This window comes from Rutidosis leptorrhynchoides, chromosome 5 (genome assembly GCF_046630445.1).
Source record: "Rutidosis leptorrhynchoides isolate AG116_Rl617_1_P2 chromosome 5, CSIRO_AGI_Rlap_v1, whole genome shotgun sequence".
NCBI classification, from domain to species: Eukaryota; Viridiplantae; Streptophyta; class Magnoliopsida; order Asterales; family Asteraceae; genus Rutidosis; species Rutidosis leptorrhynchoides.
Window position 1 is genome coordinate 106,799,957 of NC_092337.1, and position 72,089 is coordinate 106,872,045.

The window sequence follows — 72,089 nt, forward strand, 5'->3', positions numbered from 1 at the left end:
CCACATTATTTGACAAAAATATACTCCTTATCAACAATACTGACAAAACTAAGTGGATATTAGGCAAAATGTGAAGGCAACACTACAAAAAAATTGGGTAGCTTAAAATTCTTCCATTCGTACACATCTAAATAATCACAATCTCATATATCAAAATAAATTTTAACTTGAGTCTGCACCAGTCTTTTAATTAATGCATAACGTTGCAGACTGGCTTGGAATTTACAACAATCTCGGCATGAAATGCAATAAAACAGATTAGACTTTATTTTGTATAAAGCTTTTTTAGTGCATCTGTTAATCTTTAAAACAAAAGTTAACTTTCTATACAAAAGTTAAATAGAAAACTCTCAATTTGGACTACAAATTTAAAATTAACTTTTTTTAAAAAAAAAAACACAAAAAAAAAATTAAAAAAAAAAACTTACAGTAAGGTTATAGAATAGTGAAAGTGATAGTCTTTGTGCTCTAATTGCATCACCTGTAAGGATATTAGGACCCAAAATAACGCAAGTAATTCAACAAGATCACTCACCGATAGTAATTCTACAAGATTACTAACCCATTTAATGAACGAAAGATTATAAATGCAAGAAATGTAAATCGACACAAGAGATAATGTGGTTATATGCAATCGTTGTGATTTCTTTAGTCCACGGACCAACTAGAGAATGTATTTACTGAATATTTGTGATGTGTTTACAATGAGTTACAAGAGGGTCTATTTATAGAATGGTTTAAGGAGTAAGCTAAAAACAATTCCTTGAAGCTTCATGTAAGTTTCCTGACAGCTTCATGGAGGCTACATGTGAGTTTCCTGACAGCTTCGTGGAAGCTACATGTGAATTTCCTCACAACTTCGTGAAAACTACATGTGAGTTTCCTAACAACTTCGTGAAAGATACATGTGAGTTTTCTAACAACTTCGTGGAAGCTTCGGGTGAGTTTCCTGGAATCTTCCATCTAATTGTTTAAAGTTCTCCATATCTCCAACAATCTCCCACTTGGAGACTTTGAACAAACCCAACCTTCGTCAACCCAAAATATCAACGATCTAAGAAAGAATTTTAAACTACCGTTATACCACCAAACTCCATTTGGGACACGCACACTCAACACATACTTCGGATGAACAGACTTTCGATACAAGGTCTTCAACACTACTTGTTAGAATTGAAACATTAACTCTCTAATTCTCTACTTGGGGTCTTCTCTCATCAATTCATTAGAAGACCAATTGAGGTAATGCAAAACCTCAATTTCTCTATCGTAACAACCTTAGTAAACATATCAGCAGGATTCTTCGTACCAAGGATTTTCTCCAATAATAAAGTACCATCATTTATATGTTGTCGAATAAATGATACCTTATCTTGATGTGTTTCGTACGACTATGAAACACCGGATTCTTCGCAAGATGAACCGCACTTTGATTATCACAATTCAAGACGCAATAGTCTTGTCTTTTACCCAACTCACCTAAGAAGTTTTTCAGCTAAACAAGCTCTTTAGAAGCTTCTGCAATAGCCATATATTTGGCTTCGGTGGTTGATAAAGCAACACTCTTTTGTAGTCGAGACATCCAACTAACCGTTGTCTTCCCTATTGTGAAAACATAACCCGTAGTGCTTTTCCTCGAATCATCACATCCACCCAAATCAGCATCCGCATAACCCCTAAGTATGAGATTGTTTTTGGAGAAACACAATCCCATATTAGAAGTACCTTTCAAATAACGAAGCAACCATTTGACAGCTTCCCAATGCTCTTTCCCTGGATTAGACATATAACGACTTACAACTCCCACTGCTTGAGCAATATCAGGTCTTGTACAAACCATGGCATACATAATACTACCCATGGCTGATGCATATGGAACCTTTTCCATATCCGTTTTGTCTTTTACCATTTTTGGTGATTGACTTTTCGATAACTTAATCGTGCTACCCAAAGGCATAGAACGAGCCTTTAAATTCTCCATATTAAACCTCTCTACTACTTTCTCAATATATTTGGATTGAGACAAGTATAGAGTACCTTTCACATGATCACGCACAATACTCATGCCAAGTATTTGCCTAGCACCACCAAGATCTTTCATCTCGAATTCACGGGAAAGTAATCCCTTCAACTTGTTAATTTCGGACATGTTGGAAACTGCAAGTAACATGTCATCAACATACAACAATAAGATTATATAAGAAGACTTGAGTTTCTTCAAGTAGCAACAGTGATCCGCTTCACATCTTAAGAAACCAATCTTCTTCATAAAATCATCAAACTTCAAGTACCATTGCCGAGGTGCTTGCTTCAATCCATACAAACCTTTCTTTAGCTTACAAACCCACTTCTCTTTACCCTTTACCTTAAAGCCCTCGGATTGCCTCATGTAGATCTCTTCAACAAGATCACCATGTAAGAATGCGGTCTTCACATCTAGTTGCTCTAGATGTAAGTCTTCGGATGCAATCATAGAAAGTACCAAACGGATATTAGTCATTTTAACTACTGGTGAAAATATATCTTTGTAGTCAACCCCTTCCTTTTGTTGAAAGCCTTTGACTACCAAACGAGCCTTGTACCTTTTCTTGCCATCCAACTTATTCTTGATTCGATACACCCATTTACTTTACAACGCCCTTTTATCATGAGGTAACTTCAATAGTGACCAAGTTTTATTCTTCTCAAGTGACCCCATCTCTTCTTTCATGGCAAGCTCCCATTGTATGGATTCTTTTGTCTTTCTTGCCTCAAAGTAACTTTTGGGTTCACCATTCTCGGTATAGAGCAAGTAGTTTGCTGATGGAGAATACCTAGGATTAGGTTTGGGCACTCTAGTCGAGCATCTTAGTGTAGGAGCAACCGAATGGTTGGACCGGTTTCATTTGTGTCCTCCTCATCACTAGAACTCGCACTATATTCGGAATCATGACTTCTTTCCGAACCATCCCCATCATTAACATTTTTCGATGCCTCACCATCATTCGGAAATTCATTATTTCCCAAACTTCCACTAGAACCTGCAAGATCATCAATAGAAACATCGTCAAAAGTAACTTGACTCGGTTTAGGACTCCCCGTTTTCGGTTTGCCATAGACCGAATCTTCATCAAAAGTAACATCATGAGAACGAATTAATTTTCTAGCCTCGTTATCCCAACAACGATAATCCATTTCATCCGACCCGTAGCCAATGAAAGTACATTTTTTCGACTTACCCTCAAGCTTGTCTCTATCCGCATCTTTGGTCTTCACATACGCATTACACCTAAAGACCTTTAGGTGACCATAACTCACCTTCTTACCTTGCCATTCTTCCTCCGGGATTCGGAAACCCAACGATGTTGAGGGTCCCCTATTTATCAAATAAGCCGTCGTGTTAACCGCATCCGCCTAAAACATTTTTGGCAAACCGGTATGTAGTCTCATACTCTTTGCCCTTTCATTTAACGTACGATTTATACGTTCGGCGACCCCATTGTGTTGCGGTGTCTCCGGTACCGTTTTTAATATTCTAATACCGAGCTTTGCACAATGGTCTTTAAACTCAAGACTACCATATTCCCCTCCATTATTCGACTTCAAGCACTTGACCTTCAAGTTAGTCTCATTTTCTACCATAACTTTCCACTTCACAAATGTATTAAATACATCAGATTTAGCTTTAAGAAAATAAACTCATACCTTTCGAGTGGAGTCGTCAATGAAGGTGAAATAATAGCGAGAACCTCCAGGTGATTCTACATTCGTTGGACCAAATACATCCGTATGAACAAGCTCCAATTTCTCTAACTTAGGAGCATTCCCCGATTTTCCAAAAGTCACCTTCTTTTGCTTCTCATATACACATGGTTCGCAAAACTCAAGTTCTACCTTTTTCAAATCCGGAATTCTCCCACTCGAAACAAGCATCTTCATACCCTTCTCACTCATATGCCCGAGTCTTCGGTGCCATAGAGTTGATTCAGACTCAACATTAACCGTAGCAACCACCATGTCTTCATCAAAAACTTCAACCATATAAAGAGTTCCCCTTTTATATCCACGAGCCACGACACAACTACCCTTAACCACCTTCCATTGGCGGTTTTCAAAAGTAACCGCGTTACCTTCATCATCTAATTGACCAACGAAAATAAGTTTCCTTTTTAATTTAGGAATGTACCTTACGTTTTTCAAGGTCCAATTAGAGCCAAGAGTAGTCTTCAATACAACATCTCCAATGCCCTCTATATTGAGTTGTTTGTCATCCGCCAATCTCACCTTGCCTTGATATGAATGAAAATTCTTCATTATGCTTTTGACATGAGTAGCATGAAACGAATCCAAAATCCAAGACTCCATAGAATTTTCAACACTACATAAAAGTGCATCATCACTTTCTTCCTCGGTCAAGTTCACACCTTTCGCCGGACCATTTTTACAATTCCTTTGAAAGTGCCCTTTTTGATTGCAACCCCAACAAACAGCTTCACTTCTATCTTTCGATGGATACCTCTTCTTAGACTTCTTTTTACCCTTCTTCTCACCGCGATCAAATTTCCTACCACGGTTGTCGGTACTTAACAAGGAACCGGATGTCGATTCCCTCAAGTTTCTCCTACGAGTATCTTCACCAAGAATCAAATCCCTTATTCCTTCAAACACTAGCTTAGTAGTTCCCGTAGAGCTACTAACTGCGGTAACCGTACCCGACCAACTTTGCGGTAATGATGAAAGCAAGATTAGTGCCTTTAGTTCATCATCTAACTTAATCTCTACCGATTCAAGCCTTGAAACGATATTATTAAATTCATTGATATGATCTGCTGCACTCGTAGCTTCCTTCATCTTTGTATTGAACAATTGACGCATGAGAAATACCTTATTAGAAGCGGTAGGTTTCTCATACATGTTAGAGTGTGCTTTCAAGCAAGCAAACGTCGTCTTCTCATTCACAACGTTGTATGCAACATTCTTAGCAAGTGAAAGACGAATAGCGCCCAAAGCTTGACGATCCAAAAGCGTCTAATCGGCATCGTTCATGCTTTCAAGCTTGGTCTCTAACAAGGGTTGGTGTAGCTTCTTTTGATACAAGTAATCTTCAATTTGCATCTTCCAAAAGCCAAAGTCTCTCCCATCGAATCGGTCGATTCTAAATTTCCCATCGTCCGCCATCGTTCCCTTAATGAAACCTTGTGCTCTGATACCAGGTGTAAGGATATTAGGACCCAAAACAATGCAAGTGATTCAACAAGATCACTCATCGATAGTAATTCTACAAGATTACTAACCCACTTAATGAACGAAAGATTATAAATGCAAGAAATGTAAATCGACACAAGAGATAACGTGATTATATGCAATCGTTGTGATTGCTTTAGTCCACAGACCAACTAGAGAATGTATTTACTGAACATTTGTGGTGTGTTTACAAAGAGTTACAAGAGGGTCTATTTATAGAATGGATTAAGGAGTAAGCTAAAAACAATTCCTTGAAGCTTCATATGAGTTTCCTGACAGCTTCATGGAGGCTACATGTGAGTTTCTGACAGCTTCGTGGAAGCTACATGTGAATTTTCTCACAACTTCGTGGAAGCTACATGTGAGTTTCCTAACAACTTCGTGAAAGATACATGTGAGTTTCCTAACAACTTCGTGGAAGCTTCGTGTGAGTTTCCTAGAATCTTCCCTCTAATTGTTTAAAGTTCTCCATATCTCCAACATCACCCTGACCACTCAACCTTAGATGTCCTTGACCATAAACAGCCAAATTTGTATTTGAGTTTATACTTGAGTTTTCCTGCCACATCAGATTCAAAAAATTATACTCTTGAAAACTTCTTTTTATGTTGTAAAAATAGTGTCAAGATACTGATTGACGAACCCACGAGACAATTAGGATACGAACTTCAAGAACGAAAATAGTGTAAAGTGAGCTGCCACCACCATCAACTATGATTTGGGCATTCTACATCAGCACCATTTTAAAAGTAGTTCTAAGTGCCACCACCATCAACTATGACAACTTTTAAATACGATACTGTTTTGTAATCAACGGTTTAGTAAACAACACCAGTACCAACTTAATTCACAAACTGAATGAGATAAAAAGTATAGATTTTTATCAAACTATCATCTTAAAAGTTTTATTTTTTATCAACAATGATTACCCCTGATCTCTACCATCCACACATATAGCAACTCTCAGTATGGTGCATACTGAAATGTCCCGTTCTTATTGATTAAAAACGTTCCATATTAATTGATTTCGTTGCGAGGTTTTGACCTCTATATGAGACGTTTTTCAAAGACTGCATTCATTTTTAAAACAAACCATAACCTTTATTTCATAAATAAAGGTTTAAAAAGCTTTACGTAGATTATCAAATAATGATAATCTAAAATATCCTGTTTACACACGACCATTACATAATGGTTTACAATACAAATATGTTACATCGAAATCAGTTTCTTGAATGCAGTTTTTACACAATATCATACAAACATGGACTCTAAATCTTGTCCTTATTTTAGTATGCAACAGCGGAAGCTCTTCGTATTCACCTGAGAATAAACATGCTTTAAACGTCAACAAAAATGTTGGTGAGTTATAGGTTTAACCTATATATATCAAATCGTAACAATAGACCACAAGATTTCATATTTCAATACACATCCCATACATAGAGATAAAAATTCATTCATATGGTGAACACCTGGTAACCGACATTAACAAGATGCATATATAAGAATATCCCCATCATTCCGGGACACCCTTCGGATATGATATAAATTTCGAAGTACTAAAGCATCCGGTACTTTGGATGGGGTTTGTTAGGCCCAATAGATCTATCTTTAGGATTCGCATCAATTAGGGTGTCTGTTCCCTAATTCTTAGATTACCAGACTTAATAAAAAGGGGCATATTCGATTTCGATAATTCAACCATAGAATGTAGTTTCACGTACTTGTGTCTATTTTGTAAATCATTTATAAAACCTGCATGTATTCTCATCCCAAAAATATTAGATTTTAAAAGTGGGACTATAACTCACTTTCACAGATTTTTACTTCGTCGGGAAGTAAGACTTGGCCACTGGTTGATTCACGAACCTATAACAATATATACATGTATATCAAAGTATGTTCAAAATATATTTACAACACTTTTAATATATTTTGATGTTTTAAGTTTATTAAGTCAGCTGTCCTCGTTAGTAACCTACAACTAGTTGTCCACAGTTAGATGTACAGAAATAAATCGATAAATATTATCTTGAATCAATCCACGACCCAGTGTATACGTATCTCAGTATTGATCACAACTCAAACTATATATATTTTGGAATCAACCTCAACCCGGTATAGCTAACTCCAACATTCACATATAGAGTGTCTATGGTTGTTCCGAAATATATATAGATGTGTCAACATGATAGGTCGAAACATTGTATACGTATCTATGGTATCTCAATATTACATAATATACAATACAAGTTGATTAAGTTATGGTTGGAATAGATTTGTTATCAATTTTCACGTAGCTAAAATGAGAAAAATTATCAAATCTTGTTTTACCCATAACTTCTTCATTTTAAATCCGTTTTGAGTGAATAAAATTGCTATGGTTTCATATTGAACTCTATTTTATGAATATAAACATAAAAAGTAAAGGTTTATAGTTGGAAAAATAAGTTACAAGTCATTTTTGTAAAGGTAGTCATTTCAGTCGAAAGAACGACGTCTAGATGACCATTTTAGAAAACATACTTCCACTTTGAGTTTAACCATAATTTTTGGATATAGTTTCATGTTCATAATAAAAATCATTTTCCCATAATAACAACCTTTAAATCAAAGTTTATCATAGTTTTTAATTAACTAAACCAAAACAGCCCGCGGTGTTACTACGACGGCGTAAATCCGATTTTACGGTGTTTTTCGTGTTTCCAGGTTTTAAATCATTAAGTTAGCATATAATATAGATATAGAACATGTGTTTAGTTGATTTTAAAAGTCAAGTTATAAGGATTAACTTTTATTTGCGAACAAGTTTAGAATTAACTAAACTATGTTCTAGTGATTACAAGTTTAAACCTTCGAATAAGATAACTTTATATGTATGAATCGAATGATGTAATGAACATCATTACTACCTAAATTTCCTTGGATAAACCTACTGGAAATGAGAAAAATAAACCTAGCTTCAAAGGATCCTTGGATGGCTTGAAAGTTCTTGAAGCAGAATCATGACACGAAAACAATTTCAAGTAAGATTTCCACTCGAAATAAGATTGTTATAGTTATAGAAATTGAATTAAATTTTGAATATGATTATTACCTTGTATTAGAAAGATAACCTACTGTAAGTAACAAAGGTTTCTTGATCTTGGATGATTACTTGGAATGGATTTAGAAAACTTGGAAGTAAACTTGCAATCTTGGAAGTATTCTTGATTTTATGAAACTAGAACTTTTGGAATTTATGAAGAACACTTAGAACTTGAAGATAGAACTTGAGAGAGATCAATTAGATGAATAAAATTGAAGAATGAAAGTGTTTGTAGGTGTTTTTGGTCGTTGGTGTATGGATTAGATATAAAGGATATGTAATTTTGTTTTCATGTAAATAAGTCATGAATGATTACTCATATTTTTGTAATTTTATAAGATATTTCATGCTAGTTGCCAAATTATGGTTCCCACATGTGTTAGGTAACTCACATGGGCTGCTAATAGCTGATCATTGGAGTGTATATACCAATAGTACATACATCTAAAAGCTGTGTATTGTACGAGTACGAATACGGGTGCATACGAGTAGAATTGTTGATGAAACTGAACGAGGATGTAATTGTAAGCATTTTTGTTAAGTAGAAGTATTTTGATAAGTGTCTTGAAGTCTTTCAAAAGTGTATGAATACATATTAAAATACTACATGTATATACATTTTAACTGAGTCGTTAAGTCATCGTTAGTCGTTACATGTAAATGTTGTTTTGAAACCTTTAGGTTAACGATCTTGTTGAATGTTGTTAACCCATTGTTTATTATAACAAATGAGATGTTAAATTGTTATATTATCATGATATTATGATATATAATATATCTTAGTATGATATATATACAATTAAATGTCGTTACAACGATAATCGTTACATATATGTCTCGTTTCGAAATCATTAAGTTAGTAGTCTTATTTTTACATATGTATTTCATTGTTAATACACTTAATAATATATTTACTTATCATTTAACATAATTAACCAAGTGTATCAATATCTTAATATGATTCATATGTACCTAGTAAGACGTTGTTATAACGATAATTGTTATATATATCGTTTTCGAGTTTCTTAAATTAATAGTCTCATTTTTATGTATATAACTCATTGTTAAAATACCTAATGAGATACATACTTATAATAAAATCATGTTAACTATATATATAACCATATATATGTCATCATATAGTTTTTACATGTTTTAACGTTCGTGAATCACCGGTCAACTTGGGTGGTTAATTGTCTATATGAAACCTATTTCAATTAATCAAGTCTTAACAAGTTTGATTGCTTAACATGTTGGAAATACTTAATCATGTAAATAACAATTTCATTTAATATATATATAAACATGGAAAAGTTCGGGTCACTACAGTACCTACCCGTTAAATAAATTTCGTCCCGAAATTTTAAGCAGTTGGAGGTGTTGACGTATCTTCTGAAATTAATGTGGGTAATTATTCTTCATCTGATCTTCTCATTCCCAGGTGAACTCGGGTCCTCTACGAGCATTCCATCGAACCTTAACAATTGGTATCTTGTTTTGCTTAAGTCTTTTAACCTCACGATCCATTATTTCGACGGGTTCTTCGATGAATTGAAGTTTTTCGTTGATTTGGATTTCATCTAACGGAATAGTGAGATCTTCTTTAGCAAAACATTTCTTCAAATTCGAGACGTGGAAAGTGTTATGTACAGTCGCGAGTTGTTGAGGTAACTCAAGTCGGTAAGCTACTGGTCCGACACGATCAATAATCTTGAATGGTCCAATATACCTTGGATTTAATTTCCATCGTTTACCAAATCGAACAACACCTTTCCAAGGTGCAACCTTAAGCATGACCATCTCTCCAATTTCAAATTCTATATCTTTTCTTTTAATGTCGGCGTAGCTCTTTTGTCGACTTTGGGCGGTTTTCAACCGTTGTTGAATTTGGATGATCTTCTCAGTAGTTTCTTGTATTATCTCCAGACTCGTAATCTGTCAATCCCCCACTTCACTCCAACAAATTGGAGACCTGCACTTTCTACCATTAAGTTCTTCAAATGGCGCCATCTCAATGCTTGAATGGTAGCTGTTGTTGTAGGAAAATTCTGCTAACGGTAGATGTAGATCCCAACTGTTTCCGAAATCAATAACACATGCTCGTAGCATGTCTTCAAGCGTTTGTATCGTCCTTTCGCTCTGCCCATCAGTTTGTGGATGATAGGCAGTACTCATGTCTAGACGAGTTCCTAATGCTTGCTGTAATGTCTGCCAGAATCTTGAAATAAATCTGCCATCCCTATCAGAGATAATAGAGATTGGTATTCCATGTCTGGAGACGACTTCCTTCAAATACAGTCGTGCTAACTTCTCCATCTTGTCATCTTCTCTTATTGGCAGGAAATGTGCTGATTTGGTGAGACGATCAACTATTACCCAAATAGTATCAAAACCACTTGCAGTCCTTGGAAATTTAGTGATGAAATCCATGGTAATGTTTTCCCATTTCCATTCCGGGATTTTGGGTTGTTGAAGTAGACCTGATGGTTTCTGATGCTCAGCTTTGACCTTAGAACACGTCAAACATTCTCCTACGTATTCAGCAACATCGGCTTTCATACCCGGCCACCAAAAATGTTTCTTGAGATCCTTGTACATCTTCCCCGTTCCAGGATGTATTGAGTATCTGGTTTTATGAGCTTCTCTAAGTACCATTTCTCTCATATTTCCAAATTTTGGTACCCAAATACTTTCAGCCCTATACCGGGTTCCATTTTCCCGAATATTAAGATGCTTCTCCGATCCTTTGGGTATTTCATCCTTTAAATTTCCCTCTTTTAAAACTCCTTGTTGTGCCTCCTTTATTTGAGTAGTAAGGTTATTGTGAATCATAATATTCATAGATTTTACTCGAATGGGTTCTCTGTCCTTCCTGCTCAAGGCGTCGGCTACCACATTTGCCTTCCCCGGGTGGTAACGAATCTCAAAGTCGTACTCATTCAACAATTCAATCCACCTACGCTGCCTCATATTCAGTTGTTTCTGATTAAATATGTGTTGAAGACTTTTGTGGTCGGTATATATAATACTTTTGACCCCATATAAGTAGTGCCTCCAAGTCTTTAATGCAAAAACAACCGCGCCTAATTCCAAATCATGCGTCGTATAATTCTGTTCGTGAATCTTCAATTGTCTAGACGCATAAGCAATTACTTTCATTCGTTGCATTAATACACAACCGAGACCTTGCTTTGAGGCGTCACAATATATCACAAAATCATCATTCCCTTCAGGTAATGACAATATAGGTGCCGTAGTTAACTTTTTCTTTAACAATTGAAACGCTTTCTCTTGTTCATCTTTCCATTCAAATTTCTTCTCTTTATGCGTTAATGCAGTCAAGGGTTTTGCTATTCTGGAAAAGTCTTGGATGAACCTTCTGTAGTAACCCGCTAGTCCTAAAAACTGGCGTATGTGTTTCGGAGTTTTCGGGGTTTCCCACTTTTCAACGATTTCGATCTTTGCTGGATCCACCTGAATACCTTCTTTGTTCACTATGTGACCTAGGAATTGAACTTCTTCCAACCAAAATGCACACTTTGAAAACTTAGCATACAGTTTTTCTTTTCTCAGCAACTCTAACACTTTTCTAAAATGTTCTTCGTGCTCTTGATCATTCTTCGAGTAAATAAGTATGTCATCGACGAAAACAATGACAAACTTGTCAAGATATGGCCCACACACTCGGTTCATGAGGTCCATGAACACAGCTGGTGCGTTAGTCAATCCAAACGGTATAACCATAAACTCGTAATGACCGTAACGTGTCCTAAAAGCAGTCTTTGGAATATCATCCTCCTTCACCCGCATTTGATGATATCCAGAACGTAAATCGATCTTCGAATAAACAGACGAGCCTTGTAGTTGATCAAATAAGTCGTCGATTCTCGGTAGTGGGTAGCGGTTCTTGATGGTAAATTTGTTCAACTCTCTGTAGTTGATACACAACCTGAATGTACCATCTTTCTTCTTGACAAACAAAACAGGAGCTCCCCACGGTGATGTGCTTGGTCGAATGAAACCACGCTCTAAAAGTTCTTGTAATTGGCTCTGAAGTTCCTTCATTTCTCTAGGTGCGAGTCTGTATGGAGCACGAGCTATTGGTGCAGCTCCCGGTACAAGATCTATTTGAAATTCAACAGATCGATGTAGAGGTAGTCCCGATAATTCTTTCGAAAATACATCGGGAAATTCTTTTGCGACGGGAACATCATTGATGCTCTTTTCTTCAGTTTGTACTTTCTCGACGTGTGCTAGAACAGCATAGCAACCTTTTCTTATTAGTTTTTGTGCCTTCAAATTACTAATAAGATGTAGCTTCATGTTGCCCTTTTCTCCGTACACCATTAAGGGTTCTCCTTCTTCTCGTACAATGCGAATTGCATTTTTATAACATACGATCTCTGCTTTCACCTCTCTCAACTAGTCCATACCGATTATCACATCAAAACTCCCTAACTCTACTGGTATCAAGTCAATCTTAAATGTTTCGCTAACCAGTTTAATTTCTCGATTCCGACATATATTATCTGCTGAAATTAATTTACCGTTTGCTAATTCGAGTACAAATTTACTATCCAATGGCGTCAATGGACAACTTAATTTAGCACAAAAATCTCTACTCATATAGCTTCTATCCGCACCCGAATCAAATAAAATGTAAGCAGATTTATTATCAATAAGAAACGTACCCGTAACAAGCTTCGGGTCTTCCTGTGCCTCTGCCGCATTAATATTGAAAACTCTTCCGTGGCCTTGTCCATTCGTGTTCTCCTGGTTCGGGCAATTTCTAATAATGTGGCCCGGTTTTCCACATTTATAACAAACTACATTGGCATAACTTGCTCCGACACTACTTGCTCCGCCATTACTCGTTCCGACACCATTTGTTCCTTTTGTTCTGTTAACCCCTGGTCTGTAGACCTCACACTTCGCCGTGCTATGACCATTTCTTTTACACTTGTTGCAAAATTTGGTGCAGAACCCCGAGTGATACTTTTCACACCTTTGGCATAGCTGCTTCTGATTGTTGTTGTTGTTGCGGTTGTTATTGTTGTTGGGATGATTGTTGTAGTTGCTGTTGTTGTTGTTGTTGTTGTTGTTGTTGGGTCGTTTGTTGTAGTTGCGATTGATGTTGCGATTGTTGGGATAATTGTTGCGATTATTATTGTAATTGCTGTTGTTGTTGTATTGGTGATTCTTATCACCGTTTTCCTCCCACTTTCTTTTGACTTGCTTCACATTGGCCTCTTCAGCCATCTGTTCTTTAATTCTTTCCTCAATCTGGTTCACTAGTTTGTGAGCCATTCTACATGCCTGTTGTATAGAGGCGGGCTCGTGTGAACTTATATCTTCTTGGATTCTTTCTGGTAATCCTTTCACAAACGCGTCGATCTTCTCTTCCTCATCTTCGAACGCTCCCGGACACAATAGGCACAATTCTGTGAATCGTCTTTCGTACGTGGTAATATCAAATCCTTGGGTTCGTAACCCTCTAAGTTCTGTCTTGAGCTTATTGACCTCAGTTCTGGGACGGTACTTCTAGTTCATCAAGTGCTTGAATGCTGACCACGGTAGTGCGTACGCATCATCTTGTCCCACTTGCTCTAGATAGGTATTCCACCATGTTAACGCAGAACCTGTGAAGGTATGCGTAGCGTACTTCGCTTTGTCCTCTTCAGTACACTTACTTATGGCAAACACCGATTCGACCTTCTCGGTCCACCGTTTCAATCCGATCGGTCCTTCGGTTCCATCAAATTCCAACGGTTTGCAGGCAGTGAATTCTTTGTCGGTGCATCCTACACGATTTCCTGTACTGCTAGATCCAAGGTTATTGTTGGTATGTAGCGCAGCCTGTACTGCGGCTATGTTTGAAGCTAGAAAAGTACGGAATTCCTCTTCATTCATATTCACGGTGTGTCGAGTAGTCGGTGCCATTTCCTTCAAAATAGTCAAATGGAACAAGTTAATCAAACAGAATATTAAGAGTAGTTAATAGTATTTCGTAGCATAATATGAACTCATTTATAAAAGCTTTTTCTTCATATTAGCGTTTTATAAGTTTAAATTCGGGTAGTACCTACCCGTTAAGTTCATACTTAGTAGCTAATATACAATTCAACTACTACAATTCTATATGAAAAACTGATTATAATAATATTTCGCGTTCAAACTTTTATACAATATTTTACAAACTTACAATACCGCTTATTTTACATAAAGCATGAAATATAGCACACAATAACTTTGATACAAGATAGTTGTGAAGATAATTCTAGCTAGTACACAAGTCGTTCAGCAAAGGCAATAAAGACACGTAATTCATACGTCCAGAAACAAGTCATGCATTCTGGTTTTACTTGGACCACTTCCCATCCTTGGTCTTGTGGAACATAACCGTTATGGCCGTTGATAAGACAGCGTGTTGTAACGTCGTCAAAGGGACGAGGGTTACGTAATGACCAACAGTCTCGTAATAACCTAAAAACCTCATTTCTTACCCCAATTACCGACTCCGTCACTTGTGGGAACGTTTTGTGTCACACCTCCCAAAATGGACCAGGGGTAATTGTGACTAATCATATCATAACACAGTTGTATAAACGAGAACGACTCTATATGAGACTTTTTAAATAAAACCTTTGTTAATAAAACAGCGGAAGCAGTAATACATGTTTACATTATTATTAAAACGTAAAATAAATGTTTATGAACTAAAATATAATATGCGATGTGGTCTCTATAAAAGCATCAAATCTATCATCACAAAGTTGCAAACAGCTAGCTCAACCATCACCTGAGATAAAACATGCTTAAAGTGTCAACCAAAAATGTTGAGTGAAATTCACAGGTTTATAAATAATATCCAAAGTTTTAGACCACAAGATTTAGTTTAAAGTTGATTGATATAGAAATATCAATCTAAAAGTGTTGCTGCATTTTGTAATATCGCTACTAAACAAGTTTACCCTATGACACCTTGTACTGTCAGTGTCGTGGAATCATTATTATGTAACCAAAGACCAACGGTCGAATGGTTAGAGACGTTACTCTCAATAGGCCTACTCACAATAATTAAGTTTGTATTTAAACGTAGCAATTGATGATATTACGGTAGGAATTTAGCATGAATCAAAGCATGACAGCATAGTTAACAATTTAGTACTTGTGTCTAAGTGTAAAATATTTATAAAGCAAGCATGTGTCTCACCCCAAAAGTTGTAAAACAGTTATGAAACAGTAAAAAGTGGGGCTATGAAGTTCACCTTAGTAGCACACGAAAGAATTGAACGGAAGGACGTGACCGAGATCTCAACCTAGAGATAGAACGTATGATCAGACATTGCCTAACAGACAATAGTATATACTACTATATTGATAGTAATGGTTCACTAAAGAATTTCTATCTTCGGAAGGTTACTATTTATGGAAAGTTTCCACTTATAGTAATTTTTCAATTTTAGAAAGTTCGGGTTAATCTTTAGCAAGATGTTGTACAACTCTACTCAAACTTCGTTGCTATCAAATAAGTCAGGAATGACCAGATGTAACCGGGAGCCCAGGATTCTTGACCAGAATCTAAGTCATGGCATTCGAGATCCACAAGCTTACCCATAAATGGCAACCTAGACATCATTCACTTACGACCGTGAGTAGCGATGAAGTTCACATGAATTATACATTATCTTTGATTAACCTTCACTTTAGGTGTATACACACAACGAATTATTAATGTACTTAATAATTATATATGTGATAATATAACCTAAGTTTTATTTAATATTTAGTTATTATACCTTAGTATGTCTTATATATATTAAATATAATTACCTTTAAATAAATACCTAAATTACTTCAAAAATAATAGTGTTTTATTAATCGAACATTATTCAAAAATGTCTAAATAATAAATTAAATATCTAAAAATTACATACATAATTTTTATAGTCTTAGTTAATCATATAGTTTAGTAGAAAAATTTAAGAAAACGTTTTTATTATATTTTTATATTTATTTTTGTTTTTACCCTTAATGTATTCACAAAACAATTTTAATTCTACGTAATTACTAAATAAACTCAAATAATTATTTTTATAATTTTTATAAGTTTCTATCAATCTAATAAGCTGTAGAAAAATATTTAAAAAAATATTTTTTATTATTTTATATTTATTCTTAATTTACCTTCAAATTACATAATAATAGAGTTTAATTATATAATAAATACCAATTCGACCCAAGTAATTATTTTTATAATTTTTTCAGATCTATATAAGTTTTAAAAACTCAGAAAAAAATTATATATATTTTATTTTTGTTTACAAGTATTTATTACGAATTTTACATTGTTTTTACGTTTAAACACTACATAATTCGTATTTAATTATAAATAATATTCCATAAATTATCAAAATTATTTTTATGCATCATAACACTTATAATACTAATTATAACATATAAACATAATTAATTTCGAATTTTACAAAGAATATACAATAAATATAAATATAAATGACAATATTGAAAAAAATTAATAAAAATAGAAAGTACCTCAAATTTTCTTCAAGGTTTTGAGGAGCCATGTATTTATAGGTAAAAAATAGTTGGTGAAAAGAAAAAAAAAAATAATAAAATAAAGGTGCCAATTTTGACAAAATAATAAAAACATGTTAAAAATGTTTTTAATAAGTTTTTGTTTTTGAAAATATTTAGTCAAAATTCATAGGCTCATTATTTAATTTATAAAAAAAATCTTATTTCTTTTTATTTTTATTTTTTTATAAGCTAAAAATATATATAATGATTAAAATAACTTATCATTTAATTAATAATTATGTTACATATAGTTTTAAATATAATACGCATTAATATTAACTAAAGTTATTTTATATAATTAGTGTAAACTTTAGTTAATAGAACGTGTCGACTAAAAATAAATATTTGATCAACGTCGAATTTAATTATATATTACGTATGAATAACAACCCTATAGTCAAATTAGTCAATTCAGGCATGGAAATATGAGGGTTGTTATATTTTGTTTAATAGTTGTAGCCCGATGTTCTTTTTCTCACTTTGGTGAGAAGCGAACATTACTAACCCGTAAGCATAGCATGCTTCTTTATGTTGCCTGTTAGCCGCTTTTTCTAAATCATGAAGTCCTATATTCGGATACATTGAGTCAAAATAATTTCTTAACCCGTTGCGTAAAATAGCATTTGGGTTCCCCGCAATATATGCGTCAAAGTAAACACATCGTAACTTATGGGTTTCCCAATGTGATATCCCCCATCTTTCAAACGAAAGTCTCTTATAAACCAAGACATTCTTGGAACGTTCTTCGAATGTCTTACAAACTGATTTCGCCGTAAATAGTTGTGCCGAAGAATTCTGACCGACTGTAGACAAGATTTCATCAATCATGTCTCCGGGTAGGTCTCTTAAAATATTGGGTTGTCTATCCATTTTGTGTTTTTATACTGTAAAATAGACAAGAGTTAGATTCATAAAAAAAAATACTTATTAATACAAGCAATTTTTACATATATCATAAAGCATAAGCACACTATATTACATATATTATACCACACGAATACAACTATCTTATTCCGAATCGCTCGTTTCTTCTTCTTCGGTTTTGGTTCGTTTTGCCAAGTTTCTAGGGATATATGATGTTCCCCTAATACGAGCTGTCGTTTTCCACAACGGTTTAGAAAAACCTGGTGGTTTAGAGGTTCCCGGGTCATTGTTACAACTTAAGGGCTTCGGGGGTTGACGATACATATAAAGTTCATCGGGGTTGGAATTAGATTTCTCTATTTTTATGCCCTTTCCCTTATTATTTTCTTTTGCCTTTTTAAATTCAGTTGGGGTAATTTCTATAACATCATCGGAATTCTCGTCGGAATCCGATTCATCGGAGAATTGGTAATCCTCCCAATATTTTGCTTCCTTGGCAGAAACACCATTGACCATAATTAACCTTGGTCGGTTGGTTGAGGATTTTCTTTTACTTAATCGTTTTATTATTTTCCCCCACCGGTTCTATTTCCTCCTCCGGTTCCTCCTCTTCCGGTTCTGATTCTTCTTCCGGTTCTGATTCTTCTTCCGGTTCTTCTTCGGGAACTTGTGAATCAGTCCAATATTTATTCGACTCTTCGTTATTATTAGGTGAGTCAATGGGATTTGTGCTAGAGGTAGACATCTATCACACAATATCAAACATGTTAAGAGATTAATATATCACATAATATATACATGTTAATAATATATAGTTTCCAACAAAAATGTTAAGCAATCATTTTTAAAGAAAACACGGTCGAAGTCCAGACTTACTAATGCATCCTAACAAACTCGATAAGTCACACTAATGCAAATTTTCTGGTTCTCTAAGACCAACGCTCGGATACCAACTGAAATGTCCCGTTCTTATTGATTAAAAACGTTCCATATTAATTGATTTCGTTGCAAGGTTTTGACCTCTATATGAGACATTTTTCAAAGACTGCATTCATTTTTAAAACAAACCATAACCTTTATTTCATAAATAAAGGTTTAAAAAGCTTTACGTAGATTATCAAATAATGATAATCTAAAATATCCTGTTTACACATGACCATTACATAATGGTTTACAATACAAATATGTTACATCGAAATCAGTTTCTTGAATGCAGTTTTTACACAATATCATACAAACATGGACTCCAAATCTTGTCCTTATTTTAGTATGCAACAGCGGAATCTCTTAGTATTCACCTGAGAATAAACATGCTTTAAACGTCAACAAAAATGTTGGTGAGTTATAGGTTTAACCTATATATATCAAATCGCAACAATAGACCACAAGATTTCATATTTAAATACACATCCCATACATAGAGATAAAAATTCATTCATATGGTGAACACCTGGTAACCGACATTAACAAGATGCATATATAAGAATATCCCCATCATTCCAGGACACCCTTCGGATATGATATAAATTTCGAAGTACTAAAGCATCCGGTACTTTGGATGGGGTTTGTTAGGCCCAATAGATCTATCTTTAGGATTCGCGTCAATTAGGGTGTCTGTTCCCTAATTCTTAGATTACCAGACTTAATAAAAAGGGGCATATTCGATTTCGATAATTCAACCATAGAATGTAGTTTCACGTACTTGTGTCTATTTTGTAAATCATTTATAAAACCTGCATGTATTCTCATCCCAAAAATATTAGATTTTAAAAGTGGGACTATAACTCACTTTCACAGATTTTTACTTCGTCGGGAAGTAAGACTTGGCCACTGGTTGATTCACGAACCTATAACAATATATACATATATATCAAAGTATGTTCAAAATATATTTACAACACTTTTAATATATTTTGATGTTTTAAGTTTATTAAGTCAGCTGTCCTCGTTAGTAACCTACAACTAGTTGTTCACAGTTAGATGTACAGAAATAAATCGATAAATATTATCTTAAATCAATCCACGACACAGTGTATACGTATCTCAGTATTGATCACAACTCAAACTATATATATTTTGGAATCAACCTCAACCCTGTATAGCTAACTCCAACATTCACATATAGAGTGTCTATGGTTGTTCCGAAATATATATAGATGTGTCGATATGATAGGTCGAAACATTTTATACGTGTCTATGGTATCTCAAGATTACATAATATACAATACAAGTTGATTAAGTTATGGTTGGAATAGATTTGTTACCAATTTTCACGTAGCTAAAATGAGAAAAATTATCCAATTTTGTTTTACCCATAACTTCTTCATTTTAAATCCGTTTTGAGTGAATCAAATTGCTATGGTTTTATATTGAACTCTATTTTATGAATCTAAACAGAAAAATATAGGTTTATAGTCGGAAAAATAAGTTACAAGTCATTTTTGTAAAGGTAGTCATTTCAGTCGAAAGAACGACGTCTAGATGACCATTTTAGAAAACATACTTCCACTTTGAGTTTAACCATAATTTTTGGATATAGTTTCATGTTAATAATAAAAATCATTTTCCCAGAATAACAACTTTTAAATCAAAGTTTATCATAGTTTTTAATTAACTAACCCAAAACAGCCCGCGGTGTTACTACGACGGCGTAAATCTGATTTTACGGTGTTTTTCGTGTTTTCAGGTTTTAAATCATTAAGTTAGCATATCATATAGATATAGAACATGTGTTTAGTTGATTTTAAAAGTCAAGTTAGAAGGATTAACTTTTATTTGCGAACAAGTTTAGAATTAACTAAACTATGTTCTAGTGATTACAAGTTTAAACCTTCGAATAAGATAGCTTTATATGTATGAATCGAATGATGTTATGAACATCATTACTACCTCAAGTTCCTTGGATAAACCTACTGGAAATGAGAAAAATAGACCTAGCTTCAAAGGATCCTTGGATGGCTTGAAAGTTCTTGAAGCAGAATCATGACACGAAAACAATTTCAAGTAAGATTTCCACTCGAAATAAGATTGTTATAGTTATAGAAATTGAATTAAAGTTTGAATATGATTATTACCTTGTATTAGAAAGATAACCTACTGTAAGTAACAAAGGTTTCTTGATCTTGGATGATTACTTGGAATGGATTTAGAAAACTTGGAAGTAAACTTGCAATCTTGGAAGTATTCTTGATTTTATGAAACTAGAACTTTTGGAATTTATGAAGAACACTTAGAACTTGAAGATAGAACTTGAGAGAGATCAATTAGATGAAGAAAATTGAAGAATGAAAGTGTTTGTAGGTGTTTTTGGTCGTTGGTGTATGGATTAGATATAAAGGATATGTAATTTTGTTTTCATGTAAATAAGTCATGAATGATTACTCATATTTTTGTAATTTTATGAGATATTTCATGCTAGTTGCCAAATTATGGTTCCCACATGTGTTAGGTGAATCACATGGGCTGCTAAGAGCTGATCATTGGAGTGTATATACCAATAGTACATACATCTAAAAGCTGTGTATTGTACGAGTACGAATACGGGTGCATACGAGTAGAAATGTTGATGAAACTGAACGAGGATGTAATTGTAAGCATTTTTGTTAAGTAGAAGTATTTTGATAAGTGTCTTGAAGTCTTTCAAAAGTGTATGAATACATATTAAAATACTACATGTATATACATTTTAACTGAGTCGTTAAGTCATCGTTAGTCGTTACATGTAAATGTTGTTTTGAAACCTTTAGGTTAACGATCTTGTTGAATGTTGTTAACCCATTGTTTATTATAACAAATGAGATGTTAAATTGTTATATTATCATGATATTATGATATATAATATATCTTAGTATGATATATATACAGTTAAATGTCGTTACAACGATAATCGTTACATATATGTCTCGTTTCGAAATCATTAAGTTAGTAGTCTTATTTTTACATATGTATTTCATTGTTAATACACTTAATAATATATTTACTTATCATTTAACATATTTAACCAAGTGTATCAATATCTTAATATGATTCATATGTACCTAGTAAGACGTTGTTATAACGATAATCGTTATATATATCGTTTTCGAGTTTCTTAAATTAATAGTCTCATTTTTATGTATATAACTCATTGTTAAAATACCTAATGAGATACATACTTATAATAAAATCATGTTAACTATATATATAACCATATATATGTCATCGTATAGTTTTTACAAGTTTTAACGTTCGTGAATCACCGGTCAACTTGGGTGGTCAATTGTCTATATGAAACCTATTTCAATTAATCAAGTCTTAACAAGTTTGATTGCTTAACATGTTGAAAACACTTAATCATGTAAATAACAATTTCATTTAATATATATATAAACATGAAAAAGTTCGGGTCACTACAAATACTCATGTATTAAACAATGGGTTTTGCTTCATTAGCTATTCAGCTCAATCACCATAATGTTTCATGCTGATTTAATTTCCCTATACTTTAAAAGTTGCTCATGCTGGATGAAGACATATCAAGAAAGCATTATCATGAACACACTAAGTACCATCAGGACCTATAATGCTTGAAAAGAGTCGAAGGTATTTGAAGATACTACAATAGGGTACCTTAAGATAGTAGTTGGTCATGGGTTATATCCTTGAAAAGCTCTTCATTAAAGGTCCAAAATCTCAAAAATCTGGAAAATCAAAATAAGAAATATAAAAGCTGGAACAGCACCACCAACCGCTATACTAATAAACTTCATAGTCAGTACCTCCGGGAGCCATAATCAAACCATAAGTTTATAATTTTGAAGAATCATCAACGTCATCAGTCGGATACAGGAGAGATCAGACCGCCCAAAATAGAGCTCTAAAATACATGTCCATCAATTCTGCAACAAAGAAAATAGCGAAAAACAGTACTCCGTAAATATTAACAATATGATTAATTAACAATCTGATTAACAATAGAAAGTGATTTAATCAACACTGATAAAAGATAGATTAAAAAATTACATAGCACTTCTAAACTAAAAATCCATCGTTGTTAGGATATGATAAACCCTAAACAAAATAAAAACCATCTGAATGGATTATGGCAGTGCTAAATCAAGAGTGATTTAAAAACCTTAGAGTTTTACATCAACACAAACACCAGAATACCCAAACCCAAATCGGATTAAATTACAAAATGAACCAAAATTACCAAGTTTAAATAGATTTTTATCATGTACAATTTTAACGAAGTGAAACTCTACATCCACAGTTTATGAACTTTTAGATAAATTAGTTAGAAGATTCAACTTTTAAGATCATCATGTGCATCAAACCCAATCTCTTATTTTAAAGTAATTGTATTTAATAAAGAAACCAATAATAATTGGGTGAAACAATCAATTAGCTTTATGGAAAGCTTTTGAGTAAAACTTTTTATATAGCTTTATGAAACTGAATGAAAATATAAAACAAAGGTCACCGTAAATCGAAAATGACAATGAGGATATCCAATCTGCGCTATCCAAATTTGTATGAAAGTTGTAACCATGGCCTGCAATCTTTCACAGATGAATACATTAAATTAATTCATACCATACCATGTACAACACCCAGAAATTAACAACAAAAGATAAAGATAAACATATAGAAAATCATGAATATAACGAAGGCCTATTCAAACTAAATACATATAGTTTTAGGTAATTGATAGAATACCTGGTGGGCAGAATCATGAGAAGATGAAGAGCACAATACCTTGAATCTGGATGATCAACGCTCGATTGGCCTTCAAATCACAACCGTTTAATCGATGGACAAATACCCAATCGAAACTGTATTATCAACCAGGCTCAACTTCTGGCTTGATTTTAGAACCCTAATTAAGAATTCAGGGATGAAGGTGAAGGCGATTAAGTGGTATATCAATTAGGGTATAGGCGATTAGAAAAATGTAGAAAAATACGAAATTGGGATTCATACTGACATACATTCGAACAATCGTCGTCGTGGCAGTTTGAATCGAGAGTTTTACTTCAGAACAATTATACGCAGACGCATAAGCATCATCGTCTGTAAATTGATGACGGAATCGGCCCGATAGTAGATGATGACAGAATCATTCGATTAATTTCAGAGAACTGAAGAAAACTTAGGGTTGAAGAACCCTAGAATTGACATGGATTCGCTGAGCAGTTTTTTTTTTTTTTTTTTTTTTTTTTTTTTTTTTTTTTGTTAAACTGTATACCAAGCATGGACACTTGGCAAGCAAAGAGGACGTTATAAAAACCTTAGGTTAAAAAAAATCCGATTTTTCTAATACTGCCATGTGTTCCTAAAAAATAGGATGCAAGGAGATAGCGCCACGTAGGTGATCCATCCCTTCATTTATATATGTTAGAGATTAGAGAAGATACAATCAGACTTTTAAGGTTTTATATATGGGTCTATACATATACTAATGGGCTCTACTATGATACTCAATAAAGAATTCTAAATTTTCATTCCATGAAGTAACATTTCCCATTCTCGTTTTAAATATTTACTTTTACTTTACTATTTATAAATCGATGTTTATTCTTATAAAATTGTCAACTTACATAAAATAAATATGTAAAATCATTACACTCTTTAATTTAACCTAGATTTAAGGCTACTCAAAGGTCATACATATATTTTTTTGTCCCGATGTAAGCAATATACTCAAAAATATACTATTATAGGCCAGAGGCCATAAACTTTAGAAAAATGTGTTAATGTAAACCAACTTAACTTGTTGACATGAAAAATAAGGTTGTCCGTTTGACTTTTTCCCCGAAACTTTGACTTTTCAAAATACGGGTTCATTTCTTTGATTAAAGAGCTGTAAATTTACAGATAGTTTTACGAAGAGATTTCGATCACATCTGTATTTTTACATTTCACTATAACCTCTCAGATTGATCCGATGTTCAAATCGGGCACGATTTTCGGTGAAGGATGAACTCGAGATCAAACTCTATGAATTTATTGTTAATTATGAGTTCTGCTGATGTGCGAAACTTCGTTTGATGTTATGATTCACTAATCTGAAGTCAATTTGTTAAAAGAATCCTCCTTGATCGATTTTGTAGATTGAGCTTCAAAAAAGTATACTTTTTTTTGTTCCAATGTAAGCTATATATACCCAAAAAAAATACTAATGTAGGTCACATACTTTCAAAAAATGTATCAATGTAAACAAAAGTGACCTGTTTAGCCGGTAACGGGTTACCTTTTGTTTACATTGATACACTTTTTGAAAGTATGTGACCTACATTAGTAATTTTTTGGGTATATGGCCTACATCGGGATAAAAAAAAAATCCTTGAGTAACCTTAACCCTTTAACCTATTATAATTAAATAATTAATATATAATATAATAATACGGAGTACTTTAAGTTTATTATTTCAAAAAAAAAAAAAAAAAAAATTAGTCAAAATTGTCATAAACTCTAATTCCATCAAAAACTTACTAGTCTAGCAGTCGATGCAACACAATCAAAAAGTTATAAGTTCATGTCTAAAGGTAGACAATTTCTATCGTTGAGAAAAAAAATTTAGAAGATATGTGAGCTCTTCTTAAAAAATAAAAATAAATAAAAAAAATAAAAATAAATAAAACCAGTTATCTTCAACTTTGTTAGAAGAAAGTAAAGAGATAGTTGAATTTTTTGCCATGAAATAGAAGTAGTAAATTGAAGGGAGTACAAGTGAATTTATTTTTGCATGTAGAAAAAGACACTCTTTTCGTAAACAGAGAACTATAGCTCATCAACTATTACCCTTACATACTAAACCCCACGAAGGTTTTGGTCGTTTTAACCCCAACCCCCATACTAAACCCCACGAGGGTTTTGGTCGTTTTAACCCCAACCCCCCAAAAAAAAATTCCAAAACGACAATAGTGGAAAAGGAGGAGAAAAAAATCAAACACCCCCTCAACTTTTTCCCAACTTTCAAATCCAACCCCTCTTTCAGGGGTTAAACATGAAACTTAATATTTTAATTAAAAATCTTAATTAAACTTCACCCATATTTTCAACGGGACATATCTTTCCGCTCGCCTCGCGTTAAATTTTTTTCGAACACACCGTTCAACTCAAAAAAACCTTATGAACACAACGGGATTAACTATACGAGAAACGGACACTTCTAAAAAAAACGCTAAATATCTCGGATATATTTAATACATACACACACCTAGGTACTATCTATTCTGTAAATACATAACGCTCCGTTAACTATGAATGCGCAACCCAGAAGCCCCGCAGCATCGCGCGGGCCCATTTTGCTAAGCTCAGGCTTGTGTTAATTGTACCAACCCGCAACCTACTGAAGATTATCAAGTTGAGTACAAAAACCCTGACGGTTCATTCTGTTACGTCCAATACCCAGCTCGTCCACCAAATCCCGGATTCAATCAACCACCTAGGGTTAATCAATTTCACCGAAGCAATCAACCATTTCACTATTGCTATCCACCTTATCCATCCCAGCAATCTCAATTGACCTACGATCAACCACTTCCACTCACTGGTCCCCCAGTTGAGGAAAATTTCCCTACCACCCAGATTACAAAAGCAGCTAACCCCACTCTCAGAGCTGATGATCAGTTAACTCAGTTCATCCAAGGACAACAACAGCTAAATCAGAGAACTGCAACCAGACAAGATCAGACGGAGATACTAATGAGAAATCAATTGGCACTGCTCAAAAGTTTGGAAACGCAGCTCGGACAGTTATCACAATGTTGGGATTTAACAAGTTCATATAATACTTAAACCATTTTAAGAAATAAGAAAGCGGAAGCATGTTAATTACCAATTAAGAACATGTATATCTTTAACCAATTAAAGTTAAATTACAATTTGGATCAAGTTGTGAAACATACTTACAAACTACAAGCAAGAAAAGAGTTTATACCTTCTCCTAGCTTGTTGATAGATGATGATGAAGATGATAATAAATGGAGCTCCAAAACTATGAAACCTCAAGTAGTTATACCCCAAGCTTTGCACCAACACCTTTGTAATTAGTTAGGATTTGATTGACACTAGATATGAGCTTGTAAAAACCAAAATATGAACTCCCTTAAGTCCCTAATAGGCCACGGCCTTCAGCTCTTTTAGAGCAGAATTCTGTGCAGTTTTTACAAGTATAAAAGTCTAGTATTACTTGAGAGAAAGTGAGTCAAGCCTTGGTTCAAGTGTGAGACATGCACCTATGAAGTTGTGTATATAGGAAGTAGCAAAATAAGCATGTGAGCTCTCTCTTGGAGTCCTAAATTCTGCACACATCATGGGCATTATAATATGCAAATTGTTTTATAAAACAATATTTATAAACCCATGTATAAATATATATACATATATTTTGTTACTTATATATTTTATAAGCTTTTATAAAATATAACACAACATAATTATTTAAACCTATAAATAATTAAATATAAATTATCCAAATAATTTATCTTAAGTAATAATATTTTAAAAAACCGATTTTCCAAAGTTTAAGTGTCGCGTATTTATTTAACAATCCAATCGTTAAGATTAAATACATATAAGGTGTCGGTAAGCTTGTTATTGGGTATGACCCGACTTGGATCATAACACATTAGCCACATTAATTTAATATGTCTCTCGGGCATACGAAATACCTTCAATCTCCCACTTGCAAGAGAAACATATGAAATTAATGCAAGTGACGGATACCACCTAACGACCGTCCATCACCCCCAATATGTTATGACTTTGTGCCATTCAATAACATCATCCCTTTCGAGTTCCCATCTCGAATATGAATAGGTGAATCTTTCATTATATCCTTTCATCCTAGATGTCATGTTAAATCCAAGAGATGCAGAGTGATCACTCTCTTTTAGATTTAACTTTATCAGGCCTTAGACATCTGACTCTCAACGAATAAGAGGGACAAATTCCATCTTGACTACATACGTCCTAAATATACACCTTGCATTATACCTGAGCTCTTCCTTATGAACTACCATATTTCAGAATAGCGAAGGAAAGAATCAAGGCACAATACTTGATAAATATCTGAACCCAATATGTATCTCAGGTCAGAGGATACAATGATATTTGCCTTTACTCAAGATTACATGTGATCAACCACAAAGGTTCCATTTAGTAAGTCTTGAGGGCGGGTCTTCCAATATTTGTGTCCCACAAATATCTATGAACCTTGGTTGCAACCTTGCCCCACATTCATCCCGTGAATGTATACCAATCCAAGTTCATAATAGTCTAAACCTCACACTTGCTCCCACAAATGTGATCGACTACGGAATTTAGAATAATTACTTATTCATGGATAAAATATGCAAAATAGGGACATAACTCAAAATAAATTAATGCCATAATTATATTAATGAGTTTAAACAATTTCGTTCCGTTACAATACTTAAAACAAATCATGACCAATCACTAGAATATCGAAGCCCTAATGCACAAACATGTCCAGTATGTTTTGCTCCATGTAAGAGCTTCGTGAGAGGATCCGCTATATTAAGATCTGTGTAAAGTTTGCGAATACATATCTTTCCCTTTTCAACTTCATCCCTTATGTAGTTGAATCTCCGCTCAATGTGACGGGTCTTTTGGTGAGCACGAGGTTCTTTGATTTGAGCAATCGCACCCTCGTTGTCACAAAAGATCTCAAGAGGGTCCTGAATGGAAGGGACTACTCCTAAGTCGTCGATGAATTTCTTCATCCATGCAGCTTCCTGAGCTGCCAATGATGCGGCGATGTACTCCGACTCTGTAGTGGATAAAGCAACAACATCCTGTTTTGAACTCTTCCAAGAGACCGCACCTCCATTTAATGTGAAGACATAACCGGACTGTGATCGAGAATCATCTCGATCAGTTTGGAAACTTGCATCCACGTAACCTTTTACGGCGAGTTCCTCATCACCAGACCCATATATTAGAAACATATCCTTAGTCCTCCTAAGGTATTTCAATATACTTTTAACCGCAATCCAATGACTGTTTCCTGGGTTATTCTGGTATCTACTTGTCAAGCTAAGAGCGCATGACACATCCGGTCTAGTGCATATCATTGCATACATGATTGACCCAATAGCAGACGCATATGGGACTTTCTTCATTCTCTCCTGTTCATCTTTCATGGTGAGGCACTGAGATGAACTGAGAAGTGTTCCCTTTTGAATAGGTACCAAACCTTTCTTAGAGTTCTCCATCTTGAACCTTTTCAAGATCTTTTCAATGTATGCACTTTGATTCAAACCTATCAGTTTCTTGGATCTATTCCTGTAGATCCCAATCCCCAAAACGTATTGTGCTTCTCCAAGATCCTTAATAGAGAAGCATTTACTTAGCCAAGTTTTAACTCTTTGCATTGCCGGAATATCATTTCCAAATAACAATATATCATCCACATATAGTACAAGGAACATGATAGTGCTCCCACTAGCTTTCTTATATACACAAGCTTCATCACCATTTTTAATGAAGCCAAATTACTCGGCTTCCTCATTAAAACGATGATTCCACATTCTAGATGCTTGTTTCAATCCGTAGATTGACTTCTTTAACTTGCATACCTTTTTAGGATATTTCGGATCAACAAAACCTTCAGGCTGAACCATATAGACATCTTCCACATGATATCCATTTAGGAAAGCGGTCTTGACGTCCATTTGCCATATTTCATAATCATAATGAGCAGCAATGGCAAGTAATATCCTAATAGACTTTAGCATTGCCACAGGAGAAAAAGTTTCATCATAGTCAACCCCTTGAGTTTGAGTGAAACCTTTTGCTACAGGTCTAGCTTTATATGTATCCAAGTTTCCATGTATGTCGGTTTTCATTTTGAAAAGCCATTTACAATCAACTAGCCTTGAGCCGGTCGGTTGTGTAACAAGTTCCCAAACTTGGTTGTCATACATGGATTGCATCTCAGCGTTCATGGCTTCCTGCCATTTATCTTTATCAATCCTTGATAAAGCATCTTGGTAGTTTGTTGGTTCATCCAAATCAACCACATAGCAACCATCCATGAGAAACCCATATCTCTCAGGTGGATTACTAATCCTACCAGATCTGCGAACGTCTTGTATATTTTGATCATCCATTTGATCATTCTCAACATTTTCATGTTGAGTGCTAGTGTCAACCAATTGTGTATCATCTACTTGATCTTGAACCTCCTCAAGATCTATCTTCCTTTCACTATTACCTTCCATTAGGAACTTAGTTTCAAGGAATTCAGCCTTCCGAGCAACAAATACATTTTGCTCGGATGGATCATAGAAATAGTATCCCATATCATCCTTGGGATATCCTATGAAGATACACTTCGTGGATTGAGCATTCAACTTATTGGCGACGTAACGCTTAGGGTAAGCTTCACATCCCCATACCTTTAAGTATGATAGAGATGGAGGTTTTCCAAACCACATCTCATGAGGTGTTCATTCCACTTTCTTGGTTGGGGCCATATTTAAAATACGAGCCGCGGAGCATAGACAATAACCCCAAAATGATAGAGGTAACGAGCTTCTATCCATCATAGATCGAACCATATCCATTAGTGTTCGGTTCCTCCTTTCGGACACACCATTAAGCTGTAGTGTCCCGGGTGGAGTAAGTTGCGAGATAATCCCACAACTTCTAAGATGATCTTGGAAGGCATCGCTTAGGTATTCACCTCCTCTATCGGTACGAAGTACCTTGATTGTCTTATTGAGTTGATTTTGTACTTCATTTTGATACTCTTTGAATGCTTCAAAAGTTTTGTCCTTATGTCTTAACAAGTAGACATATCCGAAACGACTGAAGTCATCAATGAAAGTAACGAAGTATCTTTCACCATTCCTAGTTATGGGCTTAAAGGGTCCACATACATCTGAATGTATTAATCCCAATAAGTCTTTAGCCCTTTCGTAGGTCCCTTTGAAAGGTGCTTTAGTCATTTTTCCTTGTAAACAAGATTCACATACATCAAACGAGTCTAGTTCATTTGATTTCAAAAGGCCATTCTTTCGGAGTGTATACATTCGATTCTTGTTTATGTGACCAAGGCGACAATGCCATAAGTAGGAATCACTCAAATCCCTTTTGAGTTTCTTGGTGCTAGTATGGTATATTGAGCTACTAGATGATGTGTCATCATGAACCAATTCATAAATTCCATTTGAAGGCGAAGCCTTAAAATAGAATACATTATCTAAATAAACGTGGATATCATCATTAACAAAATTAAGATAAAAACCACATTATTTTAAACGAGAAACTGAAATAATGTTTCTACATAAATCCGGTGCATACAAAACATTGTTCAAAATAAGTTCCAAACCACTTGGAAGCTTTAATACAAAGTCTCCTTGAGCCTTCACTTGCACTTTGGCTCCATTACCCATAAAGAGACTTGATGTTCACATTTGCTTGCTACTTCTTTTGAACCCCTGCAAAGAATTGCAAATGTGAGTTCCACATCTAGTGTCTAATACCCATGTATTAGAAGAAGTAATACTAAGCTCTATATATACCATATATATATATCACCTGAGGTTTGCCCCGCATCCCTCTTTTCCTTCAACTCCTTAAGGTAGACCGGGTAGTTGCATTTCCAGTGACCCATTTCACCACAACCGAAGCACGGGTCTTCCTTGGGGTTTGCTTGTCCGGCAACCTTTTGCTTCTTGTTCTTGTTTTTGGTTGGGGTAACCATCCTCCCCTTTCCCTTGGCTTGATGGGCGGGTCCTTTCCTCTTAGCCGCCTTTGGCTTAGAGGTGTTGTTACCTTTGGACCCACCATCATTGATCATTATCACGGGTGAAGCCCTCTTACCCATACTAGTTTCCGCCGTCCTAAGCATGCCATGAAGTTCGCCAACGGTCTTATCCATCCCATTCATATTGTAATTAATTACAAATTGGTAAAACCTCTTTGACAAGGAGTTTAGGATAAGATCTGTGGCTAGCTCATTAGATATGTTGAGATTAAGACGGTTTGCGTGATTAATGAGGCTTTTCATCTTGAGGACATAAGATGAAACGGATTGGGAGTCGTCCATACGACATGCATGAAGCGCTCAAATGGTCTCGAAGCGCTCGACATGTGCTTGTTGAAGGAACATCTCCTTCAATTGCGTGATCATGTCGTATGCAGTATGATGCTCGAAATCCTTTTGGAGTTCGGGTATCATAGTCCCAAGCATTAGGCAAGCGACTTGCACCGAATCGGCGCAATACTTATCCCAATAAGCCATGCCTTCCGTATCATCCTCGTCGGGTTGATCGGGAATGGGGTCTTCCAACACATACGCCTTATCCTCAAGTTTGAGGACAATCCTAAGATTGCGGAACCAATCCATAAAGTTCGTATGGTTGAGTTTGTCTTTCTCGAGGAGAGACCTTAACGATAGGTTGTTCAAGTTAATAGGTGCGTTTTGCATGTTGTTGTTATTGGTGGCCATCTACAAAATTTAACAAAGTTCATTTAAGTATCGATTTTAAATTTAACAATCAATACCCTTTAAATCCAATTGATATATATTAAATTTTAAAATCCAACGGTAAACCAAATTTCGGTTAAGTGACCTTTATCCCGTCATTTAATTTAGCTAGGTAGTCATTATATGACAATTGCAATCCTTTTGCAACTTCTAAGTTATGGGATCATGCAATCCTTTTGCATGACATATTATCCCATCAACGCCTATTTGTTCATCATGCTTCGGTGACCCTAAGTTCATGATTTCCAAATCAAGTCGTCCTACTTGTTTAGACATGTAAACTTAACATACAAGTGGTTAGGTGACCTTTATCCCACAAGTGTGCGAAATTTACCTTAATCATATTAGTTTGCTCATAACGGTTAGGTGACCTTTATCCCATTATAAGTTCCTTAATACGTCTAAGTGTCATACAATAGGATGGCGTTTAAACTTGTTAACCTAATGTGTTAAAGGGATTTTAAGTTTTCATTATTTCTAGTTTGAGAAAACTTTTATGCCATACACCAACATGCATTTAGTGTATGGTTCTTATGAAAATCCATTTTCATGTCAAGTAACAATGCCAATTTTATTACTTTGATATAAACCATTTTATATGTGCAATCCGTTTCTAATTCTTAATAACCATTTATTAACGTCTTTTACCATTTCAATTTAACCAATTAAATTGTAGTTTTGCATGTGTTAATAATGTTAAATTTAATCAATTAAATTGTCATTTTAGTTTGGTGTTAACATGTGTGATTAACTTGTAGCATACATACAATTCACAATCATACAATAAACAACCAAGCATGCAAAACAACATGTTCACAATCAAGCCTTTTGGTAAGCATTTTGTTTAGCCGAAAACAAAATGCCACCGGGTAAGGGGTAATTACACAAAGTAGGAGATTTTAAATCTCCCACTTAATCTTGCATCCAAATGCTTCTTCATGTGTTCTTCAAGTCTTCATTATCTTCATCATTTTACAAAATATATCCTAATACATTTTTGTCAAAAAAATGAAATTACAACCTAATCTATTTTACATACCAAATATAAAATAAATTACATAACCAAATGAATTATTACATGCCAAATGAATAAATATTATTACAAACCAATTGAATAAATATAAATCAACCATGCATACAACCAAACACAAGGTCAAGGCTTAGATTGTGAACTTTAACATACAACCAAGTATGAACCAAATGGAAGAACCAAAACCCACTTTTGGAACTCCATAAATTCGGCCATATAATAAACCCACCCAAAACTATAAATTTTTGCATTTTACAATCATGCATGTACATAAAATGCAAAATATATAGTGAGTTTAATAATCATCTCGAAACATATTTCAACAACTTCGGCTCTAGATACCATTGTTGGGATTTAACAAGTTCATATAATACTTAAACCATTTTAAGAAATAAGAAAGCGGAAGCATGTTAATTACCAATTAAGAACATGTATATCTTTAACCAATTAAAGTTAAATCCCAATTTGGATCAAGTTGTGAAACATACTTACAAACTACAAGCAAGAAAAGAGTTTATACCTTCTCCTAGCTTGTTGATAGATGATGATGAATATGATGATAAATGGAGCTCCAAAACTATGAAACCTCAAGTAGTTATACCCCAAGCTTTGCACCAACACCTTTGTAATTAGTTAGGATTTGATTGACACTAGATATGAGCTTGTAAAAACCAAAATATGAACTCCCTTGAGTCCCTAATAGGCCATGGCCTTCAGCTCCTTTAGAGCAGAATTCTGTGCAGTTTTTACAAGTATAAAAGTCTAGTATTACTTGAGAGAAAGTGAGTCAAGCCTTGGTTCAAGTGTGAGACATGCACCTATGAAGTTGTGTATATAGGAAGTAGCAAAATAAGCATGTGAGCTCTCTCTTGGAGTCCCAAATTCTGCACACATCATGGGCATTATAATATGCAAATTGTTTTATAAAACAATATTTATAAACCCATGTATAAATATATATACATATATTTTGTTACTTATATATTTTATAACCTTTTATAAAATATAACACAACATAATTATTTAAACCTATAAATAATTAAATATAAATTATCCAAATAATTTATCTCAAGTAATAATATTTTAGAAAACCGATTTTCCAAAGTTTAAGTGTCGCGTATTTATTTAACAATCCAATCGTTAAGATTAAATACATATAAGGTGTCGGTAAGCTTGTTATTGGGTATGACCCGACTTGGATCATAACACATTAGCCACATTAATTTAATACGTCTCTCGGGCATACGAAATACCTTCACACAACGCCTTGAAACTTGACCGCATGGAAGATTGCTAAGTAATACTATCCAAAATCCCCACATAGAAGAAGCAAAGCAAATGGATTCCGTAATCCCAGAGGAAGAACCAAGGAGAAGATCAGCTAGGCTCAAGAACAAATCGACATATACTCAGAAGCTGACCCCTGAAACTCCAGTTCGCGTACCTTATCCTGGAAGGCTACAAGAAGAACCATCCAAGCTTGATTCCTTCAAACTTGACGGAAGATTCTTAGACACCATGTCCAAAGTTCCCAACCAGAAGAGATACATCCGAAGGCTTCTTTCTACAAAGGAGAGGATACCAGACTCTAACAAAATTCCCCTGAGTCAAGAATGCTCTGCATTGCTCAGAAACTCTCTACCACCTAAGCTAGGAGATACGGGCCGATTCGTTTTCCCGTGTTCAATCTACCAATCTGGAACCATTCATATGCTAGAAAATTTAGGAGCAAGTGTCAACCTAATCCCCTACTCTCTCTACAAGAGATTAGAGTTAGGAGACTTGTCACCAACGAAAATGACAATCCAACTTGCCGATCATACAATTCGATATCCTAAGGGCATAGTTGAGAACGTCTTGGTGAAAGTCGACAAATTCTTGTATCCTACAGATTTCGTAGTGATGGATATCAAGGAAGACCTACACACCCCAATAGTGTTAGGAAGACCTTTCATGAATACGGCTAGGACTGTCATTGATGTGTACAATCAAACCATAATCTTACGATCACATGGGGAGAGCGTTACCTTCAAAATTGACCGACCAACCGATCTTTCTGGACAGGCAGAGATGTTTGCTATTTCCACTAGACGGATCACTTCCGATGATGAGTCTTCACCACTAGCCGATGATGTTGAAATGGGTGTCGAATCACAGTCTGTAAACGACCCAGAAATGGAAAAAGATGATCCCAGTGAAGAAATAGAGGAAGAGGAAGAATCTGAGGAGGAAGAGGAAATGGAGGACGTAAAAGAAACTGCGACAGTACCCGTTCCAAGCACTGAGCGTCATGAAGAAATAATGAGGCTTGAGACGGCAGATCACAGTTTAATCATTCGCTTTAAGAAGAAGACCGACAAGGCTGAGGTTAAGGATATAGAAATTGATCCTGTTAGTATCAAAGTGGAGAATCAGAATACTGAAGAAACCCGTTCATCAGAGCAAGATACCGATGATGACGAGGAAGAGCATCATGAAGACATTCTGACTAACTCACACTCTCCAACCGAATCAGATCAAGGGGAGCCGGACTCTTCTTCAGATCAAATTCCAGTTATATCCACACATGCAGACATGATTGCCTTCATCAATGATACCGATGAATTTGAAGACATTCTCGAAGCCATTTGAAAGTCAACCATTGACTTTTCGCTACGCTTAACAGAATGAATTATGGCTATCAGAGAAGAGCACCACCTCTATCTCCGAAGAGAAGATAATGATGTTGGAATCCTAGAAGAACGCATTCAAGACTTTATCAATTCTCTTCACGATCATATCTATCACGAAGAAAGGCAACGAGAGCATAACTCAGTAGTTCTCACTATTCTCGAAACAAGATTCTGTCAAGATCAGAAGATCATTTACTCTAGGGTTTATAACGCCTTAGCCGGATCTGCACTTCCTTTCTCACGAAACCAATGTGCACTACTGACTCTCATCCGAAAGCACATGGATCTTTCCACCGGCCGCCCGACTTATCACTCTGATTTGCAAATGATCGAGGATATTCACAGCTTTTTCGCTCTCTTGGAAAGAGAAAATTTCGAAAGCACACCAGAAAGACTAGTGATTTACGTAACAATTGATCACCACGCTGATCTGATTATCAAAGAGTTACAAGGCACTGTTATGAAGGAAGCAAGGCGAAACAACCCGTTCTCTCATCTTGAACCAGATCGAGTCAACATTGCCACCTATGTTACGAAGTAGCTATCACGTATCTTCCACGAGTCCACGGATCCTATTTTCACATTTAAAGCTGGATGTCAGGAGATATACTCAAAGACGGTGAAATTAATACTCAGATCATGATTGCTGTTCACTTCTTTCCAACTTCGTCTCTTAACTAATTTGTGCAAAGCAACCGACTCCTACTGTGGAGATCACCGTTCCGAAGACTTCGAAATTCTAAAGATACAGTTTCTAACATTATTTGAAGACCTCTGAAATGAGCATCCCATCAGAGAAATCATCAACACTAGAACTGCTTCTATGATTGACATTCATGGGTCAACCTGGATCATATTCTCATCGGACTTCAAGACTTATCAAGAGCAGAAACTGCGCACTACTTATCTTTTAGAAGATCTTCAAGAGAAGTACTGGATTTGTTACCACTATTGGTCCGACACTTTCTCAGGACTTATCCACCAAGACTCACATTCCCTCGAGAAGACCAAGATCACAACCATCAGCGAGGAATGTTCGCTTTTTGAAGCATCACTATGGTCGAGCCAACGACCTTAAACAAAAGCGCTTCTCGGGAGGCAACCCGTGCAATAAAGTAGAGTAGAAGAATAAAGGATGACAAATGAGCCGATAAAGAAGCAAGGAAGCCAGCCGCATCTGCTAGGGGTATTTCTTTCTTTTCGCTACTAGCCCAAGATTCAAAATATGCCACATCCTAGCTTATCACTAAGTGTGGGATAACACCCAAATCAAAACACTAGGCAAATACTCCTAAATCTTCAACTAAAGCTCCTAAGTGTAGGATACACTAGGAACATTGAGGAGAATGTTCGTCTAAGTGTGGGATGTTGGTATCTTTTTATGCTGTATTATAATAAACCATTACGAAGATTCCAAGTCCTTAAGCCAAATTTCAAAATTTTTGCAAAAGAAACCCTTTTCGAAAGAGTATTTTTGAAACCTAAAATGTTTGTCAATAAAAATAAGGCTCAAGTAAGGTGGAATTCTTGTTAGATTGAAATCTCTAATAGAGCATTGCATGACTAAGGCATTATGGACCTAAATTGATTATGGTGAGGCACCCCAAATAAGACCGGCATTCATCTTTAATGCTTCACTATTTTCCATTGAGAGTGCCGATGTCTGTGCTCAGAATCAGAACTTGCCTTAGATCTACATCTCCAAGCAGCAAAACGTGGTTCGGTTATAATCAAAATAGCTACCCATTTGTCAAACATAAACCTTCCACACCTCCACCACTTCTACTCCACCACCACATCCACATCACCTTTACTGTTTCTCGAAAAACCCAGAAAATGAGATTCCTTTCGAAAACCCGATGTTATAAACCTCTCAAGTATCATGACAAAAGTCTTGAAAAAGTTTACCGGCAAAAAGTTTCTCGAGATGAAGTCTCCAAAAAAAAAAAAAAAAAAAAGATTATCAAATGAAGTTCTGAAAAAAGGAGCAGAACTAAATAAGAGAAATGCCGAAGAGAACTCGACTGAAAAAGATTATCAAATGAAGAAAAGTTCAAAAGTGCTTCTCAAAACACTTCAACACTCCTATCTATCCGAATAAAAGTCTGTATAAAGACTACATTACCCGTTATCTCACCCTTCAGAAACAACTTCACTACCAATTCAAAATTCCTTTTCTATCATTGACAAATGACCTATAAAGCTGAGATTACTACCGTTCTCGCATTCGCAGCAAGGATTTGAGTCTTTATCAAGCCTATGACGATGGGTACAGCATGACTGGCTATGAGCGTACTTCATTTCTTACATCTATAGGGGACCCTAAACACCTGAGTGATTTGAGTGACCCGTGGAAGCTAGCCTATGTCATGTAACCTCCTCGCATGCTTGCAGAGATAATTTCAATCCTAACATAGATGACTCACCTTATCTTTTTGCTCTTATAATAAAAGAAAACCGCTTAGGCTATTAGAAAAGAAACACCGAAAAGATTCTTAAAAATGAGAGTTTGCTTGAGGACAAGCAAAGTCTAAGTGTGGGATATTTGATATCGGCTAAAAAGTCACGTTTTCACCCCGGTATTAAGGCCCAAAAAAAAGAAAGATTTGAACTTTATTGGAAAAATACCCACTTCGTTGGTTAGAATTGAAGAACAAGTAATTACGAAGGCGGTACAAAAAGAATCAAGAGAATCGAAGCTAAAACGAAGATTCTAGAGCGAAAACGGTGAAAGACAAGAAATCAAGTTACGATCCAGGGAATCAAGGCTGACCAGCACACCATACGGCCTGCCATACGGCCTGCCACTATGGATACGGCCTGCCAGATACGTACCACCAGGTGCCTTCACCATACGGCCTGCCAGCCATACGACCTGCCAAATACGCCCCACCATACGGCCTGCCATACGGCCTGCCAGGCGTATTTTGGCATTTTCCTAGTCTATTTAATGGGTCTTTGTCATTCATTCCAACACACACTTCAATTCACTTCTTTCTCTCTCTTGTACAATATTAGTCATACTTTCAAGGTCTTCTCACCTCCGAGCGGGAAATTAAGTACCCGGAGGCGAACGCTGAAGATTGTATTAGGAGCGGTCTGGAGTCTTGAAGTTGTCACTTTTGTATTCGGAACTCGTTTAATCTACTGGTACCTCTATCCTTTATCTTATATAAATGTTTTATTATATTGTTGTCATGATTAGCGAGTAGTTATCTTTAGTGTATGCTATGATGTAAGCAGTTATAATGCCGGAATAATATTATGGTTTGTGTATGCTGTTGAAATGCTTTCCGATTGTGCTTTAAACTCAATCGCTTTTCCAAATAATAGAACGTAGTTATAGGCTCTGTTATTGGGAAGTCGCGAACCCCGATTCAGAGTACACTATCTGTGTCACCCCTTAGTAAGAGAAGTCTATCGGATACAATGTAAGATCGACTGAGGCACACCGATTGTAGTAAGTCTATCAAGCTTTAGATTCCGACTGAGGACTCTTTCGTAGTGAAACATCTGACTAGACCCCTAGTACATTGTCGGTCCCAGACCATGCTAGTGTAGTCACCAAGCATATAAACTTCGTACGTGCACGCTAAAGCACAGCGGTTGTTGTAAGTTGTACCTCTGCTAAGTAAGGCCATGGAACATGGTTAGTGTTGACCAGTACACTGCACCATGATGCGGTCTCAAGCATTGCACCCCGCTTGAGGGATTCTTAGTTAATTAAGGAACTGTTTATTTAGACACATAAAGGATTGGACCGTTAGGATAACCGAACGTGTTCATGGAAGTCATCTTGACTTGGCCATGGTGTTCTTTATGGTTGAACTCTTTTTAAGGGCCTAACTATCTTTTACTAATCATTAACGAAAGCATTGAAACGCATCTCGTCTCTCAGAAATGGTAAACCATGTATTCTATTATGCTTAAGAAAGTTTAGGCCATTTTGGAATGTTAATACGTCACCAAACTGAGTCGCTCAATTGGATGAGCCGTCTGAACGTGTATGCCTGTAGTCAGACTGCAAGGGCGTCGGGGGTAAGGGACGTTGCTGTCTATTCAGAATCTTCAAGCCTAATGCAGTACCCAGTGACATGTCTTATGACAGGGGCGTTTAGGACCCGTGTAATGAATACAAGGCCTCTGCCTATTCATGAGCCAGCATTCCATAATCTCGGCAGAATAACTGATGAAGTCATAGTATGCGCTTACTTTAACCTTATCTGAATTACAAATTTTATCGCATTTACTTTATCTATCTTATAAATTAGAAAATCCCAAAATAATTATTCACTACTCCTTAACTATCTTAGGCTAAAATATAGGTTCGATGTTACTGATATCTCAAAAATACGACTCTAGGTCATACTTCCCTTACTCATAAGGAGTAGTAAGATTTATGCCCCGCTAAATATAAATTTAAAACTGTACGCTCTCCCACGAGTGGCTGATCCTGGCAAGCCGCGGCCTAAGGACAACGCACAAATAAAAACCGTCCGTTTCGGCCATATCAGCATGCTGGAGAAGGAAGCCAAAAAAGTAGATAGTAAAATCATGATTTCTATTGATGTAATGACTAATTATTCTTTTAAAAATTTAATATTTTATCATAATAAATAGTTGTTTCTTGAATGGTGATTTAAATGAATGACAGATGGTGTACGGTCGAGACCACGGTCGACCGTAGTCTGAGCCGCAGACTACCTGTCAATCTTTTTATCTTTTTCCGTGAAGAAGAATTTAATGCACAATCAATTCTTTAAACAAGGATTTGTGTGCATTCAGTAGGCTGAATCATAATGAACATAAACTATCATTCTTAACCATGATTCATTTCCTTAAAAGATTCAATTACTTCAAAAAGGAAAATTGCTTGAAAGTCTCTCCTCTTGATACAGAAGATATCAACATGCAAGTTCTTCACATTCCTATCCTCCACAATGATTCATTCAAACAAATCACCTAATAATCACTTTCTAATTGACTTAACTTCGTCGGTTTCTATTTCATTCGATAACCTTCCTTTTTCTTCTCCTAAAGATGTCAAGAATTTGGTCAACCAAAATAGGCTATTAGTGAGCTCACGACCAATAGCTGAAGGTTGTCAAGTCATAGTTGAACACTTTCCTGAATCTCTCGTCGAAAACTTCGCAACAATTCAATGGGATGCATTCTTAACCCTTAACAGTCCCGTTCACTCTACCATTGTTCGCGAATTCTACGCCAACTATGAACTAACTCCAACAAACAAAATCAAGTTTCGTTTGTTTCATAGGGAATACTCCATGACACTTCTAGAGTTTGAAAAAATAATACTTGTTCCCTCTAAAGGAGTTGAATTCTTCAACCATAGCCCAAATCTCAATCGTCTACACGTGTTCGTGTCAAAAGGTGACATCATATGAACCTTTTGCCAACCTCCCATCAATCACATCTCCATTCAGAATGAGGGTCTTCAAGCTTACCATCTTACCCCTAAATATGACTTCTGGTTACAAGTCATAAGTAAGAATGTGTACTGTATAGCTGAAAGTATATTTCCTCAATTACATGCCAGTGAAGCTGCTCTCCTATGGTGTCTCAGACACCATATTTTGGTTAACATGGCATTCTTCATGGCAAGTATGATGAATGGACTCGTGCATGATGATTCTCATCCTCTTCCGTACGGAGCTCATCTCACCAAGATCTTCTGGTACTTAAAAGTTCAAGCACTACACTTTGATGCTCTAATCACTTCCCCAATCAACTTTGATTCGGTTAGAGCATTCAATGAAGTAATGGAGGACGAAAACACACCGGCATAGAAGAAGATCAATTCATCTCCCTACGATCACCCATCCAGAGGGTCGCGCTTCATCGTCAGAATCGACGAACCCACAAACTACTAAGAAAATTCTTAGTAAAATTCACTTGTGGGGAAAGCACTTCGCATCCATATGATCTACCCTAAAACCTCTTTCATGTACTACTCATGCATATATCATGTGAGATATTACGCATGTTTCTTAAGGGTATTGTCTTGAATAAGAACATTTGCTCTCTATGTGCTTCTTTATTTGTTCCCACCATGTTTGGTGTTTGTGTGTGCACTTTTCTTTAGAAATGCATAAAAATCGTGTGTGGTGTCTTTTGATATGTTGTGGTTGTTATTTTCCACTATGTACGGTTCAAAGGGGAGCATTTATCTTAGGGCGAGCTTAGTTACAGGGGGAGCTAACCTTTTTGCTTCGACAAAAGGGGGAGAAAGTTGGATAAGTGATGTTAACACTTGAGCATACTTACAGATAAATGTCCACCATCACTTATTTGTTTGTCATCATTAAAAAGGGGGAGAATGTTGGGGGAGAATGTGGGTTAACACGGGATTATGCTTAATGACTATACTAATGTTAACCCATAACAATAAGTGTTTTGATGATGACATATGCACATAACTAAAGGTGATGGTAGACATATTGACATAAATATACAAGTTCACTAATCCACCATCACTCTAGCAAAAGACCAAAACCAAATAAAGCTTAAAATGAAAAACGTAAACTACACGATTAGGTACACGGTCGACCGCAGGTCAGACCGTGAAACCTTGCACCCTGATTTGTGAAATCAAGGATGCACAGTCGACGACACGGTCAACAGTGGGTCGACCGTATAATCTCCTGTCCCAAATTCCATCGGTTTTAGTTCGACTACTTCGGGGCATCTATATTTTATGAAACCTGTTCAAACATGCTTAGAATAGTTGCCTCCTTTACACCCAAAGGAGTTTTGGTCACTAGAACACTAATCTTGGTTAATCACGCTTAATGACATCTTAATGATGATTAAACCTTGATTAAGGATAAAACATAAGTGTAATAGGAAAAGATGTACATTTAGAATGTATCTAGACATACTTAGGATGGTCACCAAGTCCCAACCAAGAGTTTCTCCTTCCTTGTACATGTGTTGGACATTAATGTATACTTATACATTAATCTTGCAAATGTTATTTTGCAAGTAAAACTTACATAGCCTTGGTTCAATGCTATGTAATCACTATGTGTTTAATTCTAGATTAATTAGTGATCTCTTGCTAGTCATTACATGAATATTACTTGACTACTTGCTATTAATACATGTGTATTATTTGACTATGTGCTAAGTGCCAAATGCTAAGTAGTTTTTTAATATGTATATGTATGAACCTTGTCTTGATATGTGTTACAAGTTGGGATTCCACCAACTAGTATTTGGACTACTTTAATATATGCTACTTGGATAATGTTTAATATGTCATAATCTAGTGATCTTAAAAGACAATGAATAATTAACACACATAGGTTTGCTTAAGTCTAAAATTAAGTTTATGAATGGTTTAAACTTGATTTAACTTGATGTCTTTCGACATGCTTAATTGTTATTACTTGCTTAAATTGTCAAGACATCATTAACAAACTTAATTAATTACAAATAAGTTCAAATTTGAATACTAGCATGCTTTGTGATTAAAGTGGGTTGTTTTTCATCAATGACATGTTGACCAACAATAGGGATTTAGCAAATGTGTTAATTACAAATAAAGGATTATGACAAAACTGAGCATGCCTCATATGATTATCATGACTTGTATACAAGAATGTTAGACTTTCCACTTTAAGCATGTTAAGTCACTATCAAGGAAATACATATAAGGAAATGGACATTTAATGCATATAGTACTTGTATAGGGTGTTGGTTATCTTTTGCAGGTGTTAAATGAAGTAAAGAGTCCAAAGATTGATGTCCAAAACTGATTCAAACGGCTATACAACGGATAAGTATTTTGGACATGACAGCATCGTGGGCCAAGCCGCAACAACGGCTAATTTTTTATCTCTCCATATAAATAGCAAGGCTTGGAGAACTTTGAAGACTTGGACCTCTTGCATGCTACAACTCAGAAATAATCAGAGAATCACAAGAACATAACACTTATACATATGTTTGTGATTAGCAAGGGAAGTTCTATAATCTCATAGGTTATAGAAGGGGTTTTGTAAACTTACTTTCAAAATAATATCTTTGTGAGTTTACATAGTGCTGTAATAATCCTTAGAATTCTCTTAGGATTGTCATCACTAGAAAAGGGTGAGTTTTTGTACTTTGTAATTAGAAGCATATGCTGGCTTAGCTATCATATTCCTTAAAGGGAACTAGGGAGTTGATTAATCTCATTGGAGATTAATACTTATCCAAGGTGAAGACAAGTTGATCTAAGTTGGAGGTAATCTTTCAAAGGGATAGAAGGATTAGGTTTGTTATCTAAGGAGAAGTACACGGCTTGTAAATCAGATCTCCACCGAATTTGGAGAAAGGTGCTTAGTGAAGCAAAATTCCCGATTAGTGAATCGGGAAGTGGATTAAGGTGGATTAGTTAACATCCACCCGAACCACTATAAATCCTTGTGTTTATGTTCTTTACTTTACATTCTGCATTATTAACAATATAAACACATCACACATTGGTTTGAGTTGATTAAAGTGATCAAGGATTGTTCTAATCTTGTTGATAATCGAAAAAGTTTTAAAGTAATAATTATTCTAAAGATTACGTTGTAAAAGTGTGGGTTTTGATTTAAAACTAATTAATGCAAAGTAGATAAACAAGAATTCAGATGAGACAAGAGTATCCACCTAGAATCAATTCCCTAGGATCCGGATTGCTTCAATTAAAATAGATAAATCATGTGACTTAGTCCAGTTTTATTTTCATAAACCTTAGGCTAGTTCGGTGTCCCTATGTAACCTCACGATTGAAAGAACTAAACGCAAACCAATCACCAATTATGTTCCTACTTCGGTGTCCCTATGTATTCACACAATTGTCTAGATCACACAAGGTGTTGAAGCATAAGTTATTAATCGTCAATTAACTGTTGTTAACTAATAAATAACCTATGTGACGGGTTCAATTTGAATAATTAAATCAACAATGGATTCTTCAACCAAGCACACAATCAATTAAATAATAATCACTGAAGATGTCAATTAGTGAAGGATAAATTAGTGTCACTTTTTAGCTTCACTATTACCTACTCGATTAATGGGTCAATTATTATCGTTTACTTGTAGTTTGGTGTCCCTTATACAATTTAACCAATAATAAATCATGTGTCCATAACCTAGCAAGTCTATCAATCACTTAACTATCGTTAATTAATTAATGAAACATACAATTGAGGGATTAATCAATGGAAGTAATAAAAACCAACAATCAAGAACAATTAAAATTATGGAGACATAAAATTTAGCAATCGGTCACCTATGTTCAATCATCTAAGTGGATACGAATAAATTAATTCATAATATGGATTGAACACAAATAAAAATAAATAGAGCACAAAAAATTAATCATTCGTATAGACATAAATAATTAAATCAAAGTATCAATAATTAAATATGTTCAATGAACAATCTTCAAAATATGAAATAAAAATTATAATGAACTAGAAATCATAACATCACCTTCCTTCTATTCGTCTATGTGAAAATCCAATGTGAAGAAAAGGTGTTGCATTCAGTTAGCCTTTAAACAATTAAATATTTTTCTAATTTTGTCTCTTGCCTTCCTTTACTATTCCTTGGCCGAAAGATAGAAAATCCCCGAGTAGGGTTGCGGCTGTACTAACCGACTCACTTTGTTTGTGTTTCATGGGCCTAATATCTCAACATATTATGTAGCTTCCATGCATCTTTTTCTTATAATTTCAACCCGGCCCAAAATTGCTAGCCGCTGTAATCTTCTTTTAATTTATAGACTTCGTGTTTTAGCAATTCCTTTGGAACCTCACATTTTGTGAAGCTCGATTCCGAACCACGACTAGATATGTAACCATGTTTTCTTTTTAATTCTTGTCCCGTCATCGCATCGATCGTTATCCTTTCATTCTTGAACGTATAAATCATCGAATTGAGCTCAAAACCACCAAATTTTTGCTAGTAACACCTCAAACCAATTTCACTCAATCAAGTATCAAACGTTCACTCATATTATTCGAATATTAGACAAAATGAGAAAGATATCGCTATTAATATATATATTTGCCATACATTTAATACCCTCACACTTGAACCTTGCTTGTCCTCAAGTAATTCTATCTTCAAATATAAAATCAACAATTGAAAAAATAAACATACCCGAAGCTTCTTCAACAATAATAAGAAGCAAGACACACCATTAATAATCAATATAACCACAAATGTGTGATCTTCAACAAGCATGTGCAAGGTTCAAGCTTTCAACAAACGTCAATTTCTTCAATTATCAAATTCAAAATTACCCACAAGCTTCATAACCGGAATCAAGAACCTCCATGTGGAAGATTATCCAAAAAGTTTGGCCTTAAGAAAAACAAGAACTTTAGAAAACCATTTTTGCATTTTTAGAATGAGAAAACAATTTAAGTTTTTACACAAAACAAGTTTTCCGAAAATTTTAGGTTTTAAGGCTATGTGCTTTCAAAGCCATCCCAGTTTTGGGACAACCGCACGAGTAATTACCAACCCAGTATATCATCTAGGATGAACTACCGCACGGTTCGAAGGCGATTGGAAGACAACTACCTTGGGTATGAATTTATCGGGGGGTCTATGGTAAAGCGACACTTAAAAGACTTTACTTTCAAGTTCTGATCTCTTTGATTCATAACTTAACTTGGAAGACTTTACTTTCAAACATTGGAAGACTTGACTTCCAAAAAATATGGGAGGACTCGATACACTCGGAAGTGTTTAAACACTTAGTTTGTTTTATTTAAGGTCCTTGGACCCCACTTCCCACGCAGAAGCTTTTATGCTATTTTTAAGAAAATGTAGGAAGCAGATACTAAATTTTCATAGTTTAAAAGGGGTACCATGGCTTTTGACCATGGCGTGTGTTGTCTAAGGAACACTAGCACGAAGCCATTACTCTTTCTAAAGAACACAGCACATTGTGAAGCTCAAGGCTCCTCTTCCCACAGTACGATACATCAGCGTAATACATCGTTAAATAATGCATCCACCAATGTCAGTATGAAATGATGTAGATTAGGAAGTCTCCCACACCAAGTGAAATGGTGAAACGACCCGACCCAATCCATAGGGACGAATACAATAACATATGATTACATCGCGAGGCATTTGACCTCTTGAAAGGACCCGTTCATATACATTATAAACGATTCACAATGGTTGATTACATCGCGAGGTATTCTGACCTCTATATGATACATTTTACAAACATTGCATTCATTTTTAAAAGACAAACTTTCTTTACAACGAAAGTTGACGGCATGCACACCATTTCATAATACATCCAACTATAATTGACATAATAATAATCTTGATGAACTCAATGACTCGAATGCAACGTCTTACAAAATATGCCATGAATGACTCCAAGTAATATCCTTAAAATGAGCTAATGCATAGTGAAAGATTTCTTTAATACCTGATAATAAACATGCTTTAAAGTGTCAACCAAAAGGTTGGTGAGTTCATAGGTTTATCATAACAATCATTTCAATATATTAATAGACCACAAGATTTCCGTTTATAAATATATGTACACTCGCAAGTGTATAAGAGTATTCTATAAATTGTAGGCACCCGGTAACAAGCCTTAACGTTCATGTTTTACCCTCTGAAGTACACCAGATCAGGTGTGTTTAAAATAACCTCGAAGTACTAAAGCATCCCATAGTCAGGATGGGGTTTGTCAGGCCCAATAGATCTATCTTTAGGATTCGCGCCTACCGTACATAGACAAGTAGTTTAATGTTACCAAGCTAAGGGTATATTTTTGGTTTAAACCCACGTAGAATTAGTTTTAGTACTTGTGCCTATTTCGTAAAACATTTATAAAAAACAGCGCATGTATTCTCAGTCCCAAAAATATATATAAAAGGGAGCAAATGAAACTCACCATACTGTATTTCGTAGTAAAAATACATATAACGTCATTTAACAAGTGCAAGGTTGGCCTCAGATTCACGAACCTATATTAATTATATATATTTATATGTTGGTCAATATTTGTCTAACAATTTTTGGTCAAGTCATAGTGTACCACAATCCTAATGCTCGAGACTAATATGCAAAAGTCAACAAAAGTCAACGTGACCCAAAATGACTTCTAAAATTTATACGTGTTTATTATATAACTTAACTATAGTCGTTTTATATGTTTAAATATATTTATTAGATTTTATAATAATAAAAGTCATTTATTAATAAAAATTTATATTAACGTTTATATATGATAAAATCTACTTTTATAAATCTTAAGTAGTAAAATTTATAAAGTTCACTTAATATCTTAAAACTATAGTGGTAAGTATTATTAATGTAATTATATTACGCGTGGTGAAAAATATCTTTGTATCCCCTATTTATTTGATAAAATAATATTGATCATAATAATAATAAGTAAAAGTTGTATTATTTTGTAATAATAATAATTATTATTCTATAAAAAAATAACAATATTTATATTTACTAAAAATGTTATTATGATAAAATGATAATACTAACATAATAGTAATAATGATATTTTATAATAACAATGATATTTCTATTAAAATAATAACGACGATAGTAATAATAATCATTTTAACAATAATACTAAAATTCAGTTGACTATAACTTCAAATCCGTTCATCGAAACCATTCGATATCTAAATGAAAAGTTCTTAAATTTTTCGCTAGCTTTCCAATGACATGCATATCATATACCCTATCTCAGTAGCATATGTATCTAATTCAGGATTCAAGAAACCTATCTAAGGACAATATCGAATGTACAAGTGATGTCGAACGAGGTGTATATAAAATAGTTTATATTTTACTAGAAAATACTATTAAATACGATACAATTTTACACAAGATATTTATTTATTTATAGAATGGATATACTTAAACCTTGCTACAACACTTATAGGCAGTGTACCTAATCGTACAGTAGTGTAGTTTTTAGTAAGTCCGGTTCGTTCCACAGGGAAATCTTTAAACAAAGCTCAACGCTATATTAGTTTAATTTTATAAAAATACAAATATATATATAAGTAATATTATTATTATAAAGGGGGGTTTTTACCGTTTAATGACCGGTTTGTCGATTTTAAAACTTTAGTCGCAGTTAAAACCTAATGTAAAATATAAAATAAATACAAGACTTTAAATTAAAGCGTAAAGTAAATAACGATAATGAAATTGCGAATAATAAAAATGCGATAAAATTAAATTGCGATAATTAAAAGTACGATAATTAAAAGTGCAATTAAATATAAAATAAAAGAAATAAAATATGAAATAAAAGAATTATGCTTATTTAAACTTCCGTAATCATGATGTTTGACGTGTTGATTTTAGTTTTATGCCCATGGGTTAATTGTCCTTTGTCCTGGATTATTCAATATGTCCGTCTGGTTTTTGTCCATAACAGTCCATCAGTCATAAATATAAATTGCAAGTGTCCTTGTCAAATTATTATTATACCCGAAGATAAATATTCCAACTAATTGGGGATTCGAATTGTAACAAGGTTTTAATACTTTGTTTAATGAATACACCAGGTTATCGACTGCGTGTAAACCAAGGTTTTACTACTTTGTTAACAATTACACCAATTACCCTTGAATGTAATTTCACCCCTGTTTTGATTATTCTAGTGGCTATTAATCCATTCCCGTGTCCGGTTAAATGAACGATTATTCGTACATATAAATACCCCGCCCATCGTGTCCGATTGAGTGTATATGGTAGTTTATAGGGACGCCCAATTGTAAATCTTTATATTAACATTAACAAACTTTCATTTAGTCAAACAAATATAAAGCCCATTAATAGCCCATAGTCTAGTTTCCACAAGTGTCGTTCTTTTGTCCAAACCCCAATTATGGTACAAAGCCCAATTACCCAATTTTAGTAATTAGCCCAACATCATGATTACTTCGTTTTAAATAAGCATAATAATAACTTAGCTACGAGACATTAATATAAAAAGGTTGAACATAACTTACAATGATTAAAAATAGCGTAGCGTTACACGGACAGAATTTCGACTTACACCCTTACAACATTCGCTAACATACCCTTATTATTAGAATTATAATTAAAATTAAAATATAAATTATAAATATAAATATATATTACTTATGAAGAGGAAGAAAAAAAAAGATGATTAAAACTCGGCAGAAAACTGGCTTTATATAGGACCTGACCAGCAATCTCACACCATGCGACTCGCATGATTTTGTGCTTCTGGCCATGCGAGTCGCATGGCCACCCTGGATTCAGCCAACTACTTTGTTTTCTTCTTGCCGACGTAATATAATAATAATAATATATATAATATATAATTATATATAATTATATATATATTATATTATATTCTTGTGCATAGTAGACTAGATATTTTTGGTCCGTTGCGTCGGGCGTTTCTTCTTGGCTCAGGTCCCGGTTCCGGATTTTCGGACGTTCTCGCGTATTATTTTAAATCGCGTACTTTGCGTTCCGCAACTTGTACTCTTGTCATTTTGAGACGTTTCTCATCAATATTTTGAACCTTTTTAGTTGTATCTTGTACTTTTTAGCTCTTTGGACCTTTTTGTCTTCAATTTGTCGAATCTGCCTTTTATCTTCTCTTTTTTAAATTTAAACGAATATCGCTTGTAAATAGAACAATTGCAACTAAAAGCTTGTCTTTCTTGAGGAATAATGCTATGAAATATATGTTCGTTTTTAGCATTATCAAATATTCCCACACTTGAGCGTTGCTTGTCCTCAAGCAATATTGTCTTGAAATACTAGAATCACTTCTTTATTCTTCACACTTTGTACATCAGTGATTTCTATACGGCGGTATAAACAATGGAAGTAACGATATGGTTTACAGTCCCACATGACTATAAAAATTTAGATCCATTAAGGAAATTGGATCTTTATGAAAACATTTGATCTTTTGAAATCTAGTTTTTACCCTAGATAAGTTTTCCGGAATAACCCTTTACCGGAGTTTGCAAAATATTTTTGTGGGTTTGGTGGGTTTCAGATTTGAAAATTTTAGCTCAAAACTTGCGGTTTTGTGTCACCCACTTGCTAACCTTGTATTTGGAAAGCAACACGTCCAGTTTACTTGTTCCGTATATTACCTTTCGGCAAACTACCGTCCGATTGTAAAGGAAAGTGTTGAACAAGCAACTGTTAAGGCAATGTCCCGTGACATGCTTTTGATTATGGTCTATAACGTGTCGGACGCAATTACTATCCTTGGTAGGAGCAATAGTAAAGCTCACCCTTATAATTTGTCGGTCTGGCACAAGGTCCTGTCTTTGACCATGTTATGCAACCACCGTTCTTACGGTTGACACCCGATTTAGTTCAGGTAACCTAATGAATTCCAGGTGAATTCCTAGGATTTTACGTTCAATGGTAATGAACGCATTGAAAATAGGGTTTTTAGAAAACAAATCGGTTTATAATTTTGATCAAAATATTTTCTCGTTTTAAACTCGAGCTTAGATATCATCGAATTCCATGAGTTTGTAATTCTCAATCTTTAAGGTCAATCTCTAGGATTGAGTAATATCAGTCTTAAAAGCTGATTTTTAATCTTTAAGGAGATTATCCTTTCTGGGAATCTGATTCATTAGTCTTATCCAGCTAATTTGCATGGTGCCTCCCCATTGTACGAGATAAATCCTTCTCATGGTTAGGATAAATCTGACCACTTGGCGACCCTGTTTAATGCTGAGGTCCGTGGATTTCCTGCTGATTTTAGTGATGACTTTTCTAGATTTTTCGTCAACCTACAGCTGGTCTGGACGACAACTTCATGACCTAAATCAAGAAGCGCGTGTCTTTTTCGGAAGACTTTACTTCCTTTTAATGATGGAATTGATTCATCATGTAGATCCATCTCTTCTTTTCTTTCATCGGGTAAAACAGTTTAGTTTAGTCCAAAGAAAAAGTATTTTCAGTTATTTGTTACAGATATATGTGACATATGTTTAAGATAACTTGGTAAATTTTCCCACACTTGGCTTTTATTTTCCTTTTTATCGTCCTCTATTCCATTTTAAATGAATTTTAACATTTTAGTTTGTTTCTCAATTTATGTCCTTTCCGAGGTAACAATAATTTCGGTGTTAAAACCTAGTTTTATCGTTCATAAATATGTATAAACATGATTTTGAATTCATTTAATTGAAAATTTTGAAAAATTTTACTAGAATTGGGTAGTCAGTATATAAGACTAGGGCTGTTCTTTTTTATCAGAGAGCACTAGATTCTAATACAACTACTGATTTACTAGTATTTTTAATGGTAACCAAGTGTTTAATATAAAAATTTTAAAATCCGAAAGAATTTAACCCCTTCCCACACTTAAGATCTTGCAATGCCCTCATTTGCAAGAAATCAGTAACAATTTAAATTATTGAGGGTGATTTGTGTGAAAATGATTAAATTTTTACCAAAGTTTCCAAATATATTGGCGTTTGTTTGCTGAATGATAAATGGTGCACGTCATTTGTTCATTCCGTCTTGTTGTTATTTCACATATATTTTGCATCATTGTCGTCAAAATTACTTGCTTTTGCTGAACTTAATGCCAGTCTTTGAAAACGCGTTGTTTAACCCTGTTTTGTGCATAAAATAGAATACATACAATACAAATATAATCATACATGTAATTTGAAATGGAACTTTGGCATCCCACTTTCAAACTATAAGAAAAATATTAGTACACAATAATAATAAGAATATCAAACATTACATAAACGTAATAAAATGTTAAGTGTTTAAAATAATAAAAATAAAAATTACCAACTTATCTCTACTGATCAGGAGGTGGGTTAGGAGGAAAATTAGGATACGGATCCCAATTCATGTTCGCGTCCGGGTTCCATGGCTGATTATAGGTGAACTGGTATGCTGCGTCATAATCATATGAATCATAGGGTGGTCTCATTTCTGGCTGATGTGCGGGATAGTATGCGGGTCGGGTCGGATAATACATCTCGCCAGGCTGCAACTGGCTTATAATTTGGCGCTGATGATAATCCCATCGGCCATGCTCTCGTTGCCGGGAATGCTCGTAGTCATTCCGGCGTTGCCATGCCTCGTACTGCATATGCCTATCATAGTTCGTCATGTATTCATCCTCCATACGAATGCCTAAATCAAGAGCAGTCTCCCGAACAACTCCTATAATGTTGTTCGCCTCCTCCATCTCATCATCCGAACCTCTCTCTACCTGTCGCTGAGGTCCCTCGTATCGATATACCCGACCACGTCTCATCAATAATACCCTTGCACCGTGATAAAGGTTTGAACTTATAGTTTCACCTCCGTCCTCTATTTCGTTCATTGGACCCCCTTGGTGCTTATCTACACCTAAATACTCTCCAATGAGAGTAATGAAAATACCACCACCTATAATACTCCCCGATTTCATCCCCGAAACTACATTAGCGAGATAATACCCAACACAATAGGGAATGTTAACGAAACTCCTCGGGTCTCTAATACACTTGAGGTAGAACAAATCGTTTACGGTCAATTTCTCCTTATTCCTACCCCTTTGTGTAATTGTGTTTGCTAAGAATCTATGAATCACCCGGAGTTCAGCTCTGTCTATATCTAAGTATGTATGATTTCCACTGGCGTGAAATTCATTAAAGTGGGACATACGCCTCCAGACAGCGTTAACATCAAATTCCCTATCTACCCTTTCTCCTTGGGCAATCAGGCTATTACAGTCGGGGCTCAAAAGTTCAGCAGGGGTGTAAATCTGTAAGGCCCTGGCTAAATCTATCATGGACATTCTGTACATTCGTCCACCTAACAGAAATCTAATAAAGCTTCTATCATCTATCCTCCTAACATCACTGTTTAACTTAATAGTACTAAGTAATTCTATACACCATTCCCTATATATGGTTCTACGAATGGAAAATAGACGCATCCAATCGTTAAACTGAGAATTACCATACCTTTGCACCAATAATTCCCGAATCGGTTCGGCAAGGTTAACTGTTTCCAAAGGTACCCAGTCAATTGCCCTTGGCATTTCAACAACCTTAAAGTAGAGAATGTGCATGTTCTTTTGATAATCTGGATACTCTATCCAACATCGATCAAATCTCAGATTTGGGTGTAACTGATCTTCATTAATGTCTAAGCTCAGAATCCTTTGATGTGGAGCGAATTGACGAAACTGATTCATGAATAATTGATCTTGATCGTGATATGGAATATGTTGCTCCTCCTGTTCTTCTTCTTCTTGTTGCATATGTTGTTCTTGTTCATGAAACATTTCCGGTTCGGGCTCTGGTTGCCTGGACGATGATGCTCCTGAACCTCCAGTATCGGCTTTCTGCAAAACACATTAAACACAAAATTTGTGCATCCAAATATGCATTAGTGTTAGCAAAATAATAACTTGAAACAATTATGATGACATGTTCAATTCATAACACATTTTATACACATTTTCTTAACAATAACAATTCTACACTTTTACATACGAAAATGTGTACAATGTTTTATCACATTTAAACTTTTAAACATGTCAACAATAATCATTATAGCAATTAAACACTTGTTACATGGCATTCAAATCAAACTAGTGCTCATTTTCATATTTTTGTCAAGTTTACACTTTGTCAAATAAACATATACGAAAAATGTACATCAAGTTCATAAGCATTTATCTTAAATAACATGCCAAATAATCACTACTAGCAATGAAACAAGTTTCAAATGGCCTTTATATCAAATTATCCAAGTTCATGAATTTTTTAGACTTAAAAAGTCTACTTTAATTCTTAAAAACATGTTTAGGCTCAAAGTTTGGATCAATTAACTACCTAAACATGTTACACTACTTAATTTAGCAACAATTCATGAAAAAAATCGGCCATAACCTGTTTATATCAAAAAGCCCCAAATTGCTCAAGAACACAAACCCTAGATTCTTAAAAAATTTGAAGTTTTTAGCTTCAATTCATGTTAAATAGCTTCTATCTAGGATATACATGCATAATATAACAACAATTTAGCTCTAATTACACCTAAATTTAACAAAATCAAAATATAAATTTTCTAGCTCAAGAACACAAAAATTCGAATTTAAAGAGATTAGGGGTGAAATCTTTACCTTTCTCCTGAAGGGGTTGAGACTACTGAATCTAGGCATGATTATTGTGAAGTTTTGCAAGAAATTTGGTGAAAATTGGTCAAAAATTGAGAGAGTTTGGGAGAGTTTTCGTGTATATGTGTGTGTTTGTGAAAGAAAGAGCAGAACTCGGCTGGATTTTGATCCTGTCCAGTTTTTTATGGCCATGCGAGTCGCATGGCTTCCTGCCCATCCCCATGCGACTCGCATGGGGTGTAATTTCTGGATTTTTTTATTTATTTTTTTTTTTTTTTTTTTTATATAAAAACCTTATACTTTTAAAACATAAAATTTAATAAAATTTTAAAAATTTTGTTTTCTTTTTTAAGACGAGGTCGTTTCGGGACGATGCCCTAGTCCGTCTCTCGACAAAATTTTAAAATTTGTCTTTTTGTAGCGATTGTTTTAAAAGCTTAGATTTTTGGGTTTTTTCAATGTTTTTGGTATACTCTAATTCAGTAAGATTAAAAATAATGATAATAAAAGTTCTCGTCCCTTCCTCGGGTAAAGCAATTTCGGTTCAAAGACCTAGTCTTCAACTTACGACGAATTTTAAAAATCATATTCTTAACTTAATGAGATAAAGTAAATTTTTGTTTTTAAATTCACACAACTTAAATATAAAATTCAAAATTTAATATTAAAAATTCACACCAAACTTAAAATTTGAAATGCATAAAATTAAAAATTCATATTTTAAAAATTCACACCATACTTAATTTATAAATTCATATTATAAATTCACACCAAACTTATTTTAAAAATTCAAATATTTACAATTTTAAATATATTGTTTTTACAAAGTTTACAATATTAACTTAAGATTTAAATATTAATTTTAAAAACATGGTAAAAATAAATTTAAAAATCTTTTTGTCTTTTTATCCCACTTTAATCAATCAAATATTATCAAAAATATGCGCCCCTCTTTTCGGTAAAGTAATTTCGGTTCCAAGACCTAATTTAACTCATGACGAATTTTTGAAATATTTTGGGTTGATTGATTAAAGATATTTATACCTTAAGAATAAACGTTAAATTTCGCAGTGATGTAATAAATTTTTGAATGATATCAATAATTTCGGTCGCCAAACCTAATTTTATTTAATACCAATTTAATACTTTTTAGCGAACAAATTAGCGTTTATTATCAAAAGGTTAAAAATAAAAATAAAAATAAAAACTGTACAGACATACCTGTGAAATAGATTTCTTAGTTATATGATCTATTATATTCATAAGATAGTCGGTTTAATTGATTTTCCATGGCTGCATAGGCGTAACCTCGAGCATTCATTGTCTTTTCTTCTAAACATATGAACGGTCCGTCTCTGCATAAAGTAACAAATTCGGTATTTGAATAGGTTTGATTATTTGAACATTTACCTCCATGTGACCATTTTCCGCATTTGTGACATCGTTCTAGGTGTCGTGCTCTTCTTTTTGCTGCGGATTTTGATTTTCCTTTACCAAATTGTAACTTATTATCTTCGCATCTGGATCCTTTTCTAACTCCGTCCATTCTTTCTCTGATTACTGATACTATTTCACTCGGTAGTATGTCATTATTACGTTTAGTGATCAAAGCGTGTAGCATTAGACCATGGTTTAGTTCACAGGCAGTCTTCATTTTGTAAAAACCTAAAAAAAAATTAAAAATTCAGAATGGGGGGAGAAGACTAGTTCTTTAGGGTCTGCTAGGGAAAGACCAAACGTGTTCCATTTTCGAGAACTACACGAAAACAGACAATCTAACTCTAACAGAAATACATATTATCCTTTAAAGACTTGATTCTCCCCACACTTAGTTAGCTGTGGTGTCGAAATTGTGATTAACTTCGTTGTCGACTTCCATCGGACCATGTATGTAATGTTTAACTCTGTGACCATTAACTTTAAATTCAATCCCATTTGAATTTATCAATTCTATCGTTCCGTATGGGAAAACTCTTTTGACTATGAATGGTCCAGACCATCTTGATTTCAATTTTCCAGGAAATAGCTTGAATCGTGAATTGAAAAGAAGAACTCTGTCTCCTTCTTTGAATTCTTTTGAACTTCTGATTCTTTTATCATGCCATTTCTTCGTTCTTTCTTTATAGATTAACGAATTTTCGTATGCTTCATGTCTTAATTCTTCTAATTCGTTTAGTTGACTTAATCGTAGACGTCCGGCTTCATGTAAATCAAGATTACATGTCTTCAAAGCCCAAAATGCTTTGTGTTCAATTTCTACTGGAAGATGACACGCTTTTCCATAAACAAGTCTAAAAGGTGTGGTTCCAATTGGAGTTTTGTAGGCTGTTCTAAAAGCCCAGAGTGCATCCTCCAATTTAATGGACCATTCCTTCGGATTTGATCCTACGGTTTTCTCTAGAATACGTTTTAAAGCTCGGTTGGTATTTTCAACTTGTCCACTTGTTTGTGGATGATATGCGGTGGAGATTTTATGAGTTACTCCATATCTTTTAAGAACTTTCTCAAGTTGATTATTATAGAAATGAGTACCCCGATCACTTATTAAAGCTTTCGGTGTTCCAAACCTTGCAAAAAGACGTTTTAAAAAGTTGACTACAACTCGTGCATCGTTAGTTGGGAGAGCTTGTGCTTCCGCCCATTTAGATACATAGTCAATGGCTACGAGTATATATAGATTATTATGAGATTTTGGAAATGGACCCATAAAGTCAATACCCCAAATGTCAAATACTTCACATACTTGGATGACATTTTGTGGCATTTCATCACGTTGACTTATTTTTCCGGCCCTTTGACATGCATCACAGGATTTGCAAAGAAGGTGTGCGTCTTTGTAAATTGTAGGCCAATAGAATCCAGCTTCATAAACTTTTCTTGCTGTTAGTTGAGGCCCATAATGCCCTCCTGTTGGTCCTGTGTGACAATGGTTTAAAATTTTACTAGCTTCATCTCCAAATACACATCGGCGTATTATTCCGTCGGGACAACTTTTAAACAAATGTGGATCTTCCCAGAAATAGTGTTTTATATCACTGAAGAATTTCTTTCGTCTTTGGTACGATAATCCTTTTTCAAGGAATCCACAAACTAAGTAGTTTGCATAGTCTGCAAACCATGGGATTTCTTTATAATCTATCTTCAATAGATATTCATCAGGAAAGTTGTCTTGTATGGCCGATTCATTCAGAACTTCTAATTCGGGATTTTCAAGACGAGAAAGATGATCAGCGGCGAGATTTTCTGCTCCTCTTTTATCTCGGATTTCAATATCAAACTCTTGTAAGAGTAAGATCCAACGGATTAATCTTGGTTTAGCATCTTGTTTTGAAAATAGGTATCTAAGAGCAGAATGGTCGGTATAGACCACCGTTTTTGCTAGAACGAGATATGATCGAAATTTGTCAAAAGCAAAGACAATAGCAAGGAGTTCTTTTTCAGTAGTTGTATAGTTCGTTTGTGCTCCTTGTAATGTCTTACTAGCATAATATATAGGTTGAAATCGTTTTTCAATCCTTTGTCCTAAAACGGCTCCCATTGCAAAATCACTTGCATCGCACATTAGTTCAAATGGTAGATTCCAATTTGGTGTTATCATGATCGGCGCATTAGTGAGTTTTTCTTTAAGAATATTAAAAGATTTGATACACTCATCTGAAAAGATGAATGGCGCATCCTTTTCTAGGAGTTTATTCATAGGAGTGGCAATTTTAGAAAAATCTTTTATGAAACGTCGGTAAAAACCGGCATGCCCTAGAAAACTCCTAACTCCTCTAACATTTGTGGGATGTGGAAGTTTAGCAATTACATCTACTTTAGCTCTATCCACTTCAATTCCTTCTTTTGAAATTTTATGTCCAAGAACGATGCCTTCTTTAACCATGAAATGGCATTTCTCCCAATTAAGTACTAGATTTGATTTTTCGCATCTAATTAGCATTCGTTCCAGATTAACTAGACATGATTTAAATGTATCACCAAAGACTGAAAAGTCATCCATGAATACTTCCATGCATTCTTCTATCATGTCGTGAAAAATCGCCATCATGCACCTTTGAAAGGTTGCAGGGGCGTTACAAAGTCCAAATGGCATGCGTTTGTAAGCAAAAGTACCATAAGGGCACGTGAATGTGGTTTTCTCTTGGTCTTCGGGTGCTATTGGAATTTGAAAATATCCGGAAAATCCATCTAGAAAACAATAGTAACTATTTCCGGCTAATCTTTCCAACATTTGATCTATGAAAGGTAAGGGAAAGTGATCTTTTCTGGTGGCGTCATTTAATTTTCTATAATCAATACATACACGCCATCCTGTTACAGTCCTAGTAGGAATAAGCTCATTTTTCTCATTTGTAATGACAGTCATGCCACCCTTCTTAGGCACGCATTGAACTGGGCTTACCCATGGACTATCAGAAATTGGATATATCAAACCTGCATCTAGCAGTTTAATAATCTCTTTCTTAACTACATCTTGCATATTAGGATTTAGTCTTCGTTGGCGTTGCACATACGTTTTATGACCTTCTTCCATAAGGATTTTATGTGTGCAATACGAAGGACTTATTCCTTTAATATCATGAATCTTCCATGCAATGGCTGGTTTATGAGCTTTCAACACAGAAATGAGTTGTGATTTCTCATTTTCAGTAAGAGAAGACGATATTATTACAGGTAATTCAGATTCACCATGTAAATAAGCGTATTCCAAATGGTTTGGAAGTGGCTTTAACTCTAATTTCGGAGGTTCTTCTATCGATGATTTATATCGATATCTGTCTTCTTCTTTTAGCATTTGAATTTCGTCTGTTGTTGGTTCATATCCATTAGCTATAAGTGTAGCTAACATTTCAGCTTCATCAATTGGTTCATTACCTTCTCCTAAAGAACATTCTCCTGTTCCTTGTAATTCTGGAAATTCTTCTAATAATTCTGCATGTGCATCTATAGTTTGAATATAATAACATGTATCATCTGCAGATTGTGGTTGTTGCATTGCTCTATCAACTGAAAAGGTAACACTCTCATCCTCTATACTTAGGGTCAGTTTCTTACCGAACACGTCTATCATTGCTTTAGCCGTGTTTAAGAATGGTCTTCCTAATATGAGAGGAACTTGAGAATCTTCTTCCATGTCCAAAACAACAAAATCTACTGGAAATACTAAAGTACCAACTTTAACTAGCATGTTCTCCATTATCCCTCTAGGATATTTTATTGATCTATCGGCTAGTTGTATGCTTATTCTGGTTGGTTTCAATTCTCCAAGGTCTAGTTTAGCGTATAGTGAATACGGCATTAGATTTATACTAGCACCTAAGTCTGCCAATGCTTCTATTGAACTAAGACTACCCAGAAAACATGGAATTGTGAAACTTCCTGGATCAGATAGTTTTTCTGGTATCTTATTCAACAGCACTGCTGAACAATTTGCATTCATAGTGACAGCCGAAAGTTCTTCCATTTTCTTTCTATTTGTGATCAGATCTTTCAAGAATTTAGCATATCTTGGCATTCCTGAAATCACATCAATGAAAGGAAGATTTACATTTATCTGTTTAAACATATCCAAGAATTTGGATTGCTCGGCTTCAAGTTTTTCTTTCTTCATTTTACTTGGGTAAGGAAGTGGTGGTTGGTATGGTTTAACATAAGGTTTATCCTTAACTGTGTTATCTTCATTAACCTTTTCAACTACCGGTTCTTTTTCCTTATCTTGATCAGGTTGTGGTTCTTGTGGAGTAGGAATAGTTTTATCAGAAGTTACTGGTATTTCAGGTGGTTTAAGTGTTGTACCACTTCTTGTGGTAATAGCTTTAGCTGTTTCATTCCGTGGGTTAGCATTTGTATCACTAGGTAGACTTCCCGGTTTTCTTTCACCTATCAACCTTGCTAGGTTACTCACTTCTTGTTCTAGATTTTGAATAGAAGCTTGTTGATTTCTAAATGCTTGAGCATTTTGTTCATTGGTTTGTTTTTGAGATGTGAAAAACTGCGTTTGAGTTTCAACTAGCTTCGTCATCATATCTTCTAAATTCGGCTTTTTATCATCAGTTTGTTGTGGTGGTTTGTTTTGAAAATTTGGTCTTTGCTGATTGTAAGTATTATTGGATACTTGTTGATTGCTAGGACCTTGTTGGTTGTTGTATGGAATATTTCGGTTATAATTCTGGTTTTGATTGTAAATCGGTCTTGGCGGTTGATAATTATTCTGATAATTATTTCCAGGCCTTTGGTTTATGTATGAAATATTCTCTCTTTGTTCCATTGTTAATTCAATACTGAGACAATCTTTTGTCAAATGTGGTCCTCCACACTGCTCACAACTAATTCGTATAGCATGAATATCTTTAGTCATCTTTTCCATTCGTCTCTCGAAAGCATCTATCTTTGCCGAAATGGAATCTAAGTCATGGCTAGAATCGGCTCTAGCTGCTTTAGATGATCTAATGATATCTTTTTCTTGGTGCCACTCATGTGAGTGGGAAGCAGTGTTATCAATAATTTTGTAAGCATCAGTTTCGGTTTTCTTCATAATAGAACCACCAGCTGCTATATCTATATCTTTTCTTGTAGTGATGTCGCATCCTTGGTAGAATATTTGTACTATTTGACAGGTGTCTAAACCATGTTGCGGACATCCTCTTAACAACTTTCCATATCTTGTCCACGCCTCATATAGAGTTTCATTTGGCTTCTGTGTGAACGTAACAATTTCTGCTTGAAGTCTTACGGCTTTAGATGCAGGAAAGAATTGTTTAAGAAATTTGTCAATTAAAACGTCCCATGTATCGATCGCCCCTTCAGGTAACGATTCCAACCAATCTTTGGCTTCTCCCTTTAAAGTCCAGGGAAATAACATGAGATATATCTGTTCATCCTCCACTTCTCGGATTTTAAATAGTGTGCAGATCCTATTAAAGGTACGTAGATGTTCATTTGGATCTTCCTTCGGCGCACCACTAAATTGGCATTGATTAGTCACCATGTGTAGAATTTGTCCTTTGATTTCATAATCTGGCGCATTAATGTCTGGATGAGTAATTGCGTGACCTTGGCCAGTGCGTTTAGCTCTCATTCGGTCTTCCATACTTAGAGGTTCCAGATTCTCCATAATTGAATTTGTTGAATCGGTATCACTAGATGCTTCAGATTTAATGGTTCGTTCCTCAACAATCTCTGTTTGAATGATTGGTGGTTCCGGAGGAAAGTTTAATGGTTCAGGATCTATGAACCGTTCCTGAATATTTTCTGGATTCTCAATTGTGAGGTTTGTTTCAAAAACTGGATTATCGGAAATTTGAACTGAAGTACTTGGTCGACTGGATGACGATTCTAAAGAAAAATCAACGGCGGTTATATTTGTTAAACGATGTCTTGATCGAGTTACAGGTGGTGAACGTACAAAAGGTGATGAACGTCTTGCTCGGTGCATTCACAGAATATCTTATTAGTTTTAAAAAGGAAAGAAAAATTATAATAAGTTATCCAATCAATAGACTTTTCTGATTTTGCCCACGTTTCGAATAGCCAAAAGATGCAGCAGAGGGGCAGGATTCGTTTGGTCTCAATATAATTGAGAACTGTTTGGCTCCAATAACCCGGTCCACGTACAAATCCAACTATTACTACGAACCAGAAAATTTTGATGTCTATCAATTTAACCACTTAAAATAAATTTTCGTAATTTTTAGAAATTTAGATAAGAAGTAGAAAAAATTCTAAGTCCTAAAACTAGAATAGCGAGAAATAAGAGAGAAAAAGAGTTTGTCGATAAAGGTTGAAAAAGAAAAAAATGGTTGAAAAATAAAAGGCGACGGAAAAATAAAAGAAACTTATAAAAACTTAAAAATACTTTACTAACCTAACCTTATTACTACAACTAACTTAAAATTATAATCGCAAATTGAAATTACTAATTGGAATGATAATTGGTACATAGTAAAAGGTGTCTAAAAATATTAAAGCTTACAGGGAAAAACTAAATCCCAAATGAAAATAACTTAAAAAGAAACTAAAACTTAAAAAGGCGTCGCAAAATTCTAAAGCACCTAAATCTTAGTCTAAAGAAAAAGCACTTAAGGAATTCTACGGCAAAGCCTAAAAATATAGGAGTAAAAATAACTATAGCAAAAACTAAGTTTAAAATTAATTATGAGTTAAAAATACAAATATTACGCTACAACGATTAAAAAGGGACAAAATATTAAAAGAAATAAAAAGTGAAAAAAAAAATACAATTTTTATTAAAATATTATTTTTATATTAATTATATTAAAGTATTAAGTTTTAAATATAATAAAACTAATTAAAAGTAATTAATTAAACTTAATTATAATAATAATAATAGTATTAGGGTTTAGTTAATAATAATTAAATAATAATCGTAATAAATGCTGAATTAGGGTTTGGATGTGGCCCTGTCAGACCCATCATGCGAGTCGCATGATTTAAAAGGGTGGGTCATGCGAGTCGCATGACGGAACTGGACCGGTTCAATTGACAGGTTCAATTTGACAGGTCACGTATATTTAATATTTATTTTCTTTTTTTCTGTTTTATATTTAAAATATAAATATATATATATAATTAAAATAAAACTTAATTTTTAAAACTAAAAATAAACTTAAAATACTTTATAATTTTGTAAAAATAAAAGAAAAACTTAAAAAATATATTTAAAATATTTTTTTTTTTTCGATTTTAAAAGCTTTTTCTTTATATATATTTTTTTTAATTTTTAAACAAAAATATAAATTTTACAAAAACTAACTATAACTTAAAAATTAAAAATATGGCGTTTCGCTTCGGCGAATTTTCCCCGGCAGCGGCGCCAAAAATACTTGATGTCGAACGAGGTGTATATAAAATAGTTTATATTTTACTAGAAAATACTATTAAATACGATACAATTTTACACAAGATATTTATTTATTTATAGAATGGATATACTTAAACCTTGCTACAACACTTATAGGCAGTGTACCTAATCGTACAGTAGTGTAGTTTTTAGTAAGTCCGGTTCGTTCCACAGGGAAATCTTTAAACAAAGCTCAACGCTATATTAGTTTAATTTTATAAAAATACAAATATATATATAAGTAATATTATTATTATAAAGGGGGGTTTTTACCGTTTAATGACCGGTTTGTCGATTTTAAAACTTTAGTCGCAGTTAAAACCTAATGTAAAATATAAAATAAATACAAGACTTTAAATTAAAGCGTAAAGTAAATAACGATAATGAAATTGCGAATAATAAAAATGCGATAAAATTAAATTGCGATAATTAAAAGTACGATAATTAAAAGTGCAATTAAATATAAAATAAAAGAAATAAAATATGAAATAAAAGAATTATGCTTATTTAAACTTCCGTAATCATGATGTTTGACGTGTTGATTTTAGTTTTATGCCCATGGGTTAATTGTCCTTTGTCCTGGATTATTCAATATGTCCGTCTGGTTTTTGTCCATAACAGTCCATCAGTCATAAATATAAATTGCAAGTGTCCTTGTCAAATTATTATTATACCCGAAGATAAATATTCCAACTAATTGGGGATTCGAATTGTAACAAGGTTTTAATACTTTGTTTAATGAATACACCAGGTTATCGACTGCGTGTAAACCAAGGTTTTACTACTTTGTTAACAATTACACCAATTACCCTTGAATGTAATTTCACCCCTGTTTTGATTATTCTAGTGGCTATTAATCCATTCCCGTGTCCGGTTAAATGAACGATTATTCGTACATATAAATACCCCGCCCATCGTGTCCGATTGAGTGTATATGGTAGTTTATAGGGACGCCCAATTGTAAATCTTTATATTAACATTAACAAACTTTCATTTAGTTAAACAAATATAAAGCCCATTAATAGCCCATAGTCTAGTTTCCACAAGTGTCGTTCTTTTGTCCAAACCCCAATTATGGTACAAAGCCCAATTACCCAATTTTAGTAATTAGCCCAACATCATGATTACTTCGTTTTAAATAAGCATAATAATAACTTAGCTACGAGACATTAATATAAAAAGGTTGAACATAACTTACAATGATTAAAAATAGCGTAGCGTTACACGGACAGAATTTCGACTTACACCCTTACAACATTCGCTAACATACCCTTATTATTAGAATTATAATTAAAATTAAAATATAAATTATAAATATAAATATATATTACTTATGAAGAGGAAGAAAAAAAAAGATGATTAAAACTCGGCAGAAAACTGGCTTTATATAGGACCTGACCAGCAATCTCACACCATGCGACTCGCATGATTTTGTGCTTCTGGCCATGCGAGTCGCATGGCCACCCTGGATTCAGCCAACTACTTTGTTTTCTTCTTGCCGACGTAATATAATAATAATAATATATATAATATATAATTATATATAATTATATATATATTATATTATATTCTTGTGCATAGTAGACTAGATATTTTTGGTCCGTTGCGTCGGGCGTTTCTTCTTGGCTCAGGTCCCGGTTCCGGATTTTCGGACGTTCTCGCGTATTATTTTAAATCGCGTACTTTGCGTTCCGCAACTTGTACTCTTGTCATTTTGAGACGTTTCTCATCAATATTTTGAACCTTTTTAGTTGTATCTTGTACTTTTTAGCTCTTTGGACCTTTTTGTCTTCAATTTGTCGAATCTGCCTTTTATCTTCTCTTTTTTAAATTTAAACGAATATCGCTTGTAAATAGAACAATTGCAACTAAAAGCTTGTCTTTCTTGAGGAATAATGCTATGAAATATATGTTCGTTTTTAGCATTATCAACAAGCATGCATAATCCTATATAATCGAGCACTAGTCAGGGATACACTATTGATATATAAAAGTTAAGTTATGAGTGCTCACGTATCAATATTAAGATTCAATATTGCAGAAAAGTATGTAGACGCAACGGAGATGATAAACACTAGATTGACCTCACGAGCATACCCATGAACCATACCCATCACCTCCATAGCTATAACCCATAATTTCCTTAGCTTCGACTCATTCAAAAAACTATTTTGAAATCACTCGGACATCACTCCGTCGTAATATTTTATGTATACTAATAATATCTTGAAATAATATAGAGCAAATATATATATATATATATATATATATATATATATATATATATATATATATATATATATATATATATATATATATATATATATATATATGTAAATCGATTGAGAGAGATTAGAGAAATATATTTTCAAGTTTCTATGAAAATAATGAAACCTATTGAATTCTATTTATAATAGATTTTTAAATTATTAAAGTAAATTATTAAAGTATGAATTATTAAAGTGAATTATTAAAGTATGAATTATTAAAGTGAATTATTAAAGTATGAATTATTAAAGTGAATTATTAAAGTATGAATTATTAAAGTAAATTATTAAAGTATGCATTATTAAAGTGAATTATTAAAGTGAATTATTAAAGTATGAATTATTAAAGTGAATTATTAAAGTATGAATTATTAAAGTGAATTATTAAAGTTAAAGTAAAGTAAAAGTAAAGTAAAGGTAAAGTTAAAGTATAGTAAAAGTATAAAAACTATGTATGTATAATACGTGTATAAATATATATAATATTAATTTAAATCGTTATATATGTTTAATGAAATAAAATATAAATATCGTTATATTTATTATACTGGTTAAGTAATGAGTTGTCAAAAGTGATTCTAGATATTTATAAAAGTTATATACGTTTTAATAATAAAGTTCTTTTTAAACTGAAAACGTTTTTGTACGTTTGAAAATAGATTAATAGAATATTATGAAAACCAATTCTCCACTAGCTTTTGTCTAACTTTCGTAAATGACACTTTTTATTTTTATTTATAAATAGCTTTACAAATTATTCCGAATATCGTTAAGAGGAATAGATTTCTCAAATCATAGTGGACCTCTCAACAGAGACTTGTAATCATAATTCAATGTTTCTGATAATTCAATCATTCAATATATTTTTTTTTAATTTCATCGATAATCATATTGAAACAAATACGTTCATATAAAGCATTATACTTTTAAATACTTTGTTGACATTTTCAATTTATAACATATACACATATACATACATATTCATATATGTTCATTTAATGGTTCGTGAATCATTGGAATTTGGTCGAGGTTTAAATGAATGTATAAACATAGTTTAAAATCCTTGAGATTTAACTTAACAAACATTACTTATCGTGTCAGAATAATATAAAGATAAAGTTTAAATTTAGTCTGAAATTTTCGGGTCGTCACAGTACCTACCCGTTAAAGAAATTTCGTCCCCAAAATTTGATAGAGGTCGTTATGGCTAACAATGAGAATGTTATTATGACGATTATGAAGTTTTATCATGTCTAAGAAGTATGGATAAAATAATTCGATTACTCAAAGCGTATGAGGGAAGTTATCGTAAATGAAGGAAATAAGATTATAGTGATTCGTCATATCTTTTGACGTCATCACAATTGATCTCCGAATTTAAAGAAAATCTTTGTAATCTATGTTGGATTTGATGCTTCGGTGATTAAGGAGATTATGATTCTCTTCGAATTAATACGATAATCCATCTTGATTTCTCTGTCGGGTATTTCACTATAAATCCACCTCCTTCGTTTCCTTACAACTCACACCTTCTATTCTTTCTCCCTCAACTCATATTTTAAAGTATTTGTCAATATGCTTCATCCAGTACTGATTCTCGATATACTCCTCACTTTCATATATGTCGTTCTTCTTTTTCATCTGCCTCCAGAAGAATCTATTTACTTCTACTATACTCTCGGTTTTATAGTGTTTTTAGTTCTTCCGTGTCTTTATATTGCTATATGCATCGATATATACGGTTTATAATTTTTGGGTGGTTGTTGGGTTTTATATCTTCCCTTATATTTCAAAGCCCCTGCTTTTGTCTTCTATAATCATTGACATCCACAGTTAATGCTCCCTTCTATTTGCTGCGATTTATACTCCAATTTCTATTTTGGAGTTTTGTCCTTTCGTTTCTTCTTCTTGTGATTAAGCCACGTTTGTAATGGTCCAGTATTCGCAGATATGAATTTCAGAATGAACATAGTTAATGTTCCAAGAAGGAAATGGTAATGGCACGATCTTGATTTGTTAATTTACCAGAATACCCTGAAAAGACCGAATCATCAAGAAAATATATTCTTGATATTTTTAGAGATTAAATAGAATACAAGAGTCGTGTAACATGGAACATGATGACGGCATGGTCTGTGAATCGTCATGTCCCATTAGAAACTCAGCATGACTTACTGTAATATAATCACGTTGATCAAGTGTCATTATATTATACTAACTCATGCTTCAGTTCCCAACACTACTTCAAAACATTCATAATTTAAACTCAAAAGTTTATAGAATATAGAAACTAATAGTTTCTTATATGATGTAACACTGATAGCGCAAAGAGATAAATGACTTCAGATAAGATTAGTTGTGAAAATATCTTCAGAAATATCGCGGATATTTATAATGAAAGATATGATAATATCTTAAAATTTCTAATATTGATGGATGATGATGAAGATTTGTCTGTAAAGGTTTAGAATAAAGAGTAAGGTATTCGTTAATGACTTTAGCAGGCACTGAATCATTTGGATTCTGAAGGCAGATTTAGTCTTTGTGATTTGTCCACAGCCTCCTTCATAGTCTGTTCAATCCGTTTTCCAGTTCCAAACCTTCTCTTTTTCTCAGCTTTACCACCTTACTATTCTTTGTCATTAAACTTTTTACTGTTAAGATCGTTTACAGTTTTTGATGCTTCGTCAGCATTTCAAGAACTAGTTTGCAGTTCAAAATATTTTTCAGAACTTCACATTCAAAGTATGTAAGTCCAGGAGATAGACGTTTTACGTACACATATAACTGTTGGCGTAGACATGCTGCGGGATTTTAAAATACTGGTTACTGTTTTTCGATGATTCGTATGACAATTCTCGTTACAAGATACGAATGAGTAAATGATGTGATTTCAATAAATATAATGATTATTTCGAAAAGTTAAAGATAATTGAAGTTGTTGGTAAGTTTATTGCTAAGGTGGCGAGATATGAAAGGTCCCCAGTAACGATGACGAAAGGGCAACGTATCTATCGAGGTTATAATAAGACTAGTCCGACTAAAAAGTTGAAGTTGACTTGCTGGAGCTGTGACAAAACTGTCTACTTTGAAAAGGAATTGAAAAGTCATTTTAGCTAATAAATGCCAAAGGGTCTGACACGGATACGGGTCGAACTATGACTTTGGCTTCGAGAGCTTTTTAGGTACATAAATGTGGGTAATATGTGGTTGGATCATCATCTCGATTGTTCATTGTTTGAAGTGTCTTCGAAAACTTCGGAGAGTTTGAACACAGTTTGTAATCGTTAATATACATATGATGTTCTAACACGGTTTTGAAGTCAAAGTATAGCTTTGAAAGATGTAGGAATCTAAGAGTGATGTCTTCTGTTAAATCATGACTTGGATTTTGATTTGTCAAAATCAGAATGCGTAATCAAATTTGGGTGAGAATGGTTATTTTGATTTCTATACAAGAATGTATATTGTTGTGAGATTTTGGGAGTATAGTTGATGATTTGCTTAATCAGATTCGAAAAATGTAATATATTAATTGTGAATTTATATATCTCTCGGGTATTACCTACCCGTTAAAAAAAATTTCACAATTAATATTTTGTACAACAGAATTTTATTACAGTCTTTATGAAAATATATATGTGCATATTTTCTTCAGATGTAACATAGATTTAATGAGTTAATATTAAATTAAACTCATTTAATTTATGGTTGAAACTAGAACTGAATAATCCCTAAAGACTTTAGAAATTACATAACTTTTACGGAGTATTTATTCAATAAAATTGAAATTATGAATTAATACTTCGTTATTTGTTGGTGTTTGTAACCCTTGCACCATATTCTCTAAAGCCACTACTCGAGCGCGAAGCTCGTTGACTTCTTCTATTACACTGGGGTGATTGTCGGTTCGGACGAGCGGATAAATAAAATCTAGAATTTGATGTAGTATATAATCGTGACGAGATACTCTGAAAATGAGAGAGAAAATGGTGTTTTGGACCGGTTCGCCGGTAAGTGCTTCAGGTTGATCGCCAAGAGGGCAATGTGGTGGATGGAAGGGATCACCTTCTTCTTGTCACCAGTGATTTAGTATATTATGAACCCATCCCCAATTCATCCAGAATAGATGATGGGAAATTAGTTGATCCATTCCGGTGACACTGCTTTCGGAGCCCGAATGGAAATTCATATCAGCATAACTGTCGGAATCTGAAGAATTCGAACTAGTTGCGGAATCCATCTTGTATAATGGGGAAAATGAATTTTTGGTATGGAATAGATTATAGGAGTTAGATTTGGTACTCTTCAATACATAATTTACATATGTATATATAATACCAAAATCCCGTAAATTACGGAGAATCTTTGAAAAGATATCAGTCAAAGTTCGCAATAACAGATATGCTAAGATAAGAATTCATCTATACACTATCAATGCAGTAAATGCAGTAAAATGTGTCTAGACTTATGAATGATAAGCAGGTAATTTCCTAAGGATGATAAGCAGATGATTTCCGACTAGAAATGATAAGCAAAACTTTTAACATGTAGACACGGTCGAAGTCCAGACTCATTAATGCATCCTAACAACTACTAGTTAGACACACTAATGCAAGACCTGGTTCGCTACGACCACCGCTCTGATACCAACTGAAAGGACCCGTTCATATACATTATAAACGATTCACAATGGTTGATTACATCGTGAGGTATTCTGACCTCTATATGATACATTTTACAAACATTGCATTAGTTTTTAAAAGACAAACTTTCTTTACAACGAAAGTTGACGGCATGCACACCATTTCATAATACATCCAACTATAATTGACATAATAATAATCTTGATGAACTCAATGACTCGAATGCAACGTCTTTCAAAATATGCCATGAATGACTCCAAGTAATATCCTTAAAATGAGCTAATGCACAGCGGAAGATTTCTTTAATACCCGAGAATAAACATGCTTTAAAGTGTCAACCAAAAGGTTGGTGAGTTCATAGGTTTATCATAACAATCATTTCAATATATTAATAGACCACAAGATTTCCGTTTATAAATATATGTACACTCGCAAGTGTATAAGAGTATTCTATAAATTGTAGGCACCCGGTAACAAGCCTAAACGTTCATGTTTTACCCTCTGAAGTACACCAGATCAGGTGTGTTTAAAATAACCTCGAAGTACTAAAGCATCCCATAGTCAGGATGGGGTTTGTCAGGCCCAATAGATCTATCTTTAGAATTCGCGCCTACCGTACATAGACAAGTAGTTTAATGTTACCAAGCTAAGGGTATATTTCTGGTTTAAACCCACGTAGAATTAGTTTTAGTACTTGTGCCTATTTCGTAAAACATTTATAAAAAACAGCGCATGTATTCTCAGTCCCAAAAATATATATAAAAGGGAGCAAATGAAACTCACCATACTGTATTTCGTAGTAAAAATACATATAACGTCATTTAACAAGTGCAAGGTTGGCCTCGGATTCACGAACCTATATTAATTATATATATTTATATGTTGGTCAATATTTGTCTAACAATTTTTGGTCAAGTCATAGTGTACCACAATCCTAATGCTCGAGACTAATATGCAAAAGTCAACAAAAGTCAACGTGACCCAAAATGACTTCTAAAATTTATACGTGTTTATTATATAACTTAACTATAGTCGTTTTATATGTTTAAATATATTTATTAGATTTTATAATAATAAAAGTCATTTATTAATAAAAATTTATATTAACGTTTATATATGATAAAATATACTTTTATATATCTTAAGTAGTAAAATTTATAAAGTTCACTTAATATC